A 69469-nucleotide genomic window follows, 5' to 3' on the forward strand; every position below is an offset into this window, starting at 1 on the left:
GTCAGGATCTGGTGTGGTTAGGACTTCAGAACTGAAAGAAATTGTTCTTCTCGTGAGTCCCCACTGAGGGAGGAAGAAAAGGGTAGGTTTACCAAGGTAGACCCTCTGCCCTCAATTCCTGCAGAACTTAGGGACCCAAACACCTGATCGTTCTTCCCCATGTTCCCCCAGATCAGGTCTCCAGCTCCTTCTCCCCTACCCACTCCCCCCTCAGACCCAGGAGTCTGGGTCCCCAGCCCTCTCCTCGATCAGATCCAAGAATCTAGGCCTCCAGCCCCTCCTCCCTCAGACCCAGGAGTCCCAGCCCCCAGGTCCCTCCCCTGCCAGGACCCAAGTGTCTATCCCCACCCCACTGCCTGTACCCTCCTTCCCAGGGACTCAGGCTTCAGTCTCAGTCCCAGTGAAGGCTTTGCATCCATAAGACTCTTCCCTCCCCAGGCCTCTGTGGGCTCGAGTTGGGGATGACCACCTGCTGCTTCTCCAGGGGGAGCAGCTCCGCAGGACCTCTCTTCCTATTATCCACCCCAAGTACAAGAGCTCGGGTCCCATCCTGCCCGGGCGAACAGATGAGCATGACCTCATGCTCCTGCATCTGACCTGGCCCGGTGTGCTGGGGTCTCGAATCCAGCCTCTACGCCTGCCCGATCGCTGTGCCCAGCCCGGAGACCAGTGCCAGGTCACCGGCTGGGGCACCACAGCCTCCCGAAGAGGCAAGAGCTGGGGGCCCTGGGGCCTGTATCCTGGGGAAGGAGGACGAGGGGCCTGGACTCCTGGGCCTGAGGGAGGGGGGTTTGGGAACCTGAGGCCTGGGTTGGGGACAGTCTGGGTATCTGGGCTCCTGGATCCTGGAGGATTGGGGGCTGGACCCCAGGATTACCTGATGTTTTCTCCCATCAGTGAAATACAACAAGAGCCTGAGTTGCTCCACGGTCACTGTCCTGAGCTCCAAAGAGTGTGAGGTCTTCTATCCTGGCGTGGTCACCAGCAACATGATATGTGCAGGACTCACCAGTGGTCAGGACCCCTGCGTGGTAGGAACTGGCCAGAGGGGGTCTCTGACTCATGGGAGCAGCATAGGGAGGTTATGGGAAAACAGACATCCCCAACCCCATAGCCACTCCCAGCCCAATTTCATCCCCACGTCCAGCACTATCCCATTCCTCCCCCAACATCAACCCCATGCCCAACTCTACCTCCTTGGGTCCACCTTCTCATGCCCAGCCCTGTCCCCAAGTCTACTCTCAAGCCAATCCCCAGCCCTAAACCCCCTTCCCACCCCATCCTCAACCACATTCCCATCCTCAAGCCATGCCTAAACCCCTACCCCAGCCCCATCTCTAGATCCAGCTCCATCCCTCACCTACCAAGAGCTACAATCCCAGCTCCATCGACTCTCCATTCTCATCCCCCACCCAGTGCCCCCAAACCCCAAGTCCGCCTCCATCACACCCCCACGCCACCCCCAACCCCATCACAACCCCATCCCACCCCCAACCCAGCTCCAACCCTACCCAACACCCCCCTTCCCCATCACTACCCCAGACCCCCAAGTGGCAGCCTTTCCACTGGTGTATTTATTTGATCTCTCCTTCCTCCCACCCCCAGAGTGACTCAGGTGGCCCTCTGGTCTGTGATAAGACCCTTCAGGGCATCCTTTCATGGGGCGTTTACCCCTGCGGCTCTGCTCAGCAACCAGCTGTCTACACTGAGATCTGCAAATACCGCGACTGGATAGAGAAAACCATCCGCTCCAAGTGACCCAAAGGCCCTGCAACTGCTTCGCCATCTGCCCTCTTCCTCCTTCCTCCCCTCCTTCCCCCGCAGACAGCTGGACACTCCCCCTCCCCCACTCAAACTTCTGTCGCCCATCCACACCTATTAACATCTCTCGTCTTCCCTCATGCCTCCTGCCCACTGCTGTTCTCTGCCCGCGTTGAAGCCAAGATGCAGAAAGTGGTGGCAAAGTTTTGTTCATGAGAAACCAGGAAGCCGGTGGTCACTAGTCTCTGAGAGAAGTTATCAATCACCCAACCTGGCTTCCTCCACCACTCCCTGCTGTGTGACTTTGGGCTAGCCAAGCATCTTCTCTGAGCCTCAGTTTCCTCACCTGGAAAATGGGAACAATGAAGTGTGTACCTCATAAACGCGTTATGAAGAGACTATAACGTGTGTGTAGATCGTTATGGTAATTGTCATGCAAAGTACTAACACAGTGGGTAGTGAGTTCTGATTAAATGGCAACAGGTCCTGGTGGGAATGTGTGTGATTTTGTGTCCTGGGGAGAAAAGCACAGGGGTACCCTACAATCCCAACCCCCCATACCATCCCCATCCCCTCAGGGCTGATGGGAGAATTACATTCCTCACCCTCCTGTCAAGTTCCATGAAGCACCTCTTAACCACTTCCTTCTTCCCTCCCACTGTTTCCCATGTCTGGGTCTACCCAACATCTGTTCCTTCTGTCCCAGGAGGAACTGGGCTGTCTCTGAGTCATCTGGTACCTTCTGTGCCTTCCTGGGGCCACTGGAACTCAAGGGACCTCACCCTGCATCCATCTCAGCCTCTAAGACCAGAGCACCTCACCCCACTTCAGTTGCTAAGTTTATGCAAAGAAGCCCTCTGAAATTTAGAGGAAATTTTTTGGTTTCTTTGTTAGATCCATCTCCATCCCCTCACCTACTACCGGCTCCAATTCCAGCTCTACCACATCTCCATTCTCATTCCCTGATCCAACACCCAGACACCCTAAGTCCAACTCCATCCCCACCCCCATCCCAAATTGGCTTTGAAATTTTGTCCTGAAAATTAGGAGGAGGGGTTCTTGTCCTCTCCCTGAAACTGTCCCTGTGTAAATATTCCCATGCTAGGGGCTATTATACACAGAATCCAGGCAAAGCTAACAGAAGTTTCAGTGGCTCCACTTAACCCAGACTTTGGAGTGGTAACATAAGCAGAACACATGCACAGTAGAAATTTTCCATCCAGCACAGGTTGTTTTGTCCACTCGCCCCCGCCCCCACTTTTTTTTTTGGTGAGGCTTGTGGAATTTTAGTTCCCTGACCAGGGATCAAACCCGGGCCCTTGGCAGTGAGAGCGTGGGGTCCTAACTACTTCCCTGTTTCCCCTTTCAAACACCAATTTATTTATTTATTTTAAAATACAGTATTTCAGTTTCATTTTATTATTTTTATTTTTAAATATTTATTTATTTATTTATTTATGGCTGCGTTGGGTCTTCGTTTCTGTGTGTGGGCTTTCTCCAGTTGCTGTGAGCCGGGGCTACTCTTCGTTGTGCAGGCTTCTCATTGCAGTGGCTTCTCTTGTTGAGGAGCATGGGCTCTAGGCGCGTGGGCTTTAGTAGTTGTGGCTCGTGGGCTCAGTAGTTGTGGCACGTAGGCTTTAGAGTGCAGGCTCAGTAGTTGTGGCGCATGGGCGTAGTTGCTCTGTGGCATGTGGGATCTTCCCAGACCAAGGCTCGAACCCGTGTCCCTTGCACTGGCAGGTGGGTTCTTAACCATTGGGCCACCAGGGAAGCCCACACCAATTTATTGAGCACCTGTTGTATGGCAGGCCCGGTGCTGGGCACCGGGAACAGTGGTGACCACAAGGTCCCTGCCCCACAGAGCCCACAGAAGACTGGGGCACAGGGTTTGAGCAGAGACTACACAGCTCTCTTCTGCTGACTATCCCCCCACTCCTATTAGCACACCCAGGAAACATCTATCAGGCTTATCAGCTGAGTTCATTATGCAAGAATCAGAAGTGAAGTAGGAACTTCACTAAGCGAAGTAGGAATTCAAAAACTCGATTCATTTTTAAAGGCAATTCACCCATTCCTTTAGTCACATCATAAATGTTTACTGAGTCATGTCCTATGCCAGGTCTTGGAGATGAATCAGAGTGAGCCCTACCTTCAAGAAGCTGCTAGTCAGGTCAGGAAGCCTTAAATTCTTGTCATTCGGGTCTCCATTTAAAGGTCACTTCTTCAAGGAGGCCTTCCAGGATTGCCCTGGCTAAAGGGGTCTCCCCCTGTACTCCTCCTCCATGGCCACTAATCCATTGCTCTGTTTATTTCTTTTGCAGCACTTGTTATAGCAAAAATGATCTCATTTATCTGTTTACTCCATAATGGTCTGTCCCCTACTTCCCCTCACCCAGTCAATGTGGGCAGGGACTCTGATTTATTCACTGTGGTTTTCTAAGCACCCGGTCTGATGCTTGACACACAGAAGGCATTCAACACATTGTTGAATTAACAAATAAAACAAATTGATCAGTGCTGTAACAGAAGGAGGCATAGGGTGCCCCAAGAGAGCCTAAGGACTCCTCCTGAAGGAATAAGGGAAGGCTTCTCAGGTGAGGGGATATATGCATGGGTTTTAAAGGATCAGTAGGAGTTCACCAGGAAGAAAATATATTTCTGTAACTCACTGTGTGACTTGAGCAAAAAGCTTGAATGCTCTCTCTACCACAGTTATCCCCACTATGAAGTAGAGATTGGTTAGAGAGTTAAATGAGAAAGCATACATGAAATGTTTAGCCAGCTGCCTGGCACAGAGTAAACAGTCAATAAAGTTAGCAATCAAAATGTTCTATAGGGCTCCCCTGGTGGCACAGTGGTTGAGAGTCCGCCTGCCGATGCTGGGGACACAGGTTCGTGCCCCGGTCCGGGAAGATCCCACATGCAGCGGAGCGGCTGGGTCCGTGAGCCATGGTTGCTGAGCCTGCGCGTCTGGAGCCTGTTCTCCGCAACGGGAGAAGCCACAATAGTGAGAGGCCTGTGTACTGAAAAAAAAAAAAAAAAGTTCTATAAAGCAGTTAGTATGGCACTTAGCACATAGTGGGTATTCAGTCCCTGGTCTCGAGGACGTCCCAGTCTGCAGAGGGTATAAGGCAACTTCAGCCATGGATAATATGTATTATGATGGTGGCAGTGCAGGGCTCTATAGGTGAGGGACAAACATATTTATTGAATGCCTACCACAGTCGTAAGTGCTTCATATGTGTTAATTCACATAATCCTCCCACAACCCCAGTTATTATTGCTGCTTAATAAATGGAGCAACTGAGGGAGGTCCAGTGACTTACCCAAGGTCACACACTTAATAATTAACAGCATTGAGGTTTGGACCCACATGGTCCAGTTCCACGGTTCATGCTCCAAACCACTAAATCATGGTGAGTTGTACACATTCAAGGGGAGCCCAGACCCAGCCTGATAACCAGGCTTACAGCAACAGAAAGTGGAAGAAGCCTGGAAGTGCCCAGGCTGGAAAAGATGGACTCTGCCTGGAGAAATCAGAGAAGGCTTCCTGGAGGAAGGGGCATTTAGGTTGGATCTTGAAGAATGAGCTGGAGTTCACTGGAAAAAGAAAGATGTGGAGAAAGACATTCACTCATTCAATTAACATCTCCTGAGGCCCCCCCATGATCCCAGCCCTGAACAGGGTGATGTGAGGGACACAGAGATGAGTCAGATCTGGGCTTGGCCCTCCAAGGGTTGCCCATCTGGTGAGAAGGAGGGATGGGGGGAGAGGCAGGAAAGATGAGGTGATGGGAAAGACAGTGGAAGGGAGGAGATGGGCAGAAAAAACAAGACCATGTTCTCAGGACTTAGTCAAGATATGGTGGCATTAAGAGAATGGGAAAAGTGCTTAGTTCCACCTAGGTTGGGCACCTGGATCCTTGGAGTGGTGAGGATGTGAAAAAGGAAGTAGGTTATGACAAGAATGAGTTAACCCTTGAAAAAAAAAAAGAGAGAGAAAAGGGGCTTCCCTGGTGGCGCAGTGGTTGAGAGTCCGCCTGCTGATGCAGGGGACACGGGTTTGTGCCCCAGTCCGGGAAGATCCCACATGCCGCGGAGCAGCTGGGTCCGTGATCCATGGCAGCTGAGCCTGCGCGTCTGGAGCCTGTGCTCCGCAACGGGAGAGGCCACAACAGTGAGAGGCCCACATACCAGAAAAAAAAAAAAAAGAATGAGTTAACCCAGTTGGAACCGTGCTAGGAGAGGCCTCTGTCCTCACGGAAAGGGGCCCAAATCCCCAGTGCAGGGAGGGTTCTGTGGGTGTGTACACATGTGCAGCTCTCTTTGTGGTCTCTGCCACTCCAGACAGTGCTTCTGTCTCTCTTTCCTTATCTCATCCTGCATCCTTCAATGTCTTTATCTCCCTGTTTTGTTTTTTGTTCTTTCTCCCTCTTTCCCTGCCTCACCCCATCCTGACTTCTTGCTTGCCTTCTTTGCTCTGAGTCCTGACTCTTTCTTCCACTCCTTGCCTGATTTCTGGGAGGTCTTTCTATGTAAACCTCCAGCCTGCCCAGTGCCTTGGTCCCAGCCCACTGCAGCTACATTCAAGATAAACTTGCTTCCACCCCAGGACTCCACCGTAGGGATCTTCCTCCTTTCCCTCTTCCTCCTTCAGGCCACAGAATATCCTGTATGTAGATGTTGTAACCAGAAGTCAGGGTTACTGAGGGCCCCTTCCTCTGGTGAACCCCAGAAGGACTATACAACCCAGAGCCCCTCCCCCATTTCGCAGGATTCCCTGATGCTGCAGGCCACCAGCTCATCCCGACAAGTGGCCCCTCTGTACTGTCTTCCTTCCCAAGGCCCCCAGTCAAGGCTCTTGGGCTTCCCCCTCCCCTGGGGTATTTCCCAACCCACATTAATCACCGGGGCGGCCCCAGGGAGGAGGAATATAGTATGGTATACCATAAAGAAGCACGGACTTGGAGAGCAGGCTCGAGGACCAAAGCACCCTGGAGGTCATGAGGCTGGGATTCATCTGTGCTCTGCTTTCTCTCCTGGAAGGTGAGGTTCCTGCTGTACTGCCATCATGCTGCCCCTCCGTGGCTCCCCAGCGCCCCTCTACCATGCTCTTTGTGCCCCCAGGCGTCCACTCCTGCCCTCTAGGCATCCCAGCATCTGTCCCCAGCCCTCCCACCTGGCTCTTCACCAAGCCTTCTGCCTCTCACCCCCACCCCAGGGCAAAGCTGGGCAGACAACCGAGCCATCGGGGCCAAGGAATGCCGCCCCAACTCGCAGCCCTGGCAGGTTGGGCTCTTCTTTCTCACCCATCTCTTCTGCGGGGCGACCCTCATCAGTGACCGTTGGCTGCTGACAGCTGCCCACTGTCGCAAGCCGTGAGTGACCTGGGCGGGCCACTCTGGGGAGGGACTGGAGGTCAGGAAAGGGAGAGAAGGCAAGGAGCCTCGTAGAGGAGGGAGGGAGCTGTGGACAGGAAGGGCTGAGCCTCCATTTCTGTTCCCCAAAGTTCAACTCTTTAGAATGACAAAATGCCCACTCTCCAAATTCTAGCGTCCAAAAGAATCTGTTGCTAAGAGTGTAAATTTTGCAACTTAGACTCTTAGAAGCCTAGACTCTGACCCAGAAAAATCCAGAGTTGTAGAACCCTAAAATCTTGGATCCAGGAGATGTTACATTCGCTTCACTAAATTGTAGAATCCTAGATTCAGAGACTGGTAGACTCTGAGAAGCCTGGAGCAGTGCTGTCCAATGGAAGTATAGCCCCAATCACACAGGAAAGTTTACGTTTTCTAGTAGACGCATTAAAAAAGGTAAAAAAAGAGATGAGTAAAATTAATTTTAATAATAGATTTAACTTGCCATCTCAAAACATTATTTCAACATGTAATTATCAATTTTTAAATATTTATGAATGACATAGTTTACTCTTTTTTTTATACTAAGCCTTCGAAATCAGACATGTATTTTACAAGTACGGCATAGCTCAATTTGGACTAGACAGATATCAAGTGCTCAATAGTTGTGCTGGATAGCGCAACCCTAGAATCTTAGATTCAAACTGTTCTAGCTAGGTTCATTGAGTACAGAAGCTCATATCTTAGAATCTCTGAATTACAGTATCCTAGAATACTGTGATCTGTAGAATTCTAGAATCTTGAACCAAGAGAATTCTAGAAGCTTATATTCATACATGTCTAGAATCTGGTGGATTTAGTATCCCAGCATGCTATCATTCAGGATTTCTAAAATCCCCAAAGTTTTAACCAAGAGAATTCAAGAGTTTCAAACTATTCGAATCCTAATCCTTACACTTCTAAAATCAAAGATTTCTAGAATTCTAGAATGATGAAATTCTTGTCTTATTATCCCAGAATATTAGAAGTCTAGGTTCTTTGTTTCCTAGATTTCATTCAGATAATTAAAAAATCCTAGACATTTATTTATTTATTTATTTATTTTTGGCTGAGCCAGGTCTTGGTTGAGGCATGAGAGATCTTCGTTGCAGCATGAGGGATCTTTTTTTTTTTTTTTTTAGTTGCAGCATGCAAACTCTTAGTTGTGGCATGCACGTGGGATCTAGTTCCCTGACCAGGGATCAAACCTGGGACCCCTGCACTGTAAGCGTGGAGTCTTAGCCACTGGACCATCAGGGAAGTCCCCCAAATCCTAGACTTTTTGATCCAGAGAAATCGAAAACATTAGAATCTCAAATTCATAAGATTCTAGAACTTGAGCTTCATAGAATTCTAAGATCGTGGATTTCTAAGGTGTTAGAATCTTAGAATTCCAGAATCTTAGATTCTGGGCATTCTAACAGAATTCTAGAATCTACCTGATGCAGAAATCCTTTTTATATTATCTGGGGAAAGGGGCCATCCCTCCTGTTTGATATTCTTCCCTCTAGGAATGAAGCACAGAGGCTATACAGGATGCTGTGTGAGAATTTCCCATCATGCATCACTCTATGCTGGAGCCTCTTTTAGCTCAGGCCTGTACATCAGGCTAGGAAAACAATGTTCAGATTTCAGCCCCAAAGACAAAGAAGGGGAGAAACAGAAATATGGAGGTACAAGAGATTCAGGAACAGGGACAAGTTGGGGCTGGGAGGTGGGCTTGGGACTGGTTTCCCAGACACAGAAGCAAGGCAACAAGTTGACAGAGAGGGAAAAGGTAGAAATAACCCCTCATACTCTTCAAACCCTGAGTTCTCAGTCATTAGCCTCGTCCCTAATGTTAGAGCCAGAGTCTGGGGGATGGACATATAGACCCCTTGAGGGTCCCCAGCTATCCAGGGCATGAACCCAGAGTAGAACAAGTGGACTGGGACTGCAGTGAGAGGGCTTGAGCCTAGACCTCAGGAAGGAATGCATTGAGAGATGAGGGATTTGGCAGACAGGGAAAGCCTGAGCCTACAGATGACCCCCAACTTGGGGATTCTCCATATCTCACCCCTTCCATACACACACACCAAAGCACACAGAGCCACTCCCTACAGAAACCACCAGACCTGTGGGGGCAGGGGGTGGGTCTGTTTTTGGGTGGTAGGTGGAGCCTCCACCTGTCTCCATGGTTCCAGGGGACTCAGGTCACCACTAAGGCTCCAGGTGGGGCAGAGAGGAAGGTGTTTTACTTGACATGGGGCTAGGAAGAGGTGTGAGCTTTGGGGGAGAGCTACAAAGTTAGAGGTAGACAAAGAGATGGAGTAGGAAGCAGGGGCCCAGAGAGGGTGTGTGCCTTGCTTAAAATCACACAGCACTCTATGTCACACGAAGATGATAGGGGCCCAGAGAGGGTGTGTGTGCCTTGCTTAAAATCACACAGCACTCTATGTCACACGAAGATGACAGGGGCCCAGAGAGGGTGTGTGTGCCTTGCTTAAAATCACACAGCACTCTATGTCACACGAAGATGATAGGGGCCCAGAGAGGGTGTGTGTGCCTTGCTTAAAATCACACAGCACTCTATGTCACACGAAGATGATAGGGGCCCAGAGAGGGTGTGTGTGCCTTGCTTAAAATCACTCAGCACTCTATGTCACATGAAGATGATAGGGGCCCAGAGAGGGTGTGTGGCTTGTGGAGAGTCACATAGCATCCTGGTGGACAGAAAAGAGGACAGGGGCTGAGAAGACACCTCACCTTATCCCACCTTGACCTCTGGGACCTGTCCAACAGGTTTCTGGGGGTCCGACTCGGGGAGCACCACCTCTGGAAATGGGAGGGTCCAGAGCAGCTGTTCTGGGCCAAAGACTTCTTCCCTCATCCTGGGTTCAACAAGGACCTCAGTGCCCAAGACCACAATGATGACATCATGCTGATTCGTCTGCCCAGGAAGGCTTTTCTGGGACCTGCCGTGCAGCCCCTCAAACTCAGCCAGACCTGCGTCTCCCCAGGCACCGACTGCTTAATCTCAGGCTGGGGGGCCACATCCAGTCCTAACGGTACAGCCTTGTCCACCACACACACCCTATGTTTCATGCCAGGGCTCTGAATCCCCTCTCTTTTTCTGTCTCTGCTTTTGCATCTCTGTGTTCTATCTATCACCTATCTATCTATCCATATATTTCATCAGATCTAAATGCTATAAATTATAAGATGCATCATTATTCTACAACCTGCTAAAAACGAGAAAAGGAAAAAAAAAAGGTCCCATCTATGCTTGTATGACATCATTTACTCAAGGCACATCCTGATTTCAGAGATGTTTAAATGTGAAAATATATGCATCTTAGAATTGAAATAAGGTCTACGTCACTCAGAATCAGCAAATCCATTAGTCAAATTTGGCCCCCCTGGCTTCCCTGGTGGCACAGTGGTTAAGAATCCGCCTGCCAATGCAGGGGACATGGGTTCAAGCCCTGGTCTGGGGAGATCCCACATGCCGCGGAGCAGCTGGGCCTGCCTGTTGTGCCACAACTACTGAGCCTGTGCTCTAGAGCCCGCGAGCCACAACTACTGAGCTCACATGCCACAGCTAGTGAAGCCTGCGCGCCTAGATCCCGTGCTCAGCAACAAGAGAAGCCCATGCACCGCAACGAAGAGTAGCCCCTGCTCGCCACAACTAGAGAAAGCCTGCGCGCAGCAACAAAGACCCAACACAGCCAAGAATAAATAAATTAAAAAAAAAAATTGGCCTCCCACAGCAGTACTGGTTTTCAAAATGTCTTGAAAAAAAGAAAAAACCCTCAGTTTGTTGCTGCCAACATTTAAAACCTGAGAGATTTTACATCAAAGCCAAGTTTCTGGATTCGCTTGAAAAATTCAAGACTGGCAATGCTGGGTTCATATTTCTAAAATAATGACCATTATTGGGTAGATTCAGTGGAGGCTGCCCCCTTCAAACAAGATACGGGTTCTGTGGTCCACTGCAGTGCACCCCAAGGGCTGCTGTTTCCCTACAAGGCCCCCTCCCCCCACTTTCCCTCTATTTCTATCTAGTCTCTCTAAATCTGTATCTCTGTCTCTGTCAGTGACCATCTCCCTATAAATGTCTCCTCCCCCTTTATCTCACTGCTTCTCCCTGGATATCTCTGGGTCTGTTTCTCCCTATTTCTTCATTTCCTCCTCTGAGAATCTCTTTCCCCTTAAGAGGTCTCTATCTCCTGCCAAGGTCCCTCTTTTTCTCTGTGTGAGTTATGTACGTATCTCTCCTTGTCTCTCTTTTTTTTTTTTTTTTTTGCGGTACGCGGGCCTCTCACTGTTGTGGCCTCTCCCGTTGCGGAGCGCAGGCTCAGTGGCCATGGCTCACGGGCCCAGCCGCTCCGCGGCATGTGGGATCCTCCCGGACCGGGGCACCAACCCGTGTCCCCTGCATCGGCAGGTGGACTCCCAACCACTGCGCCACTAGGGAAGCCCCTCTCCTTGTCTCTTGACTCTCTGCATCTTTCTCTCTCTCTCTCTGGCCCTCTCCCCGTCATATCCATCTGTTTCTCTTCCATGCTGTGATTCTGTTGCTTTGTCACTTTCTCTTGTTTTTGTCTTTGAGAGTCTTATGCTGTGGCTCCATGGTTCCATCTTAGGAAAGTGGGGGGGCGGTGCTGAGTGTGATGGAGACAGCTGCTGACCTTTTCTGGACCTCCTTCCCCAACAGTGCAGTACCCACTCACGCTGCAGTGTGCCAACATCAGCATCCTGGAGCCAAAACTCTGCCATCGGGCATATCCAGACCACATCTTCCACCACATGCTCTGTGCTGGCCTTTGGGAGGGTGGCCGGGGCTCCTGCCAGGTGAGACCTCCTCTGGGAAGGAGAGGGATGGGTATCCAGGGTCCTGGAGGAGAAGGGAGTTGGGGCCCCAGACTTTCCTGGATCAGAGCAAGGAAGGAGCTGGGAAACCTGGGTCTTGGGAAGGGGTGGGACCAGGGCCAGGATTCCTGAATCTAAAGGAGGAGGGGACTGGGGGTTGGACTCTATGTCCTGGGGAAAGAGCGGTCCACATTGCTGGGTCCTAGGGGGAGGTGGGGGCTATGAGCTTTTACTCCTGGGTCTGAGGGAGGAGGGACTGGAGACCTGGACTCCTGGGTATTGTAGGAGGAGGGAAGTGGGAGCTTCCTGAGAGGGAGAAAGTGCCTTGTGTCCTGTCCTGAGTGGACTGGCCTAACAGTTTCTCTGCTTTTCTTCCGCGCACAGGGTGACTCTGGGGGCCCCCTGGTTTGCAATGGGGCCCTGGCGGGTGTGGTGTCTGGGGGCTCGGAGCCCTGCTCCAGCCCCCGGCGCCCTGGTGTCTATACTAGTGTGTGCCACTACCTGGACTGGATTCGAAAAACCATGGAGGACAACTGAGACCTCGCGCCTTGGAGGAAGGGAGGGTGGGCGCAGGGTAGGAGGGTTTGCAAGACTCCAGCCTCCATGGTCTCCGCCTTTGGCTTCGGCTGGCCTGGAGACGCCTTCTGGATATTCAAGTTCCCAGCTTCTGGATATTCAGACCCTGGCCCCCGCGAACTATAGAGCCGCGCCCCCTTGAAAGGAGAGGAGGGACACCTCCGCCCCTCTTGGCCCCATATCTATGACGTCACCAGAACTGCCACCGCCCCCATGGAACGGCATCACCTTTGGCTCTACCGCAGTAAAGACATCCACTAAATAGCTCCTCCCTTCCGAGCTTTGCCCAATGAGATTTCCCCTCTGGACGCTACCCCTTGTGGCCACGCCTCCTTCGTCATAGATCCAGCCTCGTGATTTCACGGGAGGGTAGCTTCCCCACGTGGAACTCAGGCAGCGTGTCTCTGCCCAGCTCTGGCCCCGTTCTAGGCGTGTCCAGGGTTTGAACCGGTTCTAGGCGTGTCCAAGGTTTGAATCCTGGCGGGGGCCTGACCGGGAGAAGTTGGGAGAGATTCTCTGTCCCCTCCGATCCAAGGGATGATTTTACATTAAACGTGCGGAGCCGCGCCTTCCTACTGCCTGTTTTGTGAGCTAAAGGATGGGGAACGGGTGGGCGGTGGAGGGCAGAGAGGGAACCACCACCGCGTTGCAATTCCCCATAAGCCCCGAGCAGGTCCTGCCTAAGTCTGTCTCCATCAGCCCTATTGCAGCAAGGCTCCTGGGTTCTGCTTGGGCTGGTCCCAGGGGAAGGGGAAACCAGGTCACAGCGCCTCCCAAACCTGCCTTTCCGGAATCTGGACCTCTCAGGGGGTGGGCCGGGCCAATCCACCCTCAGAAGTCGGGACCAAGAAGACTGGCTTGTCTTCCATTCCAGGTTACTGGCAGCTCCCTCCTCCCACAAAAACCCAGGCTCCAAATTACTCCTTCCAAAAAGACTTAAGAATCCAGCTGCCAGCCCCTCCTCCCTCGGACCTCAAATCCGGGCCGCAGCCCCCTCCCCCGTCAGAGCCGGGAGTCAGGGGCCCTCACCCGCTCTTCGCTCGGACCAGGACGTCTGGGCCCCCAGCCATTTCTGTTTCAGACCCAGGAGTCACAGCACTAAGCTCCTTCACTCCCAGCCCTCAAGAGTTAGAGATTCCATAGTGGCTGTATCAATTTACAAGTATAGACACCAAGGGGGGAAGAGGGGAGGGTGGTGGGATGAATGGGAAGATTGGGATTGACATATATATGCTAATATGTATAAAATAGATAACCAGTGAGAACCTGCTGTACAGCACAGGGAACTCCACTCCACTTCGTTGTACAGTAGAAATTAACACAACATTGTAAAACAACTATACCCCAATTTAAAAAAAAAGTTAGAGATTCCAACCCCTCCTCCCTCAAGATTCTCCGTTCAGCCCCTGAGCCTCGCCTCACTCATAACCAGGGTTCCAGTTCCCTGCTGCTCCGCCAGCCCCCAAGTGGGAGGAGATGGTTTACGAGGCTGGTGGTCCCAGTTAAAAGGTTCCAGAATCTTGTACCAGGCAGGCAGAGCTGAAGTACGGGGTGCTCTTCCTCTGGATCCGAATCAGTAGGTAACCCCGCCCCCTGAATTCTGTAAGGTGAGAGGCCAAAGTTCTCAGACACAGGCATCAGGCCCCTGAGCCCCCTCCTCCAGGGCCCAGGACCTCAACCTCAGATCCCTTCCTCCTTTGAGACCAAGGAATCAGCACCCCAGCCCCTGCTCTCCAAGACTGAGGAGTCCCAGCTACCAGTTCCCTTTCCCTTCAGACCCGGGGGTCTGGGGATCCTAACTCCCTCCTTCCTTGGAATGTAGGAATCCAGCCCCCGAGCTCCCAGCTGCTCAGATTCAGGAATCTGGGGCCCCAGCCCCTTCCTCCAGCGGGACCCAGAAGAACTGCTCCAGAAGCTCTGCTTCCTCCCCAATCCCAAGATCCCTAGGATTTTGGTCTCCTTCCTCCTCCGCTCAGCCCTGGCCTCTCTGTCTCCTGGACCCCACCATGGGACATCCCACAACTGCTGCAGAGTCTGGATCTGGATGTTCCCGCTCTTGCTGTTGGAATCCTGGGCTGGTGGGGGGCGGGGGGGGCCCAGAAGTCATCGGTGGAGCACCTGAGCCTGTGGGAATACCATGGTGGTGGCTAAGAGGGTGCATGTGGTGGCATGTGGGGAGATGGGAAGCACGCAGTTACATGTGGGAGCTTCTGTGGGATGGCGGGAGGCACGGGGCACGTGGCAGCAGGTAGGAACGTGTTGAGTTCTGCTGGTATCGCATGAGCGCACTAAGCCAGCAGGGCTGCCTGCTGAGGGGCACAGATACACACAGGAGTATACGGGGCATCTGGACACATGCTCAGGTGTGTGACTCTGTGTGTGATGACTCATGGGCTTCCATGAGTGTACATGTGTATCTGTGCAGCAGCATGTGCAAGCTGGGAGGCAAACACTGGAGGGGGTGTGTGTGTGTGTATCCATTGGAAACCACAGTGGTTTTCCTGGCCCCTGCACTGACCCAGTGGATGGTGATCCAACCCTCTCCCTCCTGCTGCAGGACACTTGGGAGCACAGGAGACCGAGGTGCTGGAGGGCCAGGAGTGCAGGCCCCATGAACAGCCTTGGCCGACGGCCTTGTTCCAGGGTGTCCGGCTAGTATGTGGGGATGTTCTCATAGATGACAACTGTGTCCTCACAGCAGCCCACTGTAAAAAACTGTGAGTGGATTCCGGGGGCAGAGGTGGGCTGGAGCCTGGGGAAAGAGGGGGCTGGGGCTTTGCCTCAGGAGGCGAGAGCTGGGGACAGGGTCCCCGAGAATGGAGGTCTGAGAGAAGAGGGGACCTGGACTCCTGGGTCTTAGAGAGAAGGGGGCTGGGAGCCCTTATCTCTGCCTGCGTCCCAAACTACCTCCATCATTACAGGAAATACACTGTCCGCCTGGGAGATCACAGTCTGCAGAATAAGGATGAGTCAGAACAAGAAACGGCTGTGGCTCAGTCCCTCCCTCACCCCTGCTACAACAGCAGCAACGAGGACCACAACCGTGATCTGATGCTCATTTGACCACGTGATCGGGCATCCCTGGGGCCCCAAGTGAAGCCCATCCGCCTGGCCGATCACTGCCCTCAAGTTGTGCACTATCTCAAGCTGGAGCTCTGTCACCAGCCCCCAAGGTAGTGGGAGGGAGAGAAGGAGCTGGTTGGCCCAGTGGACCCCAAGCCATTGGCAAAGCTTTGCCTGGAGAGTAGATAAAGAAAGGAAAGTGATTGTGACGTTGAAGTTCACAAGTGGTCCATGTTAGAAACCTTAAAGACCAGAGTATTAACAGGAGTGGTGGGAGAAAGGAAACAAATTAACAGATTGTTAACAGGGCTCAAAAAAGTGGATGGATGAATGAATGAGTGGATGAATGAATGCATCCCTCCTTTAAGGTGGAGAGTTATAAGACCTTTTATGGGTACAGGATTTTACATAGTCTTCACAACAGACTTAGGATACATGGGCTCCTCAGTGGCCCAGGAAAACAGGCTTCCTCTTCTCCCTCTTGAACCCAAGATTCCTCGCCCCAGATCCCCTCACACCCAGGAGTCCAGGCCTTTTCTCCTCCAGGACTCACAGTCTAAGTCCCCAGCTCCCTCCTCACTCTGGACCCAAAAGTCTGGACCTCCATGGAGGTCCTCCCTCTGGGGCTTCAGAGTTCAGGTAGCCCCTTGCCCTGTTTCACAATGAAAAAATTGGGGCTCAGCTCAAAGAGGTGATGTGGTTCACCAGGAAATCAAAGTCAGGATTCAGGTCCCTGCCTGTCTGACTTCTAAGAAGACAATGGGATGCTGTGGAAACCTAGCTGCTCATGAATCAGGCAGGTCATTTCGAACCACGGCTCTGCCCATTTTCTCTGGGCAAGTCCCTTCCCATCTCTTATCCTCACTTTCCTCACCTACAAAACTGGGATAATTATCCAATAGATTTTTAAGCTCCATGAGGGCTCAGGTTATATCTATTTTCTTCATTGTGTGTTCCTAGTGCTCAGGGTGGTGACTGGTATACAGTATGTGTTCAATAAACATTTGTTGAAAGAATGCATGGATGAGAGAATGAAAGCATCCCTCCTTCAAAGAGCTGTTGTGAGGGTTAAATGAGATTGTGGGCCTCTAGCTTCTGACACGTAGAGGTACCAGACAGAATCGTTTCCCTCTCAAGTCTATTCTTCAAAGGTTAATAAGAAAGATTAATTCCACTGTCAATCACCGACTCAACACTTATTTTGTGAGCATCTGATATGCCCCAGGTACTGTAGTGTACAAAGCTTTATGGAGTTGCATGCTAGGTGGGGAAATAGACAATAAACAAATACATGTAAAACGAAATATTAGGTAGAGTCAAGTGCTATAATGGAATATCATGGGGGAAGAGAATAGGGAGTGATGGAGATGTGGTGTTTTGGGGGTTTTTTAAGATTTTTTTTGGTATGGACCATTTTTTTGAAAGTGTTTATTGAATTTGTTACTTTATGTTTTGGTTTTTTTGGCCCTGAGGTATGTGGGATCTTAGCTCCCCGACCAGGGATCAAACCCACACCCTCTGCATTGGAAGAAGTCTTAACTACTGGACTGCCAGGGAAGTCCCGAGATGTGTTGTTTTAATTAGAATAGTCAGGGAAGGCTTCTAGGAAGAGGTGACATTTGGAAGAAGTAGGATTTAGCTGAGATTGGAGACCTGGTGGTCTGGGAATGGAAAGATTAGAAAGGGTCAGAGGTGTCCCAAGGGGGCACATCCATGTCCCCCAGTCACCTGATCCTTAATTTGAAAATAACTCAGGGCAAGAAACAAAAGGTAGGGTCCAAAGGTCCTTCTTTAGGTGGAGAAAAAGAAACAGCAGGGGCCATGGCTTTGTTTCATGTGGTGAGAAGTGAGGTGCCCTGTGAAATGTTTCAGAAAACCCTGTGCAGCTGTGGGTACACAGAAGGGAGGTTAGATACAGACAGGGACGGAGGGGAAGGCGTTGCTGTCTCTGGGAACTTGCAACCTCGGCCCCCTCAGAGAATTTTCCTGACACCCTCAACTGCACAGAAGTAAAAATTATTCCTCAGAAGCAGTGTGAAGATGCCTACCCTGGGCAAGTCACAGATAGTATGGTCTGTGCAAATGAAAGCAGTGGGGCTGATCCATGCCAGGTGAGTGACTTCTGAAACTCTCTTCTTCCCTCATTCGCCCTGTAGAGACTGGAGGCTTGGCAGTGGGGTGATCCCCAAGAGTCAGCACCCCTACCTCTACAGAGTGGGAAGCAGGTTCAGAGAAGGCACACTCCCCCTGCAGGTTACACAGCCCAGGAATCAGAATAATTGAATTGTCCTTGTTGTTTTCTTGGGAACGCTTGCCTGCAGGGTGGGGTGCAGGGACAAGGAGGGGATTAAAGGGAGTGAGAGGATAAGTCCATGAAGGAGAGAGTCTGAGTCCAGAGGGTACGCAAGCTCCCTGCCCTCTTTCTCAGTGTCAGTGCCTGGAATTTGTGCTGACTTTACCGATGATCAGGTAGTCAGCTATTTTTCTTCGAGTCCTGACTAGTTTCCCTAGCATGATTGCTTTCTCCTATGATTTTGGTTCCTTGGGGAGCAATGCTGTCTTCCCAGCTGGCCAGGGAATGGTGCCATTGACTTCAATGCTCCCTCAGTGAGCTCCCCAACCCCAAGGTGACACATCTTGAGATTTGCCATAGATATAACACTCTCTTTCCTATTGGCTGCAACTTCAGTCCTCACGGCTCCCCTTGGATTTGTCCCCTTCATGGAAGCCCCACCCCCTTTGCTTATGATTGGTCCCTGAAGACAATGCTTCAACGCTTCCTTTTCTATTGACCAGGAATAGGATCATTTCCATTAGTGATCCGGCCATGGAATCTAATCTTTCTGGAGGATTCCCTGGAGACAATGGTTTCTTCCCACATACTCCCGCCATTGTCCCCTGGGTGTGTGTGTATCCAGAAGAACCCTGCTCCTTTCTCCTATGTTTTGTAACTGGATTCAATGATCTCTTCAAGATTGGCCAGGAATGGAGGAACTCAGTCCCTTGCATGTAATTCCTACTTTCTTCTCTCTGGATTGTACCCTCCAGACAGCATTCTCTTCCCTCATTGGTCAGGATTTCCTCCATTGCCCTTAGACATCCTGTCTGCATCCCCTGCACATGGAAGCCCCACCGCTCTCTCTCACCATTCATCCCAGGATACAATGCTCTTATCCCAAGAGACCCAATCACGTTAAAAGCTGGTACTAAATACTGGTACAGTAGGGCATCTTAGGTGAAAGTCTTCTATTCTCACCTTCTAGGGAGATTCACTGGTATGTGGTGGTGTTCTCCAGGCATCACATCCTGGGAATCAGACCTCTATGGGCGGTCTGAGAGATCTGGCATCTACATCAACATCTGCCACTACCTGGACTGGACTAAGAAGACCATGGGCAGCAAGGGCTGATCCCAAGATGAGCTCTAGATCTCCCTCAGTAAACTCACAACATCAGCCTGGCTCCTTGCCTGTGTGTGCTTTGGCCCTCTTGAGAGGGGTGGAGGAGCGGAGGGTCTGAACCCTGCTGGGAGGTGTGATGGGAGATCGAGAGAGACCAGGACCTGCATGGCCATTCGGGCCATCACCACTGGCCAAAGTCATCCCTTTTTTTTTTTCCTGGAAAGACTTGGAGGAATGGGAGGTTAATTTCAGGGGAGAGAAGACATAAGGATTTTCAAATATCCAATGAGCTAGCCTGTAAAAGACACAGTTGAACGGGTTTTTGTTTAGTTTTTCTGAGCAGCTAAACTGTATCTAAGCTTTGGGGGGAGATTTCTCCTTAAAAACTGTGAGATATGGGGACTTCCCTGGTGGTCCAGTGGGTAAGACTCAACGCTCCCAATGCAGGGGGCCCGGGTTTGATCCCTGACCAAGGAACTAGATACTGCATGAATGCCACAACTAAGAGTTCACATGCTGCAACTAAGAAGTCCACATCCTGCAACTAAAGTCCACATGCCTCATCTAAGACCCAGTGTGGCCTAAATAAATAAATAAATATTTTTTAAAAAAGATACTTCTAACAAAAAAAATTTTTTAATAAAAATTGTGAGATATGCAGAGTAAGGTGCAGGAAATATAGAAATAGCTTAAATATGTACCCGGGAACATCCATGAAACTGAGGCAGGAGACAGAAGGGCCCCAGGCTGAGCCATTGACAATAGCAGGAGAGAGGAGCTGAGCCCTGCCCAGATAAAAGATCAGGAGACCACATATTTCTCATTCTCGAGGTCAAGGAGACCTCCCAACTACACATGTACAGAAAGGCTCCTTGGAGGTTGAAAAGGGAGGGGGCGCCACCCCATAATAGGTGGTGTCGACCTTCCCACAGGCCTGTGCGCTGGAATCCACCTTGGCTAAGAGATGCACACACACAGGGGAGGACCCTGAATTAAACCAAATATGGACTCAGAGCCAGACAAAGCAAGATGATTGGCCAGAGGAAACTCAGAAGAACTGCCCCATATAGGTGATTTAAACTACCACGAAGGCGTGACTCTTTCTCTGAGCCTGCCTGTGTGCATCTATTCACATGTACTTTTTTCCTCCCGAAAAACACTTTACTTAATATCCCAGTACCCAACTGATATTTAAATATCCCCAGTGGAATGTGAACCCAGAAAGGATTTGAAGATTAATTTATGGCATGAAGGAGGAGGGCGGCTGAGGTCAAGGAGGGGAAAGGACTTGTCCAAGGTCAACCAGAAATTCAGGAATAGTATCATGGGTTGTGGAGTCTGGCAGGAGATCACAACACCAGTCATGCACAAAAGCTGGAAGGACCCACCTATATCAGGGAGCTTTTGTATACAAGTGGCAGAGCCCCGGTTCAAACTGGCTTATGCGTAAAAGGGGATTGGTTGGTGCAGGTGCCTAGGAAGGCCTTGGAGTCGATTCATAATGTTAGAAGAAGTGACATGGGTATGAGTCTCAAGTATGTGTATTGGTGACTTAAGCCAATCATCTCTGTCTCTCTGTGACAATTTCTCTCTCTGTCATTCTGCCTGCTTCTCTCTGTCTCTGTTTCTCTCTCTCATATGTGTGAACTCTTTCTCATCTCTGCTTGTCTCTTTCCTTCTCCTATGGATCTCATTCTAGCCTCTGTAGACAAACTTCTTCAGGTGGAGGGAACATAGCAGCCCAGTTAAGCAAACCCAGCAGAAACAAAGATCTCTTTTCTCCCAACATCTTGATATTAATCCCAGGGAAGAATTCTGATTGGTCCAGCTTGAAATGAGCCCACCCACTGGATTAATCATTATTTCTAGGGAGGAAACCATGATCTTGTTGGCTTGACTGGGTCATGCGTCCATCCCAGTGGGTGGGAGGGTTTGGAAAACTATGATTGACAGTTTCACCAGATCTATATGAAATGAGGGGGCGGATTCCTGAAAGAAGTAGGAGCTGTTCTTTTTTTTTTTTTTTTTTTTTTTTTTCTTTTTTGCGGTACGCGGGCCTCTCACTGTTGTGGCCTCTCCCGTTGCGGAGCACAGGCTCCGGACGCGCAGGCTCAGCGGCCATGGCTCACGGGCCCAGCCGCTCCGCGGCATATGGGATCCTCCCAGACCGGGGCACGAACCCGTATCCCCTGCATCGGCAGGCGGACTCTCAACCACTGCGCCACCAGGGAGGCCCCCAGTAGGAGCTGTTCTTGAAAAAAGGGGGGAATGGAGTCCTGGAAGTCAGAAACAATGGGCCTTCAGAACCCAAGGAGCTGAAGCAGGAGGTTCCAGAATCGCAATGTCCAGGATCCCTCAGAGTAAGGCACAGATGCAGGACAGCAAGATACCAGTTCTCAGGTGTGATCATGAGCTGGAAGATGAGTCATCTGGCAAAGGATCAGGACATAAGTCTGTGTGCAAAGAAAGTATGAAGCTGGGTGTCTGGGTGGGACTTAGAAACAGGATTAAACCCAAAGGGCATGAGAGGACTGGGGATTTGGGGCTCTCGTCAAGGTGGGGGCATGCATCATTAATAGTAAGCCTATGGGGTTCCGAGTTCATTTTTAGCCAAAAGAGATTCTGAGCATATGTGACAGTGTCCCAAGGAAACTTCCTTCTCAGATTGTGGGTTTGTACAATGATTAGACTATGGGCAATCCTCAGCATTCGAATTCTGACCCTTCTGCCTCCTTAGCTGTTGATTTTGCACAAGGGTTCTAACTTCTTTTAAACTTCCCTTTTTTCATCTATAAAATGGGGAAGGCAGTCCTCGTTTGGTCCCATGAGGCGAATAGAGATGTGGTTTGCAGAGCATCCGACACATCACATCGTAGATGCATAAGAAATGGAAGCTGCCTCATTCCTGGTAGGATGAGGTAAGGCAGCCAATATTATTTAATTCTTTCACTCACCTTGAGAAGTAGAGTTTGCTTTCCTCCACTTTAGAGAGGGACAAAGTGAGGCTTGGAAAAATTAAATCACTTACCTGAGATCATGAGGAGGGCAACTAGGGTTGGTCAAACCTGGGTTTGTCTGACTTGTAGGTCAAGTTCTTCCTATCACGCCCTGTTGCTGAATGGCTCAGGGAACAAGGAAGGACTGGGTTGTTGACTGATCTGTGGATGACAGTGGTTTGCAAACTAGTATTTATTTAAGTACCTCCTACGCTCCCTGGTTTGGGCTGGGTGCTTATAAAAACACCTTTGAACACCAGACACATGTCCTCTGCTTGTGAAGACCAGTGTTTAGCAATAAAGTCAGATTAAATAGTCAAGAACACAGGAAGACAGGGATTTCCCTGGTGGTGCAATGGTTAAGACTCCACACTCCCAATGCAGGAGGCCCAGGTTTGATTCCTGGCCCGGGAACTAGATCCCACATGCATGGCACAACTAAGGAGCCTGCCTGCCGCAGCTAAGACCCAACACAACCAAAAAAACCCCACAACAACAGAAAGACAGATATGCCAGACTTCCCTGGTGGCACAGTGGATAAGAATCCGACTGCCAACGCAGGGGACATGGGTTCTATCCCTGGTCCAGGAAGATCCCACATGCTGCGGAGTAACTAAGCCCGTACGCCAAAACTACTGAGCCCACATGCCACAACTACTGAAGCCCATGCTCCTAGAGTCCGTGCTCCACAACGAAGAGAAGCCACCGCAATGAGAAGCCTGAGCACCGCAATAAAGAGTAGCCTCTTCTCGCCACAACTAGAGAAAGTCTGCTCGCAGCAACAAAAACCCAACGCAGCCAAAATAAATAAAAGATTAAATCTTAGGGCTTCCCTGGTGGCGCAGTTGTTGAGAATCTGCCTGCTAATGCAGGGGACACGGGTTCCAGCCCTGGCCTGGGAAGATCCCACATGCCGCGGAGCAACTAGGCCCTGAGCCACAACTGCTGAGCCTGCGCGTCTGGAACCTGTGCTCCACAACAAGAGAGCCCGCGATAGTGAGAGGCCCGTGCACCGCGATGAAGAGTGGCCCCCACTCGCCGCAACTAGAGAAAGCCCTCGCACAGAAAGGAAGACCCAACACAGCCATAAATAAATAAATAAATAAATAAATTTTTTAAAAAATTAAATCTTTAAAAAAAAAAAAGAAAGACATATATGCCAAGCACAGCAGAAGAGACATTCTGGTGATTTAGGAGAGAATAGCAGGGCTCCAGTGTAGCGTAGCTGCTTTCCTCTTTTTAACAGTATGCTGAGGAGGCAGGGGGCTGAAGAGAGAATCCAGGAATGAAGATTTGGACAACAGATAACAGATTGGAAGTCTTGCCAAAATTCCTCTGTTTGGGAAGCCAGGTGGGAAAGATACAGATTGCTGGCTCAGGGTGCTGTGAGGTCGAGTGGCCTAGCATCTGCCCCTACTTGATTTGGGAGCCCAAGTCAAGAGGGTTGACACACCTCATGGCCAGGGTCCCAGTGTGGAATTAGTGGGGTCGGGGGTCCGAATTCTGGGGTCTGATTTGGGATTTGATGAGAGTAAGTGTCTCAGAAGTTTTGGGGACTTCACTTGAATTTAGTCAGTGTGGGATCAACTGTATGGTGTTAAGTGGTGAACTTTATTTTAGTGTGTGAAAGGAAGTATGGAGTTGGGTGGGGTATGGAGTTGGAAAAGTGAAGATGGGGTGAGGGAAAGAGTTTGGCATGGAAATGGGATGGGATCTCATTAAGAAATTGGGTTGTAGATGAGAGTAGGGCCGGGACTGGAGTCAGAGTGTTGGGATTGGTGTGAGCTGGGGATGGGTTCATGGGGAGGATGTCAGTGTGGTCTTCCTGGAATATGACAGGGATGAAGACGATAGTCTGAGCTGTGCATGTGGTCAGGTTTGGGACAGAAGCTATGGTGACATTCAGTGTTTGGGTCAAGGTTGAGTTTGGGTTATGGTTAGGGATCCAGGGTTTGAGTCAAGAGTCAGGGTTAAGGTTGATTGAGGGGTGAAGTCTAGTCTGAGTTGATATTTGGAAGCAGGAACTTGGTCAGGAGCTAGATTCCAAGTTGAGGTAAAAGTTTAGAATTGGTCAAGGATAGAGCAGAATTGAGGGTTAGGGTTGGGTACGAGTTAAGGTTTCGGGTTAAAACTCAGGCTTGCATCAATATTGGTGCTGAGCCTTTAGTATATGTGTCTTCTACCATCAGGTACCAAGCTTGGTCAGCATTCAAAGTGAAACCTATGTGTTACCTTTCTAAGTTTCTATAATTTGACTGTATCCTTTATCAGCGTTAGGGGTGGATGAGAAGATAGACGACCATCTTTCAATATGCTTATTTATTCTGTTTCCCATACAACACTGTTTAGTTTTGGAATATGTGTCAGGTGATATTCAGGCTTATAATAAAATAATTGTATTATTTAAAAAAAAGATTGGTGTTGAGAATTGTGTCAAAGTAAGGATTGGAGTTAGAATTATGCATGAAGTCCCTGGATTCTCTCTTCAACCCACTGCCTCCTCAGCATTTTGTTAAAAAAGAGTGGGGTCTTTTTTACTCTGTCCTAGGCACTTGATCATATCCAGCCGTGTCTTCTCAATGAATGGTACCACCATCTTGAAGAAGAAAAGAGAATTCTTCCGGTGTCTCTTTTTGGAAATAAGAAAGCCTTTCCGAGAAGTGCCCCAGTGGTCTTCCCCCTCATTCCCCATTGGACAGAACTGCATCACATGTTCATTTCTAAACCAATCCCTGGCAGGCAGAAATGGCTTTTCTGCTTGGTGCAGTAACATTTACAATCATGATGAGGATAAAAGATTATCCAAACAAAATTGGGGTTCTGATAGAAAGACAGAAGGAATGAATGTTTGAGTAGGCAACAATAATGTCTATTATGGGCCAAACTATGGGACAAAAATAGAGTTGGGTAGGGGTCAGGATTGAGGTAAGATTTGGGCTCAGGGCTGAGGAACAAATCACATTTTTGGGGTCTGATTTAGAAGTTGGGGTCAATTCTGCTTTTAGGAACGTGCCTTCAAGTATAATGGTTCCCATCTCACTCAAGGTAAACACCAAAGTCCTACACTGATCTTTAAGGTCCTATGTCATCCTAGTCCTATTACCTCTCTGACCTCATTACCTGCCCTTGTCCCCCTGCTCATTCAGCTCCAGTCAAAAGGGCTCCCCTTTTGAACATTCTAAGCATGTCCCTTGCCTAACTTACCTGCCCATTTGCTCTGCCTAGGACTCACTACCTCCAAGTAGCTACATGGATCAATCCACCATCTCCTTTAAGATTTTGTTCAAATGTCATCTTCATGTGGACTCTTCCTAGTATTATAACCCCAGGTGTCCCTGAGAGTGGAGGAAACCAATAACTCCCTATCCCTCTTCCCTGTTCTTTTTTAAAATTTTATTTATAGAATACAGTAAATTATCCTTGGTTTAGAACAGTGCCCAGATAATTAAGAAGCCAGGAGCCACTCTAAACCTATCACTCAGCTTTTGAAGGCACACTATGACTCAGACAATCCCCATGATATTCTTTCTTGTTCCCAGGTTCTCCACATGACATTTCTGCTTTTTTCCTTTTCAATGCACATTTCTCTCAGTCTTGTATTTTTCAGGCAGAGCTTTTGCTTTGAAAAAGCACAAACTGAAACAAAGCAAGTCGATACTACCTAAAATACTTGATGTGAAAAATAATCATGGATGACTGCTTGGTTTACCTTGAAAATATACTGAGAATAGAGTTCTACTTTCTGTTCATTATTAGTTGCAAGGTGACTGAAATAAATACAGGTCTGTTGCTTTCTCATACAGTCTGGTGGTGTAACAAAGATGCTTTTTGACCTTCTGATGCATAATAGTAAGTTGCAGGCACATAGGAATTATAAAATATATTTATTAAATGATTGTTAAATGGCTGAATGGTGGCAATGATTTAAATACCCTCTTCCCTGCTTTTATTTTTCTCTGTAGTACTTACCAACGTCTAACAAACTATATATTTTATATATTTATTTTTGTATTCACAGTCTCCACCCACTAAAACAAGAGGCTGTATGAAGAAATTTTTGTTTGCTTTGTTGACCACATTGTCCCCAGGAACCAGAATAACTGCTGGCACAGAATAGTTGCTCAGTAAATATTTCTTGAATGAACACAATTAGGGAAGATGAAAGTACAAGGAAGTTCAACCCAGCATTATTATAATTAAAACTATCCAAAAATCCTCCAATTTGAAACAGATTACATAAGTCAGGGTACAACTATAGTATAGAATGTTATGCAACCATTAAGAAGGAAGGAGAACCCATTTAAACACATTAAGAGGAGAGACTTCCCTGGTGGCTACTCTGAGCTTCCAATGTAGGGGGCCCAGGTTTGATCCCTGGTCAGGGAACTAGATCCCACAGGCATGCCGCAACTAAAAGTTCACATGCCACAACTAAGGAGCCTGCCTGCCGCAACTAAGACCCAGCACAACCAAATAAATAAATATTTCCAAAAATGTTTTAAATAGATAAATATACTAGGAGGAAAAATTGTTCAAGGTAATTTGTAAAGAAAAGGTTACATTAGATAATGTTTAGTACAGACGTTTTTGTTATAAATACATAATATGTATAGGAATCTCTGCATAACATGAGAACACAGACTATATTGATAACAGTAAGCATTTCTCAGGGTGAAGTGAGGGAAAGCCTTTTCTTTTTCATTCATACCCTATATTAGGTTCAAAAGACATGACTGGGTTCCAGCCTGAGCAAATTATCACAAGCTCGTCAGAACTACCGTATGGGCTCTAGGTCATCCCTGAGAGGGGATTGGGGCAAGGAAATGGCCCCAAAGGAGGACCCAAGTCAAAGCGCATTTCCTGAGCTCAGCCGCTCCTTGAATCTGCCCCTCGGAGCCAGAGCACCTGTGGCTCCCGCCTCCGTAGTGGCCACCGGGGATGCTGGGCCCAGAATGCGCAGGGGCGGGAGGGTGGAAAAAGTAGACTGCTGCCAAGTGATTTAGCTGCCTCAGGGGTTTGAGATAACCAGAAGCGCAGGAAGAGTGTGTCTCAGAGCCTTTTCCACCTGCATACCAGGGCGCTGAGGGGGTGGGGGGCGGGGGCGGGGGCGGGGGCTGGACGTAGTATAAGACTGCCACCCTGGTCAGGTCTGGAGAAGCTTGACTCCCAACCGAGTCTGCGCCCCACATCAGATCAGGCCCTCCTGAGGTGAGAAGGGGCCTCATTTAGGTTGGGGGAATGAGGCTGGCTGGACAGCTGAGTCCTGTTCCCGAGGGGAGGGGGCAGTGGGGAGGCTGGACGCCTGGCTCTGACAGATGAGGGGCTGGAGGTCTGGAATTTTGGGTCTCTTAGGGGAAAAGGAGCTAGGGATACAGACTTATGGATGGGGAGAGCTGGGAGTCCAGATTCCCGGGTCCCAGGGGGAAGGACTCCTGGGTCTGAAGGAGGAGGGGGCTGGGGGCCAGGACTCCTGCTTCCTGAACTCTGTCCTTCTCAGCCCCAGCAGAAGAGACCCCTCCTCTGCCCGGCACATCCCCTGAGCGACTCAGAGAAGCCACAATGGCAGGATTTCTTCTTCCACCCCTGCTGACCCTACTGCTGTCCTTAGCCCTGGGATCTGCTGCACAGGAAGGTGAGGACCAGTCTGGGAGGGCTGCCCTAACCCTTGGACCTCCCATCATCGCCAGTGACCCTCTTCAAGGGCCCCTCTCTCCAAGGGGTCCCTGAGTCAGGACCTCCCTCTGCTCCAGCAGCTTCCTGCCTCGGAAGACAAGACTCTTCTGCCTCTTTTCTTCCTGCTTCCTTCTGACTCCCGGGGTCTCTGTGTCCCCCAGGCCCTGTCTTCTGCACTCAGGGTCTCTCCTCTCAGCTTCTGTCGTCCCCCCCAGACAGACAAGATGCTCCTCCTGGGTTTCTGAGTGGGCTGCCTCTGTCTCTCTCCATCTGCATCTCCTGCTTTCTCTGCACTGTTCCCCATTTCTGCCTCTGCATCTCGCCCTGTCTCTCTGTCTGTCTCCATCTCCGTCTCCAGATCCCTGTGCTGCTCACTCAGCCCTCCTCTGAGGCTTACTACCCATGTTGTTCTCCATGTCTCTATCCAGCCCAGGTTCCAGGCGACACAAGGATTATTGGGGGAGTCCGATGTGGAAGAAACTCCCAGCCCTGGCAGGTGGCCCTGCTCAGAGGCAATCAGATCTACTGTGGAGGCGTGCTGGTCAACGAGTGGTGGGTGCTTACCGCTGCCCACTGCATGTTGAGGTACGTGGACAGGGCTGCTCTGAGCACTTCCAGCTCTCCCCCTGGGCCCCTGCCCCACCCCCCAGTCTCTGTTCCACCGCCCCCCGTCTCTGCCCTCCCCACTCTCTGGGTCTCTGCCGTTCCCCCCCACCCCCGCCCAGGATCTCTGTTTTTCTCTCTCTGGGTCTCTGTTCCCCCTCTCTCTCTAGGTCCCTGTCCCACTCTCTCACTCACAGTGACTCTATGAATGTTGCTCCCTTCTCCCAGTGCGTACAACGTGCATATGGGCAGTGAATACCTGAGAAGAGGCCAGAAGATCAGAGCCACAATGTCATTTCGCCACCCCGGCTACTCCTCAGAGAGCCAGGTTAATGACATCATGCTGGTGAAGCTAGATAAGCCGGCCAGGCTGTCATCCAGCGTGAAGAAAGTCAACCTGCCTTCCCGCTGTGAACCCCCTGGGACCACATGTACCGTTTCTGGCTGGGGCGCCATCACCAGCCCTGTTGGTGAGGCTCCCTCAGTGACCCAGAGGCCCCAGACCCTGACCCCCTCCTCCCTCAGACCCCGGAGACCAGGAATCAGGATCCTAATGTTGAGCGCCCCAGCCCCCTCCTCCTTCAGGGTCTAGGATCCTGGACCCCCATCCTCTCCCCATCAGGACCCACGGGTCCACAGTCCCAGGCCTCTGACTGACAAGCTCCCCCACCCTCATCTTGCAGTGACCCTTCCAGTGCAACTCATGTGCGCAAACGTCGACATCGTCTCCTCTGGAGACTGCAAGAATGTTTACGAGGACTTGCTGGCAGATTCCATGCTGTGTGCTGCCATCCCCAACTCCAGCACCAATGCCTGCAACGTGAGCCCTCCTTCCTTCCCTGCCCTGGGTCCCTGGCTGCTTCGTCTCAGCACAGAGCCCCATCTTCCCCCTCTATCCAGAATCTTTGCACCTGACCTTGGCGTTGAGCATTCGCTCATCAACCCCCGCCCCACCGTAGGCCCAGCTTTCCTAGCTTCCTCTACCCCATTCTCTGCTCAGGTCAGTAGTGACAGCCCAGGGGGGGCTGGTATGGCCCTGAGGGTGAGGCAGAAAGGTGAATGGGAGGGGCTGGGGATGGGCAACATGCGGCCAGGATCAGGGGAAGGCGAGTGAAGCCTTGGCTTCAAACCCAACCTTTAAAGGGGAGGGGGTGCCCAGAAAACTCAGTAATCAAGATAAATCACATTCTAATGCAATATTTTTCAAAAAATCTATGCAAGGGCCTCCCTGGTGGCGCAAGTGGTTAAGAGTCCACCTGCCGATGCAGGGGATACGGGTTCGTGCCCCGGTCTGGGAGGATCCCATATGCCGCGGAGCGGCTGGGCCCGTGAGCCATGGCTGCTGGGCCTGCGCATCCGGAGCCTGTGCTCCGCAACGGGAGAGGCCACAACAGTGAGAGGCCCACATACCGCAAAAAGAAAAAAAAAAAAAAAAAAAAAAATCTATGCAAAAGTCCACGATGAACAAAATGTCAGAATTTTCAATAAAGAGCCATCAGTTTTACAGAATTTCCCACTTACCTCAGGCTTCAATAAGTCTCAGCACAGCCCTGTACTGACCCTTAATCTAAAATTGGGATACTGTGTTCATCATGGACTTTTTCATATTAAATTCAATTTTAAGGTATTGCAGTAAAATACGATTTATTGCAGTTACTGAGACTGTGTGCCCGAAGTTAACGTCTCACTCACCTCCCTTGGGTCCTGGTCCTGGGCCAAGAACTGTCTCTCCCTCCTCTTTGTAACCCCCTCCCCGTCTCTCAACATTATCTGCCCACATCTCCCTTTACACCTGATTTCATTTCATTCTTTGCATCAGTGTGGCCGCCCACCCCCGCCCCCATTGGCTGTCTGCTTCTGTCACTCTTTTTTTTTTTTTTTCTTGCGGTGCGCGGGCCCCTCACTGTTGTGGCCTCTCCCGTTGCGGAGCACAGGCTCCGGACGCGCAGGCTCAGCGGCCATGGCTCACGGGCCCAGCCACTCCGCGAGCATGTGGGATCTTCCCGGACCGGGGCACGAACCCGCGTCCCCTGCATCGGCAGGCAGACTCTCAACCACTGCGCCACCAGGGAAGCCTGTCCCCCTTTTCATTTGTCCACCTCCCTGCCCCTTTCTCCAGCCCCTGCACTACTGTTTCTCTGTCCTCCTTCTCCTCCTGCACCGTTCTTTTGTCCATGCTTTGCTTTACCTCTCCTCCTCTTCTCTGTGACCCTTTCCCTTTCCTTGTCTCTCTCCCCGGACCTCCACTCCTTTTGCTCTCACCTGCATCCTCAGCTGTCAGGGGTGGTGGGAGGGTAAGTGTTAGGGATGGGGTGATGGGACAGGAGTGTGTGTCCTAGAGAATGGGGCATCCTTCTCTTCCCCACGTGAGGGCCGGCTTCATGAATGTGCAAGTTGTACAGTGACACAGGGTCCCACGCTCAGGAGAGTCCCACCCTTGGTTTAAAGCACTCCTGTTGCTGTCTTGAAATTCTTAATACTTTCTGAGCGAGGGAGCCCACCCTTTCATTTTGCACTGGGCCTTGTGAGTTGTGTCATCGGTTAGGCCCCTGATTTCCAAGACCACCCTGTCCCTCTTTCATGCCCATGTATCCATTCCCTGGAGATAGGGCTCCTTCTTCCATGGGCTTGGCGCTGAGTCCTCAAAGATGGGGAAGAAATGGGGCTCTGACCCCCTGGAAGCCCTGCCCCTTCCCTGTGATTGGTCCCATTGGCCAGGGCTCAAGCCAATGTCTTCAGAGAACGTGGTTTGTCTTCTCCATGATGGTCCTAATTCCTGCTCTACTATTGGTCCCCAGAGACAATGAGTCTCTCCCCATTGGCCAGGGTGGAAGTCCAGGGTCTGGCAAGACAAAGGCTGACAACCGTGGGGGTGTATGAGACAGAAGTGGGGGCGGGACTTCACTCTGAAGCTGAAGCTAATTTGCTTTGTCTCCTCCAGGGTGACTCAGGGGGACCACTGATGTGCAATGGTTCTTTGCAAGGCCTGGTGTCCTGGGGAGTTTACCCTTGCGGCCAACCCAACTACCCAGGTGTCTATACCCAAGTCTGTAAGTACATCGATTGGATAAACGACACCATGGAAAAGTATTGCTAATCGCTCCATACTCCCATCTCTCCATCCCTACTCCATGAAAAGGACATTCACAGAAATAAGGACATCGATGATCTCCAGTCATACCTGACTTTACTTTTCCTCGAAGACATATCAAAACCTCAACAATATGCCATGTGTGTAAGTCAATCAGCTCAGCAAGGACTTAAAACCAAAACAAGAAACACAAAAACCTCAGGGCTGGTAAAGAGGGAGTGAGACCAGCACTCTCGGCCACTGAAACGGTAAATTCATACGATTTTTATGGAAGTTGATTTGGCAACGTGAATCAGGACCCTTGTTCTCCACTTTTGACCCAGTAATTCTAGCTCTAGGAAGAGACTACTAAAAAAAAAAAAAAAATCCAAAATGTGGAGCAAGGTTTGAATTTATCACAACATTATTTATCATAGCAAAACAGTGGAAACACTGAATATGTCCAGAATCAGTGGAGTGTTTAAGTAAACGATAGGCTAGCTTGAGACAAGCATATTATGAAGCTGCTCAGGATAATAATTATGCAGAATTGATAGTGTTATGCAAGGATGTCTATGCTATGTGATGTTAAATGAAAAAAGGAAGATACAGAAATACATGTGTATGTGAGCCTTGCTATGTAAAATGAAAATATTCACAAAATAAAACCATGTGTACCAAACTGCATACAGCGGTAGTCATGGGAAGGTAGCCTGCTTCCTTCCATTTACTTTTCTGTGGGTATGCACTTTTATAACCTGAAAAACAACAGTGGAAAAGCTCTGGAGATCTAAGGTGGAGGAGAGGAGACCCTTAGAGAGGAAGACAGGAAAGAAAAATGTATCTGATTTTTGGTCCCTTGCCTTGCCTCCCTGCCCAGTGGCATATTTTTCTCCATTTTCTGGGTCTCCGTCTTCCTCATCGGTGAAATGGAGAAGAGAAAGAGGGAAAGGGAAGGTAAAGAGAGTAAAAGGGAGGGAAGAGAGAATATGTCTACTTCCTCAGGGCGGAAAGGGGTGTGAAAGTGTTTGTGGACATGTCAAGGGTGACAAACTAGGAGAGAGGGAGAAGGTTTGGGAGAAGCATAGGGCTGGCAGGAAGACAGGACACCTGGGTCCCACAGGGGCCCCCCAAAAGTGAGCCCCCAGCCTCCTGGATGCCAGGGGAGGCCCAGGGGAGGCTGGGGGCTGGGAACCCAGGTAGGTGGTCTCCTGTCCTCAAGAAGGCAGGGAAGGGGCCTCAGAAAGGGTGGAGGTAGGAGTCCCAGTAGCTCAGCCTGGCCATGCCCCTACTCCTGCCACCCAAGTCTCCCAGTCAGTCATACCTCAGAAGGTGCTGACAGAGGGAGCCTCTCCGATGCCCAGGACTCACCTCTCCTACCTGTCTTTCCAGTTTCTCCCCCAGAATTCTTGACTGGTCAACATTCTCTTCTTGTTGAAGCTCCACCATCTTCCCCGCTCTCCTAGCCTCCTATTCTCCCACCCTTCTTTATATTGCAGGAATTCTGTAGCCACCGTGGAATTTCTTAACTTCCTCTGGTGTTCCTGTGCACAGGAAGCTAAGTCCCCTCCTCCCTCAGACCCGGGAGTCCAGGCCCCCAGCCCCTCCCGCCTCTGGATCTGTGTCAAGTTTAAGGAATGTCAAGAGTATTTGGCCACCACCCTCATGAAGCTCCATCAACTTCCCCTCTCTCCAGCAAGCCACCCCAAATCCATATTCAACCTAAAAATTTAAAAAGTAACAAAACATCACAGTTGCACTAGGTCAGCCTATAGACAGTTGGCTATGCCTCTTGGCAGCTCTTGTATACACGTCTGGAGGTGGATTGGTTTACAATGACTTGAGTTCTTACTCTTGTTGAATTTTTTAAAAACAACTTCCTTTTTCTTTGGGTAGCTGATAAAGTGTAATAGTTAAAGACACTGACTCTAGAAACTGCGCTTTTTGGGTGCCAATCCCAGTTCTGGCAGCTGCAAGCTATTCACCTTTGAGCACATCACTTCCCCGCCCTTGTTCCTTCATCCTTGAAATGAGAGAAATAGCACCTATTTCCCAGGGCTGTTATGAAGATTGTATAAGTTTAATATTCAGAAAGTGCTAGAACATTGTCTGACACAGAATAAGCCTGCAATGAGTGTTGGGCTTTTTTTGTTTGTTTGTTTGTTTTTGGCTGTACCACGTGGCATGTGGGATCTTAGTTGCTCAACCACGGATCGAACCCGCGTCCCCTGCATTGGAAGCGTGGAGTCAACCACTGGACCACCAGGGAAGTCCCTGAGTGTTAGTTTTTATTGTTTGTGACTTCTGGCTCTCTTCCCTGCTTACACTTTTCATAAAGTTTTCTTATAAAACATTTTCTTTATTGAAGACTTTGGCAGAGCATGTCACTTTGGAGAAAAACATCCCATAAATAAGCATGTGGGGATGGCAAAACCATGAAGGCCACTGGCAAATGCCTAGAGTTGGGGACTTCATTCTCTCTCTTAGAGGTTCTCCCACTCCCCACTGCCTACCACCTCCCTCCTTTCCCACAGGGCTCTCAATAACTCCTCCCAAATCCACCCATCCCATATTATAGTAAGGTGGAACCAGAGGGGGCCCCAAGAGATGGGCCGTGTCCACCGCCACGTTGGACGTTGAGTTCCAATTCCGGCTCCACCGTTTCCTGGGTGTTTGAGGTTGAGCAATTAAATTCCTTTCTCTGAGTCTCAGTTTTCTTTTCTGTAAAACAGGAGTGGAAGGAATGAAGTCATTTAGTCATTTGGTCAACATTTCCTAAGGCTTCCTCTGGGCCGAGTCCTGTGCTGTTGCTTGGGACATAGAGGTGAGTGAGAACCAGTGCCTGCCCTCAAGGAGCTCATGGTCCAGTGGGGGAGATGGATGTGGATCCAGATGGTCACCATCCAGCGTGACATGAAGGAGGCACCTGCTGTGGAATCTTAGATGAGAGTGACTAACCCATCTGCAGAGGGTTGGAAGTTGGGTGGTGTTCAGGGAAGTCTTCCTGAAGGAGGTAATGTTTAAGCAAAGACTTGGAGGACAAGCTGTTACCAGGAGAAGGTGGGAAGAGCATTCTGGGAGGCAGGAATAGCATAGGCGAAGGCCTAGAGGTTAGAAGACATGGAATGGTTCAGGAAAGCTTCAAGTAATCTCCATGGCTGGAGCGCAAGAAGACAAGTGGGTAGAGCTGCACTGAGAATATGGCAGCCACTCGCCTTGGTGGCTCCTGACTCGTGAACTGTGGCAGCTCCAACTGAGTTGTGCTGTAATTGTAGAAGACACATCGGATTCCAAACACTTATCATGCAAAAAATAAGAAAGCAAACCACCTCTTTAAAACTGTATTCTGGGGACTTCCCTGGTGGTCCAGTGGTAAAGAGTCCGCCTTGCAATGCAGGGAATGTGGGCTCGATCCCGGGTCAAGGAGCTGGTATCCCACATGCCTCGGGGCAACTGAGCCCACGGGCCACAACTAACGAGCTCGCGCGCCTCAACAAGAGGCCCTGTGATGCAAACTACAGACCCCACGCGCTCTGGAACCCGTGCGCCACAACTACAGAGCCTATGCGACCTGGAGCCTGAGCGCCACAACTAGAGAGAGAAAACCCTAATGCCACAACTAGAGAGAAGCCCGCGCACCACAACGAAGAGCCCGCGTGCTGCAACGAAAGATCCTGCGTGACTCAATGAAGATCCCGTGTGCTGCAACTAAGACCCGACACAGCCAAAATACATTAAATAAATAAATAATAAATCTTTAAAAATAAAATTGTATTTTGATTTCACATTGGAATAATATTGTTTTGGATGTATTGGGCTGAATGAGATGTTAAAATGAACTCTTGTTTGGGGGGATTTTTTTTTTTTTTTTTTACTTTTAAAAAAAATTGTGGCTACTAGAAAATTTAAAAGTGCACGTGGGGACTTCTCTGGTGGCGTGGTGGTTAAGAATCCGCCTGCCAATGCAGGGGACACGGGTTCCAGCCCTGGTCTGGGAAGATCCCACATGCTGCGGAGCAACAAAACCCGTGTGCCACAACTACTGAGCCCGCGTGCCACAACTACTGAAGCCCGCGAGTCTAGAGCCCGTGCTCCACGAGAGAAGCCACCGCAATGAGAAGCCTGTGCACTGCAACGAAGAGTAGCCCCCACTCGCCGCAACTAGAGAAAGCCCGCACGCAGCAGTGAAGACACAATGCAGCCATAAACAAATAAATTTTTTTTAAAAAAATGCATGTGTACCTGGCATTATATTTCTTTTGGCCAGTGCTGCTCTGGATGCTGAAGGGCTGGGACTTTGTCCTGGAGATGCTGGGGGACCCAGGCCAGGGCTGTGAGCCAGACAGAGACAATGTCAGCTCTGACACAAGAAGATGCCTCTGAGGTCAAGTGAAGGATACAGAGAAGGGGAAGAGTTTGGGGTAATGGTCCAGGTGGGAGAGAAGCAGGTCTGAGGTGGGACCAGGGACGTAGGGATGGAGAGAAGGGACCACACAGAGAGAGGAGGCAGTGGGATAGGACTTGGGGATCAATGGGCCATGAGCGGTCCAAACTGGTACCTGGGAGGAAGGTGGGTCCTGAGAAGAAGATGCTGAGTTCAGTGGTGAGATGAGTGAGAAGGGCCTGGGGGAAACTGGGGGGCAAGGGGAGCAGCCCCAGAGAATATATCAAATGCCAAATTGGTTTTCATCCCAGGAGAGACAGGGGACAAGCAAAGGTGGTAGCAATTAGATTTAATGCAAGAATTAAATGCTACCATAGTGCCAGGCCCAAGCTGGTGCTGAGGTGGACATTATTCATATCAGTTGTACTTATTGCTCAATGACTTGCCCAAAAGCTTCCATTTCCCATCTTGCCTGTCCGTGTGATCATCACACCCATTTCCCTCCAGGCGCCGCACGTACACCCATTCCTCCAGCTCATGCCAGTCTGCCATTTCCCTGCATGCACCAGACCCTTTAACTACCTCTCTCCTCCTGACTAAAAAGCCCAAGTTTAAAGACACCTCTTCAAATCTGCCTGGATCCCCCCATAGCTTCCTGGACCCCCGTTTCTCATCACACTTTTCCTGCATTCCTATTTATTTCTGTGTCTCTCTGTACACGTTAAATCTCATCAACAAGTCCTGAGATCCTCCTGGGTCCCACTAGCTTCCCTGCTGCCTTCTCCCATGCCATCCCTTCTGCAGGAGCTAATTCCCCTCTGTGCCTACACACGCTTCTCCTGGAAACGCAGGTGGAACCTAGGAGAGGTAAGAAGAGAGATTTAGAGAGTGTCAACGGAGACATGGAAAATCAAGGAGAAAGACAGAGATACAGAGAGAAGTATGGAGACAGAGGCAGAGGGGTGGAGAGACACAGAGGCAGACACGGAGGCACCCCCCGCCATGGCCAGGGAGAGCGCTGGACACCGAGAGACTTGGAGGAGGGGGACCAGGAGGGTCAAGAGTCCTGATATCCGGGCAGAGGTGGGTGGACAATCAAAGGACAGCAACAGGACTTTATCTCAGATAGAGATAAAGGGAAGCTATTGATGCAGCTGGCCGTCCACCTGCCCGGAAGAGAGCTTGAGAAATGGAACTGACAAGAGCATGGCACTGGGTGCTGGGGACAGACAAAGCCCGATTGTTCGAAGGCCCTTTCCCCACAGTGCCTGGGTCTGCACCACAGCCTGGGGCAGGGGCGGGTACCAGCTTGGTGCCACACGCTTCCTTGCTGGCTGGTTTTGCTGTGTCTTGCGAGGACACTGAGTTTCTCCAGCATCCACAGAGGGACTTACAGGCAGGTGCGTGAATCACCCCAACCCCACGGAACCCGTAAGGCCTGGTTCCCAGTGCCCAAGGGTGCTGAACCCAGGAGTGACAGCCTGCAGGCCCCAGAGCGCTCACAGAAGAGGTGGGAGGACAGGGTTCTGTGTGTTTGCCGGGGACGCAGGCATTTGGGTCCTCAGAGGACGCAGGCATTTGGGTCCTCAGATCCTTTCTTTCTTGCTTTCTTTTTAAATTAATTAATTTATTTTTATTTATTTATTTTTTGGCTGCCCTGGGTCTTTGTTAACGCCCGCGGGGTTTCTCTAGTTGCGGCGAGCGGGGGTTACTCTTTGTTGCGGTGCGCGGGCTTCTTATGGCGGTGGCTTCTATTGTTGCGGAGCACAGGCTCTAGGCGCGCGGGCTTCAGTAGTTGCAGCGCTCAGGCTCAGTAGTTGTGGCTCACGGGCTCTAGAGTGCAGGCTCAGTAGTTGTGGCGCATGGGCTTAGTTGCTCCGCGGCATGTTGGATCTTCCCGGGCCAGGGATCGAACCCGTGTCCCCTGCATTGGCAGGTGGATTCTTAACCACTGCGCCACCAGGGAAGCCCCTCAGATCCTTTCTTGCTCAAGGACCTAGAAGTCTCGGAACTGAGGAGAACAAGTTCCTGCCTTTCCTTCCTTTAGATGCAGGTGTGCAGACTCCCAGCTCCTTTCTCCTTGAAGGTCCAGAATACTCAGCCCCCAGCCCCCTCCCCGCTCAGACCTGGGAACCCGGGCGCCCAGTGCACTCAGGGACCTGCACTGCCCTCCCTGGAAGCCGGGGTCAGGGGGGCCGTGAGGCACGGAGCTGTGGGAGGAATATGCGTGGGAGGCCTGGGTGAGGAGGAAAAGGGCGGGTCTCCCTCCTGCCTCGGGGACCTGGGGAGGCAGAGGTTAAAAGGAAACACCAGGAGCACCTGAGGACAGGACCAGCCTCTTCCTGGGGGGGCCAGGGAGCTCAGGGTGTCTGTCTGCCAGGCCTTGGGCGCCGCAGCCCCTACATTCTCTGCTTTCTGCCCTCCATCTCTGACTCTTGAGGCATCCTCTCTGTTTTCAGCGTCCCTTCTCTCCCCGCGGTTCCCTGCATTTCTGACTCTCTCTCTGTCTCCCTTTCTGTCTGCCCGTGACACGTACTGTCCCTGCCCCCAACCCAAGAGTCGACCCCCAGGCAGCCGGCCCCCAGCAGGTAAGATCACACCTCCCACCAGAACCTACAGGTGTGGGGTTGAGCAACAGGTAAGCCCAGAGCCAAGGGGAGGAGGAGCGATCCCACGGAGAGGGAAGAATGTCAGGGGCCCTCCCTCCCCCTGTTACTAAGAGGCCAACTAGAGGCGAGCATAGAAAAATAAGCACCGTGAACAGCAGGTGCTGGGTCCTCCCTGGCACCCGCCTTCGTGGGACCCTCAGATGCAAGACATGGGTCGGGGAGACAAGAAATCAGGAGGCTAAATGGGAAAGACAGAAGTCAAGGGTCAGGAGAGCAGGGCAGGCCAGGGAGGAAGGAGAGGATGAGGAGGGAGAAGAGGGAGGGGACTGGGCGAAGTCTGAGGCTGGGACTGATCCAGCATTTGGCTTCCCCTCTCAGGAATGGCCATGAAGAGGCTGATTGTAACACTGATTCTGGTCGCTGCAGGTAGGCACAAAAGGGCGGGGCAGGGGGCTGTTTGGGCATGGGGTGGGGGTTGTTGATGGGGAAGAGATTGGAACTGGGATGGGGATACACATGAGGACGGAGGGGGGTGGGTTTCAAATGAGGAAGGCACAGGGGTTAAATGAGGGATGAGGGATGCAGATGGGGAAGCAAGCGGTGGAAGGTGGCCTTGAAGATGGGGAAGGGTTTGAGGATGAGCTTGGTTTGGGAGATGGGGTTAGAGGCGGGGAAATTGGTTGGAGGTGGGTTTAAAGATAAGAACGCTTAGGGATGGATTTGGCTTTGGGGATGGGGATTGAGTTGGAGAAGGGGTGGGTTTGAGGAAGAGTTTGAGGATGGGGCTGGTTTGGGACATGGGGATGGAGATGATCCTGATGATTAAACAGCAATGGGGTTCACCTTGGGGGAGGCACCTGATGTCTCCAGACCTTCTCTCTGACTCAGACGCTCCCTCCCTCAGCCCAGACAGAGGAACAGAATAAGGTGCTGCATGGTGGACCCTGTGAGCAGACGTCTCACCCCTACCAAGCTGCCCTTTACAGCTCAGGCCACTTGCTCTGTGGGGGAGTCCTCATTCATCCACTGTGGGTCCTCACCGCTGCCCACTGCAAAAAACCGTGAGTCTCCACGCTGTGAATGAGGAGTGGTTGCAATTAGACCCTGCGGGAGTCTTGCACACTTCACACGTCCGCCTGTCCGATCATGAGGCCATCTGATAATCAGGCTCAACTGGCCAGTATTTAACTGATGACTAAATACGTGTCAGGCAGTGTTTGGGGCCCTGGGGATATCACAGTGAAGAAAACAAGCAAAACTGCTGCTTTGATGAACTGACCTTCTACAGGGCCCTGTAGGCAGCGATGGATTTAATTCTAAGTGCTGGGGGAAGCCACACAGAGTTTTAATCAGGGAAGCAGCATGATCTGATTTACATTTTTAAGAGCACTCTGGAAAGTGAACTGAGCGGGAGATGAAGGGATGCATGTGGAGGCTGTTGCCATTGTCCTGAGACGGACCAGGATGGTGGCCCTGGGGATGGAGGGAAGTTGAAAACCTGGGGAAGTGTTCTGAGGCTGAGTCAGCAGGACTTGGTGGTGTGGAATGGGAGAGAAAGAGAACAAGCAGGGCTGACTTCCGGGGATGGGACTGGAACAACTGGCTGTTTTGATGTGTCTTTCTCTGAGTCAGGGGAGAGGGAAAGAGGAGCAGTTTGGATATGGGTGGCGGAGCCTCAGACATTTTGTTTTAGCCTAGGTGAGTCTCAGGTACCTGGCTGATGTTCAAGAAGGATGCCAGGTTGGCTGCTGGTGCTCAGGGGAGAGGCCAGAGATGGAGATAAACATTACGGCTTTAAATACCACACACAGGTGGTATTTAAAGCTACGGGATGGGATGAGATCATCCAAAAAGTGGGCATAGATAGAGGACCATAGAGGACCCAGGACTAATCCTCAGGGCACTAATCACCGCTAGTTTGATGAACAACAACCACCAGTTTTTTCAGCACTCACTATGGGCCACGTACCCAGGTAGGCAGTTTCTATACCTTTCCTGGAATCCCCCACAATAAGGGACTCTTTGCTTCTGAGGAAACTGAAGCTCAGAGAAGTAGCAAGTGACAAACCAACAGGTGCCGTATCCCAGTGGGAGCGGGGAGAGACCCCAACAGGGGTCTCACCTTGCAAGGTCATGGACACAACGGACCTCCCAGGGTGGTCTCTCCCAAGCGCTGGTAAACCTGGCATCACTCCCACCATCCTCATTCATTCATTCAGCGCACATTGATCAAGAGCACCCACTAACAGCCAGGTTTGAGCTGGGCAGTGGGAATTCAGCAAAGACTGAGACGGGGAGATACCCAGAGTCTCTGCCCTTGGGAACACAGGAGCAGAAAGGTGCAGGAAGACAGTTATAGAATCCTCGAAAAACCACACATTTACAAATTGCTCTAAGTCCAATGAAAGCAAAAAAACAGGGATGGCTCCATGAGAGAAAAGAACAGAGGTACCTGCTTTAGATGGAAGAAGGTGTCAGGAAGGACTTTCTGATGAGATGAAATTCAAACTGAGGCATGGAAAATGAGAAAGGGTAGCCAAAGGAAGAAGCGGGCAGAGCATCCAGGGCAGAGGAGATGCAAGGACAAAAGAAGTGGGAACAATCTGAAGAGTTCTAAGAAAAGAAAGTTACTGGTTCACTGAGGGTCAGAGGATAGTGGGATAAGGCACTTGGGCTTTATTCTGAGGGTAATGGGGAGCTATGGAAAGTTTCTGAGCAAGGGAGTAATGCTTTGATCCATTTCACCAATATTTATTGAACATCTATCATATGCCAGACACTGGTCTAGGCACCGAGGAGGATGTATCTGACTGATACAAAAATCCCACCTTGATATTCTAGAACTGTGCCATCTGATGCAGTAGCCATTAGCCACATATGGCCAATTAAATTTACATTAATAAAAATGAAACGAATTTCCAAATCCACTAGCCACACTTCAAGGGCTCAGTAGCTGCCTGTGGTCAGTGGTCACTGTTTCAAACAGTGCAGATAGAGAATATTTCCATCCTTACAGAAACTTCTATCGAATAGCACGGCTGTGGCAGAGGGAGAGACAGTAAAAGAAGTGAATATTTAACAATACATATATAGTGTGTCAGATGGTGATGTTAGGTTCTCTGGTGGAAAGGAAATCAGGAGAGGGAGCTAGGACTTGCCTGTTGGGGTGGATACTTGCATTTTAATTGGGTCTTCAGGGAAGGCCTCACTGAGAAGGTGACATTTGAAGGAGGTGAGGGAGTGAGGCATGCAGATATCTGGGGGAAAGAGTTGCTGGCGGAGAGAACAGCCAGTGCAAAGGCCCTGGGGTGAGAGGATGACTATCGTGTTCAAGGAAAGGCAGGGAAGCCGGTGTGGCTGGAACAGAAGGAGAAGGGGGAGAGCGGGAGATAACTGACAGGTGATGGGGGCGGATCGTGCAGGACCTTGTAGGCCACGGTGAGAACTTTGGCCTCTATTCTGAGCAAGATGGGAGTCACAGGAGGGTTCTGAGCACAGGAGGGACCAAGCTGGCTTATACTGTTAAAATAGCTCTGGCTGCTTTGTGGAGGACAGACCATAGAGGGGCAAAGGTAGAAGCCAGGAGTCCAGTGAGACCGTAGTCCAGGTAAGAGATTATGGTAGCTCAGACCAAGATGGCAGCAGCGGGAGAGGTGAGAAGTGGTCAGAGTCCGGGTATGCTTTGGAGAGACAAAAGGATTTCTGGGCAGCTGGGAGGTGAGTCAAGAAACAAAGAGTCAAGAATAGTCTCCAGGTTATTCTGGAAGGATGGAGCTGTCATTTACTGACCTGGGAAGACAGTGAGGGGAGAAGACCGGATGGTTCATGGTGTTCCAGGCTACCCCACCTCCCACCGTAGCCCCCTCCGGAGTCTCAGCTGCAGCCCAAGGGCTCCAGGTGAGACCCAGCCCTTCTCTTTCCCAGGAATCTTCAGGTCTACCTGGGGAAGCACAACCTTCAGCAAAGGGAGAGTTTCCAGGAGGAGAGCTCTGTTGTCCGGACCGTGGTCCACCCTGGCTACAACGCTGCCACCCATGACCAGGACATCATGCTCTTGCGCCTGTCACGTCCAGCCAAATTCTCTGCACACATACAGCCCCTGTCCCTGGAAAGAGACTGCTCAGCCAACCACACCAGCTGCCACATCCTAGGCTGGGGCAAGATGGCAGATGGTCAGTAGGGGGAAAATGATGCAGGTGACCCATGATCAGTGGGTGATGGGTCATGGGGAGGTGGGTTAATGGTGAGAATCAATGGGGTAGTGTATCAGTGGGTGAAAGTTCAATGGGGAGGGAGGGCAAATATGGGAGTTGGACCAATAAGTGAACAGCCAATGGAGAGAGTAGATCAACAGGTGAATGGTATGGAGATGTGGGCCATAAGATGAAGGGTCAATGAGGAGGGAGGGTCACTGTGGAGATACTAATCAGGAAGGGGGCCAGTTGTCAAAAGGGTCCAACCAGGATGCCCTGATGATCAATAAAGGATAAATGGAGGAGGGGCTAATGGAAGAAGCAGGGGAGCCAGCTGAAGGATGTGAACTGAGAAAGCGAACAGTGTAGAGAAAGCTAATGCGGGAAGGGTCAATTGAGAAGAGTCAGTGGTCAAGAGGGGTCACTAGAAGAAGGACTAGAGGAAGAAACAATAGATCAGCAGGAACCATTGAGGGTAGGCCAGTGAGTGAAGGGCCCAAAAGGAAGGGAGAACCAATGCGGGAGGATGAGGCCATTTAGGAAAGAAGCAGTGAGGGAGTAGACCTTTGGATGAAGGGCCAATAGAAGGGAGAACCAATGGGGAAAGAAGGGACCAGTTAGGAAAGACCCAAAGTCAAGTGGTGACCAATCAGGATGAGCCAATGGGCAAGAAGGGTCCAATGAAGGAGGACGGGCTATAACAGAGGAGGGACTAAGAGAGGAAGAGAGTCTAGAGGTCAGCTGAACTACTGAAGAAGGTGGGACCAATGGAAGAGAGACAAGTGAAGGCAGGAACGAAGAGAAGGAAAACCAATAGGAAATGAGAACTGGTAGAGAAGGGGTAATTAGTGAGGAAGACAGGCCAATGTGAGGGAAGACTGACGGAAAGAGGGACCAATCAGGAGTCAGGCGATGGAAGTGGGTTTTGAGAATGAGCGACAAATAGGAAAAAGGGAACCATTGGGAAATAGGGTCCAATAGGGGAGGGAGGATTTATACGTGTTGGAGGATCAATGGGAAGGGTGGGTTGTGAAGTGATCCTGGCCCATCTGTCTTTGCAGGTGATTTCCCTAACATCATCCAGTGTGCATACCTCCACCTGGTGCCCCATGAGGAGTGTGACCGTGCCTACCCTGGCCAGATCACCCAAAACATGGTGTGTGCTGGGGATGAGAAACACGGGAAGGACTCCTGCCAGGTGAGGACGCCAGGACCCACCAGTTACATAGCCAAAGACAGAGATGGGCAGGAAGAGACAGGCACACACAGACCAAACTAGAGCTTCACAGAGACAGGCTGGGTGAAAATCAGAGGCATGATAAGGGAGAGAGACTCAGTTTGACACACAGAAACACAATCAGGGACAGGCAGAGATAAAAAGCCAGTCAGCAGAGACAGGAAATGCAGAGACAAGGATGGAGATGAAGAGATCAAGAACCACAGAGACACAGTAGGGAGGCAGATGGTGCCAGGAGACTGTCCCTGCTCCAACAGAACCCCCACAAGTTCTGCTTGGAAATAGCCACACTGTGCAGAAGGGGGACCATAGCTGGGGAGAGAAGGGGCTCCATCCCCACTCTCAAATACTCTTAACTTGGGTTTCTGCCACCATCGTCCATTGGATTTCTCCTTTTGATGCCAAAACTGAACCCTGTGCATTGAAGGATCTGCAGAGACCAGCCAAGAGGGAGAAAGAGACAAAGATAGAGAAAAGTGATACACAGTGAGTTGGATGCAAAGAAAGGGCAGGAGATGAGCCCCATTTCTGAGACCATCTGTCCTCTCTTTAGAGATCTCTGTGTTTCTGAGTCTCCCTCAGTCTCTTCTATTTCCCTATCTGTGACTTTGTGTCTCTCTGTCTCTCTCTCTGTATGTGTGTCTTTCTCTCCATCTCTGAGTGTCTTTCCCCCTCTCTACATGTCTCTGTGTCTCCTTCTGTCTGTCTTTCCTTCTCTGCGAGTCTGTATCTGACTCTCTCCCTCGTTAACCACAGGGTGATTCTGGGGGTCCGTTGGTGTGTGGCGACCGTCTCCGAGGCCTTGTGTCATGGGGTAACATCCCCTGCGGATCCAAGGAGAAGCCAGGCGTCTACACCGACGTCTGCAGATATGGCCACTGGATCGGAAAAACCATTCAGGCCCACTGATCCTGATATGTGACCTCCACTTCTTGACCTTCCCCCCACCTGCCCAGACCCGACCCTTAATGCTTAATAAAAGTGGTGACCCCACAGCACAAATCCTCCCTGATTTTACCCCAGCCCCATCCTTGCATCACCAGGAGTGATGGGAACACCAGCTAAGGTCCCAACCCCGCCACTAAGAGAACACAGGAAAGTCCCTTCTGAGCATCTCTCCCTCCCCAGTTACTCCATGGGCTCGACTTCTTCCTACAGAGAAGTGGTCCCAAGTCTGGCCAAACCTGAGCTGGGCTCCCAGCTCCCCCACTTGCTTAGCCGTGCAACCGCGGGAAGTGCCTTCCTTCAGCGTGTAGATTTTCTCATCTCTAAAATAAGGATAATAATCGTATATCCCTCATAAGGCGGTGGCTATGTTGTTGTGGAGATTCAAGGCTGTAAACATGTGAAACACATACAGCAGTGCCTGGCACACCCGTGTGAACAATAAAGAGTGAATTTTATTATTAGTGGTGCTTTTGGCTTTTATCCCACCTCTGCCTCTCTGCAGCCCAGATACCCTTAGTTCCCTTTTACAGCCCAACTTGATTTTTCTCCTCCCTGGGAAGACCTCCTTGTCTCCTCCACCTAGCTAGCCCTGAGGGGTGGCTTTCTCCACTAAACTCCCCCTGTAGCAGCAAAATCGGGGAGATGAGAGGGCTGGGAGGCCACTGTGTGTGGGTAAGAGTGATGGGAGATACAGAGAGCAGGGACCAGATCCCAAAAGACCCCAGACCCCAGGTTGAGAGGCTAGGGCTTCTCCTGAGAGCAGAGGGGAGCCATGGAAGGGATGAGAGCAGAAGCAGCTCTGGGGCCATGTGCAGGATGGACCAGAAAGAAGAGACCAGAGGCCAGGGGGGCGTAGAAGTGATGGTGCAGGGAGAGAAGATGAGGGCTGAGCAGGGGCTGGGGCTGGGACAGCTGGAGAGGGAGGCTGAGTATGAGCTCACCGTGTGGAGAAGTGTGGGTGGGTGGCATACTCAAGATGCTAATGACCTGCAGAAAAGTCTGGGAGTGTGAGAACATCTGCTGTGTTCCGGAGATGGCAAATCATCCAGGTTGGTGGGGGCTGGGGTTTGAGGCCAGAGAAATAGGTGACATGGCTGGGAAAGTAGGTCACTGGAAGATGGCGTTGGGCCCTGAGTACAAGGCAGAAGTACTTGACCTTGATCCTGAGGGCCTTGAGAAAAGGAAGGACAGGGTCAGATGTGGGTATTTGAAAGATCTCATTGCAGTCCATTTGAGGAGAGGGGGATGGGCAGGGAGGTGGAGAGACTGGAGGCCCTCCCCGAAATGAGGGGGGCAGACAGGCAGAAGTGGGTGAGGACCCAGGCTTCTACATGCTTTCTGGGGTTCTTCCACCCACATGCACCACGCATGATCCCGCACTGATGCGCGCACCCCTATCCCCAAGCCCCAGGTCAGTCCCTGTCCTCAGAGAGGCCATCCTCTCTTGACCCCCACTGCACCATCTCCAAGAAAGACAAAACGACATCTAAGCCAGGCATCCTCCCAGGAAGATGAATGGGACAGTAAGTGGCTCCCAGGAGAAAGGGAAAAGAGGGTCCAACATGGGAGCTGAAGTTTCGAGAGCAGAGAAATATTTAGGAACAGAGGGAGGATCAGACACAATGGTCCATTTGCTTCACAAACATTTATCGCAACCTTATTTTTGCCCAGCATAGAGTAGAATGAAGTTGGAAATTGTTACACAGAGCGGCCACACCATAGGAGATATTCAAAGTCAGTCATGTGTCATTTTATGATAGAAGAGCTATGTGGTCCAGAGACAGAGGCAGTATATGAAAAGAACAGTGTCTCTCGAGTCTAAAGATCTTTAGGTTTGAGGAAAAGCACACTTAGATGTCTCAAGAACCAAAGAAAGGTGAAATTTTATCAAGGTGAAATTTACCAAAGGTGAAATTTTTGCGATGGGAGGGAGTAATTGACTTTTTATGAGTGCATGAAAATATCAAGTCACGTGATGGCCCGGGCCCACCTTGACCAGTCCCTTTTAGAAGTTATGGAGAATAAATAGGGGCATGAAATTCACTGGGGTCACCAGGAAGAACCCAATCAATGAACGTCCAGACCAAAATCAACTTCAGTTAACTGAGAGGAAATCATCTTCCTTAATGGATACTAACAACAATAACAAGCAGAGAGGTAACGTGGTTCACCCAGAGTCTCGAAGACAGTAAGTGGTCAAGTCAGAGTTGAATGCCGGGGGGCTGGTGCCAGAGTTTGGGTTCCTAGCTGCTCGGCTATATGAACATCTTCTTCCAATTCTGATATGTTTTCAAAATGAGTATAGAAATGTTTGAAGGCTCAACCCTTAACATGAATATTGTTGGAAGCAGAATCTCTGCACGTTTGGTGTTTAAGGTGTTTGTATGTCTACTAGAATTTTATCTACTGTGGGGATAGTCTTGTGACTTCAGCTTGGAATGGGTCATTGCTCTGTGATTTTTTTCTTTTTTTCGGTACGCGGGCCTCTCACTGTTGTGGCTTCTCCCGTTGCAGAGCACAGGCTCCGGACACGCAGGCTCAGCGGCCATGGCTCACGAGCCCAGCCGCTCCGCGGCATGTGGGATCTTCCCAGACCGGGGCACGAACCCAAGTCCCCTGCATCGGCAGGCGGACTCTCAACCACTGCACCACCAGGGAAGCCCTGCTCTGTGATTTTTAAGTTAGAGTGATCCCAAGTTTATATTCAGTGTTGAGATACTTGACAGAATGCAATGTTGATCATATTTTTTTTAATATTTATTTATTTATTTATATACTTATTTATTTGGTTGTGCCGGGTCTTAGTTGTGACATGCAGGATCTTCGTTGCAGCATGCAGGATCTTTAGCTGCAGCATGCAGGCTCTTGATTGCAGCATGTAGGATCTAGTTCGCTGACCAGGGATCGAACCTGGGCCCCCTGCACTGGGAGTGCAGAGTCTTAACCAATGGACCACCAGCGAAGTCCCATGTGATCATATTTATAAGTAAAATATACATAGATGTATAAATTTATTTACATGCTCTGTAAGGTTTGCCTAAAAACTGAAGGACTTCCAGAAGAGATGGAGTGTGTTGGTTTTAGAAATGTAGTTTTTAAATGTTTGAAGATATTTAATTAACTTAGTATGTAAATGGGACCCAACATTATTATAAAGACTTAACTCATTTGCTGTGCAAAAGTTTTTAAGTTTGATTAGGCCCCATTTGTTTATTTTTGTTTTTATTTCTATTGCCTTGGGAGACTGACCTAAGAAAACATTGGGGGCTTCCCCGGTGGCTCAGTGGCTAAGAATCCACCTGCCAGTGCAGGGGACACGGGTTTGAGCCCTGGTCTGGGAAGATCCCACACGCCGCGGAGCAACTAAGCCCATGTGCCACAACTACTGAGCCTGTGCTCTGGAGCCCGCAAGGCACAACTACTGAGCCCACGTGCCACAACTACTGAAGCCCGTGTGCCTAGAGCCCATGCTCCACAACAAGAGAAGCCACCGCAATGAGAAGCTCACGCACCGCAATGAAGAGTAACCTCCGCTCGCCGAAACCAGAGAATGCCCGCGCGCAGCAACAAAGACCCAATGCAGCCAAAAATAAATAATAAAGAAAATAAATAAATTTAAAAAAAAGACTCAGCCATATCCTTATAAAGATAAAAAAAGAAAACATTGGTACGATTTGCTGTACAGCAGAAATTAACACAACTTTTTAAAGCAACTATACTTCAATTAAAAAAATTAAAATGCAAAAATGAAAACAAAAACCAACAACAAAACCCTTCCTGTAATCAAAACACGTATTTGGAATAAAAAGGTCTGTAAGCTAAACTTAAAAGACTGTAGGCTTAAAAGAAGTAGGCTGCTGGATTTGTCACCTTAATGCATGAAATATTCATTGCAATAGCCAAAACAAACCTCAGAATTTTATGTTTTTAAGTTTTTTTCCCTATACACTGAAATGAGTCTCAGGGCTCTAAAACCTCCCATTCAACAGGTGTTGGATTACAGAAGTGAACAAGACAGCTTTGTTTTTGCCCTCAAGGAATGTGAGCTCTGCAAAGGCAGCATCTCCAGGCATGTTTGTCTATTTTTCTTCACAGACAGATCTGAGTCTGGCACACTGTAGATGCTCAGTAAACAGGTGTCAAATGAGTCTTTGGCTCTTATATTCTAGTGGAGACAGAGACTTGGAGACACAGTTAGAGGTGGATGCATAGAGCTGGGGGCAGACAGAAAGAAGAGCTGGAATGGATAAGAGGTCAGAAGAGGCAGCCCTGGATGGCCCAGGAACCGGGGAGGGAGGAGGCACCTTTTGGGTTCCCTACCCAGTGCCCCGTTTCCCAAGAGGCCGGGAGCCACCCACCCCCTAGCCTGGCCTCTTGGCCTCTTTCTCCATTGACAGGTGGCCCTGCCCAAATCTCACCCACGCTTGGCTGTGCCACGCAGGCTGTGTAAGGCACCTGCGGGGGGCCTAGACTGGATCCCCGCCCCTTTCTGCCCGGTGGCCCTGGTCACAGGGTGAGGGGCAGAGAAGAGGTTGAGAGGGGTCCCTCAGCAAAGTGGCCAGAGTCTTCCTGGCCCAAATGGAGGGTGAGGGAGATAGAGGAACAGAAAGACACAAAGATACACATACTCAGAGCCAGTGACAAAGGCTGGGGGGAGGAGAAGGAGAAGAAAGAAGATGGAGAAGAAGATGATGCAGGGATAGAAACAGAGAACAGGGAGACAGAGAAGGGTAGTGTCACAGAGAAAAGCGAGACAACAGGAAAGAAAAGATACAGAGAGAGACCCAGGGGTGTGGAGAAAGAGAGATGAATTGAGAATCACAGAAACACATGACGGGCCCGAGGAAACTTTCGGGGTGATAGTTCATTATCTTGACTGGGGTGATGGTTGGAAGTGTGTGGGCCAAAACTCATCACATTGTACACATTAAATTTGGTATATTTATTGTACCACAGTTTTACCACAATAAAGCTGTAAAAAAAAAAAAATACAGCAGAAAGAGACACTGAGTGGGCGCCTTATACTGAGAGAGACTCAGAAAGATTCCGAGGGAAGCGGAACACAGAGCGAAGCAAAGATGAAGAGAAGGGGGGCGGAGGGAGGTAGAAACGAGTGAAGGCGCGGGGAAGACAGAAACACACTTGCGCCAAGGGCGCTCCAGAGCCGGTGAGACGCCAGCCCTCCGGAGACCCCTCCCCATCCCCGGGCCAGGGAGGTAGGGAGTGGCCTTCGGGACTGGGTGGGGGTGCTCTGGGGGTGGAGATGGGGGGAGGCCGGAGGAGTGGTTGCTAAGGCCCGGCAGGGCGCCTCACTACCCGGGAATGCGCCCCAGGGATCAGTGGGTCGTTGCAACCCAGGCCGGGTGCTGGGAGCAGAGGCGTAGGCGGCTGCAGGACAGCGGCGGCGGTGCTGGGAGCGGGTTCCCCACCCCCTACCTGGGGGACGTGGCAGGTGAGGGCTGCGGGGGGTGGGGGCGCATAGGAAGGGAGAGATGTCTTTGCGTTGGCTCTGGTCTGGGATGCATCTCCCATCCTCTCTCCATCCTCTCTCGGAGACTGGAGGATGCTGGATGTTGATTCCTCTGACGCCTATAAGCCCTGAGTCTCAACTCATCTCAGCGCTCTGGGTGGGCCATGTCCTCGTGGTCCCTCTCTGCTCTGAGAAACAGGGGAGGGAAGAAGGTGGGGGTGGGATAAGGGTTCCCAGAATCACCTGGGCCTCCCCACTCTCTTTTCCTCCCCGCCCCACCCCCGCCAGGTGCAATGACCTTGGCTACAGCTGGACCCCTGGGCGCGGATGCTCGGTGCACTGATCACAGCACTGATTCTGGGGGTGACAGGTACCCAGAATCCCAGTGTGTGCACGCGGGGTAACTGTGCATCGTGGGGCTGTCGGTGGTTCTCTGTGTGGCACTGGGGGACACATGTGACTAGTTCTGGCTCCAAGGCTGGGTGAATGTGAGTCCGTCTTTACTTGTGATTGTGTGTGGCTGTATGACTGCTACCGTGTGTGTGTGTGTGTGTGTGTGTGTGTGTGGTGCCTTTTCCCATACTGAGTGACCATCTGTGACAGGTGTGACTACTCTCTGAGGCTGTAGATGTGATTGTGTGACTGGGTGTTTGTGCATTTAGGATGGTGTGTATGTATCATTGAGTGTGAGTGTTACTGTGTGTGGTTGCTTGGCTTTGTGTACATATGACTGCTGGTTTCTGTCCCTGCGTGACAGGATCGTGTGTGACAAAAGTGCTTGGCACCATGAAAATGTGTGGCTAGGTGTCTTCGGGTAGCTGTTTGTGATTGTGTGATTGTGGTTGGGTGCAGGATTTTGTGTGGCTATCTTTGCAAACATGTGACTGCTTGAGGGTCTACGTATGGGTGACTATGTGACTGTGTGGCTGTAGGGGCTGTATGTGTGATGGTGCAGCGCTGTGTGTGTGTGTGGAGTGTCCACCCCTCCTGTGACTGAGTGTGCAGAAGAGGCTGTCGCCTCAAGACAGTGGCTGTGTGAAGGTGGATGATGCTAGGTGACTTGCCCTGTGTCATGCTTGGTCCACTGAGTCTAACCTTGTCACATGCCACCATGCTGTGTGCAGAAGTGAGTGGCAGTCTCCACCTGTCTGCACACGAGGCATATATACACTGGCCACTAAAACACTGTGTGTCAGTGAGTGAGATCATGTAAGGCTGCCCCCGAATGTGTGTACCTGGGAAGCGTGTGTACCACAAGGCAGAGCTGTGTGTGTAACTGTCCCTATGGAGACGACGCACGTCTCCCTGTGTAACTGTGCGTGTGCACGTCTGTGACAGCCGTTGTGTGCCTATTTCTTGGACTGTGTGCATAAATGAAGACAGCAGCGAGGGTTTCACTTGTCCGGGTCCTCAGCAAGAATAAACAAGTGAACGCGTGAACAGACGATGGGGGAACCGGTGATGGGGTAGGATATCTCGGCCCCTATCTGCAGGTCTATGCGAGGGAGAAGGCTCTTAGCAGGACAATTCAGGAGGCACGTCTGTGTTCGAGAATTCGTACAATAGCTCTGCTCTCCACACCCCACCCCACGGGAGCCCCACCCCAGCCTGAGCACTTTTCCCGGTTCTGCGTCTCCAACCCTGGCCCAGCCCACAAGCTCTGACTCTGCCCCTTTTCCCCATCCATACCCCAAGTCCAGACTCTGTCTACAGTCAGGGATCCTTGAGCTGTGCCCCTCCCCCAAGAAAGGCCCAGCCTCTTTGGCTCTCCAGTGCTTGGACATCACTGTGCTAAGTGATGACAGGTGCAAGACGGCCTGTCCAAATCAGATAGATGACACTATGTTCTGTGCTGGTGACCAGGCCGGCAGAGACTCCTGCAAGGTAAGGCTAGAGACTTCTCCATTCATTCAGCAGATACACATTGAAACCAACCATGTAACCTGGAGCCTTGCTATGTGCTGGGGACCCTGCGATGATCAAATCGGTGCTCACAGAGCTCATATTCTGGAGCAGTGCTGTCCAGTAAAAATATAATGTGAGCCTTACAAGTAATTTTATTTGTTTTTTGTGGGGTTTTTTTTTCCCCACTGTGGGGCATCTGGGATCTTAATTCCATGACCAGGGATCGAACCTGTGCCCCCTGCTGTGGAAGCACGGAGTCTTAACCACTGGACTGCCAGGGAAGTCCTTACATGTAATTTTAAACATTCCAGTAGCTACATGTAAAAAAAGTAAAAAAACAGGGGCTTCCCTGGTGGCGCAGTGGTTGAGAGTTTGCCTGCCGATGCAGGGGATACGGGTTCGTGCCCCGGTCCGGGAAGATCCCACATGCCGCGGAGCGGCTGGGCCCGTGAGCCATGGCCGCTGAGCCTGCACGTCCGGAGCCTGTTCTCCGCAACGGGAGAGGCCACAGCAGTGAGAGGCCGGCATACCACCAAAAAAAAAGTAAAAAACAGCTGAAATTGACTATTGTAATAATACACCCTATTTAATCCCATGTATCCCAAGTACCATCATTTCAAATGGTAATTAATATAAAAGAATTATGAATGGAATGTTTTACATTCTTTTATTCTCATAGTAAGTCTTTGAAAGCCAGTGTGTATTTTTTTGTTTGTTTTTTGTTTTTTTTTTCTATTTTTTCCTTGTTTGTTTGTTTTTGGTTTGTTTGTGCCAGTGAGTATTTTTACACTGACAGCATATCTCAGTCTGGACTAGCCATGTTTCAAGTGCTCAAGGGCCCCATATAGCTAATGGCCACTGTATTAGACAGAACAGGTCTCAAGGGAGAGATCAAGGCTGTGTTGTATAGAAGGGCAGGATGTGCCCTGAATAAAGATATGACATCTAAGGGCCACCCTTCATACAATATACATCACAGTTTTGTCTTATTTATTTTGGCACATTTCAGGCAGATGCAGTCTTAAGTGTCTCATTCCCATAAAAACTGTAGTGTGAAAGTTTTCTGACAAATGCTAGTAAAATGTCTTAAAGAAGGAAAACAGAAACCCATGGTCGGTATTTTTAAACGAAAATATTTAATAGAGAGGATTGATCACAAAGTTGTTGGAATAGCAAAAAGGTTAAAAAAATCCTATGGTCAGGAAACTGCATAAACAGGGTAATTTCAGAAAGTGGTAAGGGCTGTGCAGGAAATAAAACATAGTTTTATGAAAGCAAGTGATGGGGGGCAGTATTTGGAAGGGTGATTGGGAAGGCCTCAGAGAGGTGGCATTGGAGCAGAGATTGAATGACACAAAGGAGCCAGCCTTGCAAAGGTTAAGGGCAAGAAAAGCATGTGCAAAGGCCCTGAGGCAGGGAGGAGTTCGGCCGATTCAAAGAATAAAAAAAGAGCCAGCATGTTTGGGGGACAGGGGTTGAGGCTGGAGAGATAACTGGGACCCAATGTCCAGCAAATATTTCTTCATCCCCAGTACAGACCTTCTTTATATTCTCATGGGAGCTTTATTTGTTGAGGATGACAGAAATTAAACTGTTACAGCTCAGGACCCTTCCCTGTATTCAGGTCCCCAAAGAGTCTAGAGGAATGTAAATTAACAAGCTCTCTGCTGGCAGGATGTATGTTTCAGTAATCTTGGTGTTTAGTAAGCTGTGGGCTCAGACAGCCCTCCAGTCCCATTCTGATGGCTGGGAAAATCTCCCCACCCACCCCACTCACCCCACTCACCCCCGCAAATCTTACAAATGTGACAGGTGCAGTTTAATCTCTGTCCCCACTTAACACTGGAAGCACCCACATCTGGAGAGAGGGATGGGTGGAGGGGTTTTTATCAGAAGAAAGCACACCTAATTTGGATGTCAACATTTTTTTTTTTTTTTTTTTTTTGCCATACATGGGCCTCTCACTGTTGTGGCCTCTCCCATTGCGGAGCACAGGCTCTGGATGCGCAGGCTCAGCGGCCATGGCCCACAGGCCCAGCCGCTCCGCGGCATGTGGGATCTTCCCGGACCGGGGCACGAACCCGCGTCCCCTGCATCGGCAGGCGGACTCCCAACCACTGCGCCACCAGGGAAGCCCTGGATGTCAACATTTTAAACCACTTAGCCTTTCTGTAGCCAAGGGTAGTACCTTGCTTTTCTTTCCCTAGAACTCGAGTGGCTTTTTCATACCAGAGTGTGGTCTGGGTGTGGCTGCTAAAAGCAAGAAATAATAACAATAATACTAATCCTGTAACACTAATAGCAGTTAACTAATTGCCAGACACTCTTTTTCTTTTTTTAACTTTATTTATTTGTTTTTAATTTTTTTTTTCATTTTTGGCTGTGTTGGGTCTTCGTTTCTGTGCAAAGCCTTTCTCTAGTTGCGGCGAGCGGGGGCCACTCTTCATCGCGGTGCGCGGGCCTCTCACTGTCGCGGCCTCTCTTGTTATGGAGCACAGGCTCCAGACACACAGGGCTCAGTAGCTGTGGCTCATGGGCCCAGTTGCTCCGCGGCATGTGGGATCTTCCCAGACCAGGGCTCGAACCCGTGTCTCCTGCATTGGCAGGCAGATTCTCAACCACTGCGCCACCAGGGAAGCCCCCAGACACTCTTTTAAGTTTTTCAGATGCATCAGCTCAATTTACTCATTTAACCTTTATTATTAACTCTGTTTTACAGACGAGTAGCCAAGGCTCAGAGCAGTTAACTTCCTGCCGAGCAAAAGAAACGCTGCAGGGATATTGAACGAGGACGAACAAAAAATGATGAGAGAAATGTTGAAATTTAGCGATCGGGGCAGCTAAGCTTTTCTTGCCTGGGAAAGAGTGTCTGCATTATAATGGGGGAAAGAAGCCAGGTTGTAGGTATTCTGCGTAAACATAAATAAGAAATGACAGTAAAGAGTGCTGAATATTATTCCAGAAGGGTAATTACAGGGAGCTCTGGGGAACTAAGCACAGGCAACCTACATTAGTCCAAGGGAGTGATTCTCAACCCCAGGGTAATTCTGACCCCCCAGGGCATGTATGGCAATGCCTGGAGATTTTTTCATCATCGTTACAGCTGTCTGGGGGGGAGGGAGGGGTTTCCTAGCATGTACTGGGTAGAGGGATGCTGCCAAATGCCTTACAAGGCCCAGGACACCCTCCCATAGCAAAGAATCATCTGGTCCCAATGTCGGCGGTGCCCAGGTTGAGAACCCCTCACCCAGGGGCTGAGAATTGCCTCTCTGCAAAAGTGAGGTATACGTACAAGGCAGATTGGTGTCAAGGATGGGTGAAGAGTGAGGAAGGGAAAGGAAGGGGTGTCCAGGAGGAGAAACACAATATTCAGAGGTTGGAGGGGAGAGAGAGAGAGGAATAGAAGGAAGCATAGAGACACACAATGAGGAAGACAGGCAGAAAAGAGGTTGGGGGTTGGGTAGAGAGGGACAAAGGGGGTTTCTAAAGGGTGACCGTGGGGTGAAATGTTAATATTCTCTCTCTGTGTCTCTTTTTACGTGTGTCTCCCTCTCTGTCATTGTCTGTGTCTCCTCATCCCTCTACTTTTCCCACCCCTGTGTCTCTATTCTTGCTGCCCTGAAGAAGGCTTCATCTGTATGACTCCCTCCCTCACCTCCCCACATCGCTGCCTCTCTGTGCCCCTCTCTCTCCCCTACAGGGTGATTCCGGAGCCCCCGTGGTCTGCAGTGGTTCCCTCCAGGGCCTTGTGTCCTGGGGAGACTTTCCCTGCGCCCAGCCCAACAGACCCGGCGTCTACACCAACCTCTGCCGGTTCTCCAAGTGGATCCAGGACACTATCCAGTCTAATACATGAGTCGTCCTAGGACCCGGCATTCTGGCTTCCCTCGCCGCCTGCAAGTCCCCACCCCTGCAGGGACCCCAACACTCCTTCCAGACACCACTTCCTTCCCCAAAATGTTGAGGTGGTTCATCTCTCCAGTGCCCCGCCCCCAGTCTCCTGGAATCAAGGTCCCCCTTCCCAGACAGTGGATGGACAGGTCCTTCTGGTCGGATCCTGAGGACAGTTCCCATAATGACGGGGGCGAGAGTTGCACTGCACCTCTGTCTCCCCAGTGCTTCCTTCCTCGGGTCCAGAGTCCACCTTCTCTGCAGCTGTGACCCAAATTTGGTCCCAGAAATAAACCATCTGAGAGGTGGGCTTTGTGTGTGGTCTCTTCCTTGAACGGCCGGGCAGCCAGGAGCAAGTCACTCACCCCTCGGCACTGCTGTGTTTACTCTATTAGGTTATTTGCAGCAAACAGAGATTCACTCGATCTCCTTTTCATTTTATTCATAAATAATTGATCGACTGCCAGGAATGTGTCCAGATGCCAGAGATACTGCAGCGGGCAAAACAGAGGAAAACTCCTGCTGCGTGAAGCTCCCCCTGTAGTAGGGGAAGACAGACAATAAAAAGATAGACAAATACATTATATACTATAATAAGTATGTGATATGAATAAAAGGAGAACAGGGCATGAGGAAAGAGAAGGAATGTTGGGGGGATGTATATTTACACTGGAAGGTCCGAAGGGTGTGGAAGAGCAGTAGCTACTCCGATCCCCACCCTCACCCCAAGATGTCCACATCCTAATTCCTGGAACCTGTGAATATGTGACTTTATATGGCAAAGGGACTTTGCAGCTGTGATTAAATTAAGGATCTTGAGATGGGCGAGACCAGTAGAATCCAGAGGGTCCTTATAAGAAGGAGGCAGGATAGGGGGTCAAAATGAGAGAGAGATTGGATGATGCTATACTGATGGCTTTGAAGATGAAGGAAGGGGCCATGAGCCTAGGCATGTAGGTGGCCTCTGGGTAATGAAAAGGGCACAGAAATGCAGGTGGAGCCTCCAGTCACCCTTTCAGCAGCAGCAGCGGGCAGTCAAGGAAAAGGACACATCCGGAGACACGAGTTTTAGTCTTCAGCATCCAGATGTCAAAATTTTATTTGTTTGGGTCACCCAGATTTTTATCTAGAGTTGTAAACATTTCCTTCTCACTGTTGCCAAGTATATTATTTTGTAAATGTACTTCAATTTATTTACCCATTTTAATTGTGAATAAGCATTTGAATAGTTTCTAGTTTCTTCAACAGTTTTAAACCATTTGACTTTTTCCTAATGTAACGTTTGCTAAAACTATGGTGAAAATGGTTTAGGAGAAGCAGTGTACTTTGATGCTCCAACCACCCCATTCCCAGGCTTATTCCTCCTGATGACAGAACCCAGAAGCATCCTGGATCGGGTTTAGGCTCAAGGGTGAGCAGGAGATCAGAAGGGGAGTGTGGGGGCCAGGAGGCAGAAATTGTGGATTGTGAACTTGTCTGACTCAGCACAGAGCAAGCTGGGCAAAATTGAGACAAGACGCAGTCATCTTTCTCTGCCCTGCATTACCACCTGAGACCCTCTGTTGCTCGGGGTGGCTCGTGACCTAAATAAAGCTGTTCACCAGGTGGCCACGAGATCCAGTTCTAAGCAGTAAAACATAAGCTGAAGTATGATAGATAACTTGGGTTGGAGCTATAGACAGGCGGACAGACTGGGGAGGAATGTAAAGATACATGTAAACAATTGGGCTTCCTTGGTGGCGCAGTGGTTGAGAGTCCGCCTGCCGATGCAGGGGACACGGGTTCATGCCCCGGTCCGGGAGGATCCCACATGCCAGGGACCAGCTGGGCCTGTGAGCCATGGCCGCTGAGCCTGCGCGTCCGGAGCCTGTGCTCCGCAACGGGAGAGGCCACAGCAGTGAGAGACCGGCGTACCGAAACAAACAAAAAAAAAGATACATGTAAACAATAGTCAGCGTTCTAGTTCTTGGCCTGGGTGTTGGGTTCACAGATATTTATTATTTGTTGAAATGAATGAATGAATAACTAAGTAAAATAAAAGAGGGTCATGCATGGATCAGTGTTTTAAAAAAAAAAAAAAGACATAAGCTGAAACCTAGCAGCTGGGTTTTCCTGGGACGCTTTTGTTTTGCTGATAAAAGGGAGAGCGTTATGTTTGGTCCTTCCCTCTCTTCTCACCTGGCATGTAGGTGCCCGAGGTAGACCAGCCACTTTGAGGATAAAAGCCACAAATAAAGATTCGATTGTGGGGTTTCCCTGGCAGCGCAGTGGTTAAGAATCCGCCTGCCAATGCAAAGGACACGGGTTCAAGCCCTGGTCTGGGAAGATGCCACATGCCACGTAGCAACTAAGCCTGTGCGCCACAACTACTGAGCCTGTGCTCTAGAGCCAGTGAGCCACAACTACTGAGCCCACATGCCACAACTACTGAAGTCTGTGCACCTAGAGCCCGTGCTCCACAACAAGAGAAGCCACTGCAATGAGAAGCCCACACACTACGAGGAAGAGTAGCCCCCGCTCGCTGCAACTAGAGAAACCCACTCACAGCACCAAAGACCCAATGCAGCCAAAAATAAATACATAAACTTATTTTTTAAAAAAGATTAGATCGCAAGAAGCAAGAGGAAGCCTGCATTGTTGGCAACTTACTTAAGTGCCTGCTCCAGGCATGGACTTCCAATATCTGGGCTCAAAACAGAGAGAATAAAACCTCAAGTGTCTGGGCTACTGGAGTTGGTTTTCAGTATGCTGATACAGAGGAAGTGGTGGGGGAAATAAAGTTTCTAGGAACTAAATGCTGAGCTAAGACACTGTGCAGATTTTCCTTGGCAGGTGTGACTTTCTCTTCCTGCATGAGGGTGTGTCTTTTCCAATGAGGAGGCTGGCTCCAAAATCAGGATTGGGACAGATGTCAGTAAATAGCTTCCATTAAGGGTGGAGAGGATCAGTGTGTTTCCTGCCTGGTGATGTAAGCCGTGAGAAAAGGGCTGTGGTGGTGCAAGGAATAAGCTTCTTGCCCTACTAGACATTAAGACATACTACGAAACAGAATTAATGTTTTGGTTTTTTTGTTTGTTTTTTGTTTTCTTGCGGTACGCGGGCCTCTCACTGCTGTGGCCTCTCCCGTTGCGGAGCACAGGCTCCGGACGCGCAGGCTCAGCGGCCACGGCTCACGGGCCCAGCCGCTCCGCGGCATGTGGGATCCTCCCGGACCGGGGCACGAACCCGTGTCCCCTGCATCGGCAGGCGGACGCTCAACCACTGCGCCACCAGGGAAGCCCAATTAATGTATTTTTTAAAGTGAGGTATTAGTGCAAGAAAAGACAAATGGATCAGGGACACAGAGCAAGTGCTCAGAAAGAGGCCCATGGGAACTCAATGTAATTTTATATACTCTCTATAAAATATGCTAAAGTAACAACTCAAAGTAATGGGGGAAAGAAGGTACACTTAATAAATGGTGTTGAGAAAACTGGCTCACGGGACTTCCCTGGTGGTGCAGTGTTAAGACTCTGAGCTCCCAAGGCAGGGGTCGGGGTTCGATCCCTGGCCAGGGAACTAGCTCACATGCATGCCGCAAGTAAGAGTTCACATGCCACAACTAAAGAGCCAGTGAGCCACAACTAAGGAGCTCTTGAGCCACAATGAAGGAGCCCACGTGCCGCAACTAAGGAGCTGGTGAACTGCAAAAGGAAGAAAGAAGGAAAGAAAGAAAAAAAACTGGCTCACTGTGAGGGGAGAACTCAGTGCAGATTCCTATCTGACACCACACATGAAAGCGGACTCTAGAAGTATTAAAGACCAATATGGGAAAGATACACTTATAAGGTCAATAGAAAAAAAAATCAAGGAGAATATCTTTGAATCTCTGTGACAGGGAGTGACTTCTTAAGACTTCAAAAACACAGATCGGGGCCTCCCTGGTGGTGCAGTGGTTGAGAGTCTGCCTGCCGATGCAGAGGACGCAGGTTCGTGCTCCGGTCTGGGAAGATCTCACATGCCGCAGAGCGGCTGGGCCCGTGAGCCGCTGAGCCTGCGTGTCCGGAGCCTGTGCTCCGCAACGGGAGAGGCCACAACAGTGAGAGGGCCGCATAGCGCAAAAAAAAAAAAAAAAAAAATTACACACACATAAAAACCACACTATATATTTTGTAAGACTGAGGGAGGGTGGGAAGAAGGAAGTGGGGGTGGAAAGGAAGGAAGGATAAAAGAGGGACTCTGTACAAACCAGTGATGATAAAGTTGATAATGATGCATAGATGATATTCAACCTCTGACCTGAGGTCCAAAGGGAGTAAAAAATAACCTTGTCAAATTGTCGAGCCACATCTTGCATGAACACTGTCCAGGGGCAGAGCCCCTTCTGCAAGGCTAGGGAAGCTGTGTGTTGTGTGTTTCTCCTCACTGTGGCCACCTTCTGATATTGTTGTATATCCCTAACTTGTTAAATCAGATGCTTTATCTAACCCGACACGGCTGATTCTTGCTTGATTGCCCCCCAAAACACACACACACCAAATGCACAGCATTGGCTCAGGATATCGGAGAGACCGAGACTAAGGGCGAAAAGTGTCATTGGGTGTGTCTCAGAAAGCTGCTGTGTCCTCCACCTGGTGTCCTCACTCTTTGAGGTGCTTGATCTTATCTAGAAACCGAGGTCAGGGTGTGGCCCCAATGTTGGTGTTGGGAGGATTCCACACACCAGATGAGCATCTAACTGTTGGCGACAGAGACGCTGGCAGTGGGTTACCTTTTAGTAGTAATAATAATGATAATGATGAGGGTGACAGCTACCATTTATTGAGCACTGGATACCTCACTGCATTCACTGCATGCCTTGTCTATCCGGTTCTGACAGGAGCCTCTCAGGAGGGAGGCTCTCAACAAGTCAGAAGGCTGAGGGGCAGTGAGGCTGGATGAATTTGGCCCAATTTCTGCAGCTGGTACCTGGCAGAGCCAGGATGTGAATCAAGGGAGTGAGAGTCCTAAGGTGATACCTGAAACCTCAATGCGCGTGAACCAACAAAAGCAGAGGGACATAAGGCCAAAGCAAGGGAGAAGTGTGACGATGGCAGGGGGGAGGGAGGAAGCTGGAGGTGGGGGAGAGAAAGAGGGGAGGGGGAGAGACTGAGAGCTTTAAAGAAAGAGAGGCTAGAAGAGATTTAAAGACAGATATACACAGATTAAAGAGGAGAGAGAGAGAGAGAGAAGCCAGCCCTTTGGGGAACCTTAAATAGAGACTAAAACAGAACTACAGAGAAAAGTCCTGAAGAAGGACTTAGGGAGATGGAGAGGCAGTCTCAGTAAGATAGAGATAGATAGATGATAGATAGATAGATAGATAGATAGTGGATAGATAGACAGTAGATTGACAGACAGATGATGGTTAGTTAGAGGAAAGAGACAGAGACAGACCCAAAGAGACAGAGACAGAGAGAAAGGTAGGAAGTATTCCTACAGTGAGAGTTTTAAGGATGGGGGCAATCCTGGACCCCGGATTTCCTTTGCCGACCCTGATCTAGCTCTCCCTGCACTTCCAGATGCCTAAGTGCCCCCCGAGCCCTGTGGCTTTGCCGCCAGACCTCCAGAGCCCCCACCTCTTTTCCCCCAGGCCCTGGGCTGAGTACCCCATGGGTAGTGTCCGTCCCGCAGGAAAGAGGTGACGGATGCTGCAGATCTGCATCTGCTTCCTGTTCTGTACCCTTGGGACTATCTCATAGGGCTACCATGAGCATTAAAGGAGAGAATGCACATAAAGACAAGTGCAAAGAGCCTGGCACAGAAGGAGCATGTAAAAATAGTTGTTTCTGTAATGATTATAAGCATTACTACTGTTGTCCTGGAGTTCCCTAAGCTGCCCACACAATTGCAAAGACAATCATTGATGCTTAAGCCCACGCCTATCAGCATCCCCTGGGTGCTGTTCTAAGAGTAAATTTTTTTTAAATAACATCTTTATTGGAGTATAATTGCTTTACAATGGTGTGTTAGTTTCTGCTTTATAACGAAGTGAATCAGCTATACATATACATATATCCCCATATTTCCTCTTTCTTGCGTCTGCCTCCCACCCTCCCTATCCCACCCCTCTAGGCGGTCACAAAGCACCGAGCTGATCTCCCTGTGTGCTATGCGGCTGCTCCCCACTAGCTATCGGTTTTACATTTGGTAGTGTATATAGGTCCATGCCACTCTCTCACTTCGTCCCAGCTTACCCTTCCCCTTCCCCTTCCCCGTGTCCTCAAGTCCATCCTGGCCCCTCCTCAGACCAACTGAATCAGGAGTTGCAAGTTAGCAACATCGCCTGGTGATTCATGTGCGTGATCAAGTCTGAGGTGCGCCACCAAGCCTCCAGGAAGAAGGAATTTTAAACCCGAGGTATTGTAATCCACCATTTGCTCCATGGCGCCACCTTCAGGCCCACTGAAGAACTGACTTGGGAAAGCCGTGAACGTGGCAGGACATTTGGCGTCCCACCACCCTGGGTGCCAGTTTCTGGGCTAACTTTTAGCAAGTTACCCGACCTGTCTGAGCCGTGGATGGATCAGACTTCTTACGTGTATCACCGAGATGACAGTTCCTCTTGCACAGTGCCTGCCCCAGAGTTGGTGCAGAAAAAAGCATTCTACCACTTTGAGGATGCATTCCTGTTTCCAAGACAGAGCCTAGACATAATTTAGGAGGCAGGCCACTGAATCCATAGTATTAGGGTTAAATTGTGTCCCCCGCAAAAGATAGGTCGAGGTCCTAATCCCCAGTACCTCAGAATGTGACTGCATTTGGAAATAGGGTCCTTGCAGACGTAATTAGTTAAGATGAGTTCAAACCGGTGTAGGGTGGACCCTAATCCAATATAACTGTATCTTTATAAGAAGAGGGAAGATGATGTGAAGACAGACACACAGAGGAGAATGCCATGTGAAGACGGAGGCAGATGTTGGAGTGATGCAGCTGCAAGCCGGGAACGCCAAAGATTGCCGGCCACCAGCAGAAGCTAGAAGAGGCAAGGAAAGATTCTACCCAGAGTCTCAGAGGGAGAACAGCCTTGAAGACACCTTGACTTTGGACTTCTGGCCTTCAGAACTGATTTCTGTTATTTTAAGCCACCCAGTTTGTGGTACTTTATTACAGCAGCCCTAGAAAATGAATACACATGGGAAGGTTGATCGTCTATGGAAGTTAGATAAGGGCATTAGAAAATATATCAAGATCCCTTTTCTTGAGAGGAAGAAATCAAAGGTAGGTCTACTTTACAACAGAAGATACACAAATGGCCAATAAGAACATGAAAAGATCTCAACATCTTTAATCATGAGAGAAGTGCAACTTAAAACCACCATCAGACAGATGTTCATAGCAGCTTTATTTGTAGCAGTCCCAGACTGGAAGCAGCCCAAGTGTCCAGCAACAGGGGAAAGGGTAAACATACTGTGGATATGCCTCAGTAATTAAAAAGAGCAAATTTCTGCTACCTAAGTGAATCTCAAGGTGAAAAATCCTTACACATACAGTACATACCTATATCTCCATTTATATGAGGAACAAGCAAAACTATCCTATGGTAGAAAGAAATCAGAATGCTTTTTGCCTCTTGCGTGGAGGTGGGGATTGACTGGGAACTGGCATGAGGTGATGATAAATGTTCTACATACTGATAGGGTTTTGAGTCACACAGGTGTCTGCATTTGTCAAAGCTCCCTGAAAAGTACAGCTTAAGTTTTGTGCATTTCCTTGTATATGAATCTTCCCTTAGAAAAGAAACATAAACAGAGTTTAACTTATAGTAAATGACATACATATATATTTGAGAGTTTAGAATGAAGTGTACAGATGTCTGTGACTTACCATGAAACGCATCAATAACAAGACAGGTGGATGGATGGACGGACGGATGGATGGGTGGAAGGTCAACAGACGTGATAAAGCAAGTATGGTGAATTGTGAATGGTGGAATCTAGGTGGCAGGTAAATGGGTGTTTGCTATGAATTTCTTTTAACTTTGCTGTATGTTTGAGAATGTTCATAATAAAAGCGTTAGGGGGAAAGTAGGACTTGTGTCCGTTGCAATGGCTGAGTTCTTCACCATCTTCAGTGCCACCACCTTAGCCAAAGTCACTAACCACTCTTTCCTAAACATTCATTCATTCAACAAATCCTTACTGAGCACCTATGATGTGCCAAGCACTGTTCTAGGTTCCCAGACCATAGCATTGAACAAGTCAGAGAAAGTCTGTTTGGTGTAGCTTTTTTTTTTTCCCCCTAGAGGAGGAGAGAGACAACAAACATGTATAAATATGTACTATTTCAGTGAGGACATTAAATACTATGAAGGTGAATAAAGCAGCGTAAGAGGACAGAGAGTAATTGAGAGGCGGGTTTATTTTCCACCAGAAACAGTGAGGGGGGGAGTCACAGAGAGCATAGAGAAGGCTCCAGAATGCACGGCTGATGCACACACAGATGCACTGCACTGTTGTAAACACCTCTCTGCTTCCCTGCACTGGTCTCTGCGTTTGCTTTTGCCCTGTTCTGTCCTTCATCACAGCGAACAGAGGAGGGTAAGCACTGCTGTGCAGGGAAGGAGGTGCTTTTTTTTCTGCAGATCAACAGCATGGATTGTTAGGCTGAGTTGAGCTTGCCGTGGAGTTTGGTGATGGGGATGGACCTGCTGGATGATCATGCGGGTTATAGTTAACTTGACCAAGTAGAAGCAGGTCACGCTCTGGAGCGGCTGCACCCCCCTCAGCCCACCAGCAAAACCCGAGGATTCCTGCAGTTCACGTTGCTGCTGTTTAACATTCCTCAGCTTTCCACAGCAATCGAATAGGTGTAAAATAATACCCTGCCATATTAAACTCGCGTTTCTCCAGTTGTTAATGATTTGGAGCCTTTCTCCACCTGCTTGCTAGCTAAAAATGTAGCTTTTAGCTTTCAGAAGACATGAACTATTCTAAGACGATCACTCTAACAGCTGTAGTCATCCAGAGCAAACATGTGCACGGAGCTTGCACAATCATCTTCACTAAAGGTTCACATTTTATAGGTGCTAATAAAGAACCTGCAGACGTTCAAGCAGATAAACTATCCAGGAGTTAAGTCACTGGAGGTGAATACACTTGGCTTAACCGGGGATTTTGTCCCACTGGGCAAAATTAGTGTTGTGCTGCTGCTGTGGTTTTTCTTCACACCTTTATAACTGATTGGAATATATTCTTTTAACTGTCTACCTTATCTTTCCCACAAAGGAGGGCACCCACATCAGGGCTCTGGATTCTCAGAGGCACTTGTGTCGTCTTTTTCTTCCTAAATGTTCTCGTTAGGTCCCACGATACCATGTGGCCTGAGGTTTTCTTTCACTGCAATTTAGGCTGAAGCTTAAAGTGCATTTGAAGCTTATAGTGTTCTATTTCCTTGGGGGCAAAAGGAAATAGAACATTCAGCCCAGGCGTAATCCTGGAGACCTCTGGAAATAGGACAGAAGGAAGAGGTGGGTTGATTCTACTCTTGAATTGAAAGCTGATCTTGGTTCTGAAAGCTGTGGGTCTTCATGTGAGTGTGTGTGTGTGTGAAAGAGAGCATGGGTGTGTATGGATTGTGGGAATGATTCGGTGTGCATGAGAGTGTGTTAGCATTAATGTGTGAGTGAGCATGAGAGAGTATGTGTGAATGTGTGTATGTGTATAAATGTGCATGTCAGGGAATCCCCTGGTGGTCCAGTGGTTAAGACTTCGCCTTCCAATGCAGGGAGTGCGGGCTTGATCCCTGGTCGGGGAGCTAAGATTGCACATGCCTTGCGGCCAAAACACCAAAACATAAAACAGAAGCGATATTGTAACAAATTCAATAAAGACTTTTAAAAAATGGTCCACATCAAAAATCTTTTTTTTTTTTTTTTTTTTTTTTTTTTTTTTTGCGGTACACGGGCCTCTCACTGTTGAGGCCTCTCCCATTGCGGAGCACAGGCTCCGGACGCACAGGCTCAGAGGCCATGACTCACAGGCCCAGCCGCTCCGCGGCATGTGGGATCTTCCCGGACTGGGGCACGAACCCGTGTCCCCTGCATCGGCAGGTGGACTCTCAACCACTGTGCCACCAAGGAAGTCCTTAAGATTTATTTTTATTTATTTATTTATATTTATTTTCACTGCGCCAGGTCTTAGTTGCAGCTGATCTCTTTTTCTATGAGTTCTTCTTTTGTTTACTTGTTTTTGAAGTATAATTGACATACAATGCCGTGTTAGTTCCTGGTGTACAACGTAGTGATTTGATATTTCTACATTGGAAGTGTACAGTTATCACTGTCCTAGATATCCCTATGTGCCTTTTCCACTCAATCTTATTTGTTCTATTTTCAGTGTTCTTTTCCTGGCCAGGTCTAATCACCACAAAATGAGTAATAAGGTCCCTTTGTGTGTGGGTTGGGGGGAGATGCCTCCCAGTGAGTTCTCCCAGACTGGAAACCTTCCCAGCAGAGAGCTTTATATTCATAGATATAATTATGGATCATCTGTAATTTTCATACCAGCCATTGTTTTATAACTTTTGTCATTATCTAAACAGTGTTTCACAAACCTTGAAACTAACCAGGCATTACAGGTTCTTTGATGCTTATAAGAGGAAAAAGAATTCACTAAATGTTTTGAACACCAGGAGACACCTTACTTCTCAAGAAGCCCAGCCTGGTGGCTAAAGGCAAGAGAAAAATAAGAACACATCTTTGCATTTGCTTGTTCATGTGCAGCAAAACCCTTGAAGGTGACCCAAGAAATATATTCTAGTTGTTATGCTCGGAAGACGGGGCGAGGACAGGACAGAAGGGGGACTAGGTCATGATGGAGATTTATCACTCTGCACATTTTTTATAAACATACTTTGTTTTTGTACCACGTGGAAATAACATGTACTCAAAAAATAAAGTAGAAATGATGTTACACACACATACACATACAGAGATTCTCATGCAATTCTCGCTGGGTTCAAACCCAGCTATTTCTTCCTGTGTAGTCTTGGAAAATGACTTAATCTCTCTTTGCCTTGGTTTCCCCCTGTTTATAGTGGAGATAGTAATAGTAGCAACTTCTTAAGGTTAATGGGAATATTAGCAAGTTAATCTGTGTAAAGCCGTTAAAACAATTTTACAGAGCATGCACTCAGCATATGTTAGCCATTAGTGTTAACATTCTCCCCATGGTAAGTAAAAACAAAAAAGGGCTTTCTTGGGGATTCCCTGGTGGTGCAGTGGTTGAGAGTCCGCCTGCCGATGCAGGGGACGTGGGTTCGTGCCCCGGTCCGGGAAGATCTCACATGCTGCAGAGCGGCTGGGCCCGTGAGCCATGGCCGCTGAGCCTGCACGTCCGGAGCCTGTGCTCCACAACGGGAGAAGGCACAACAGTGAGAGGCCCGCGAACCGCAAACAAAAAACAAAAAACAAAAAACAAAAAAGGGTTTTCTTTTCACTTCCCCCTGCCACCCTAACAAATATAGCCAGCGAGGATTTTACTGAGAAAAACTGATTTCCTTTTATAATGGGGAAAGTCACATTTCTGAATCTATCTCTGCTTTTTTAAAAGACAGGCTCATAATTTTATTCCCTGAGATTAAGAACAATAGCACAAGTGAAACGATGACTATAACCAATCATGTGAGTGAGTTATTATCATCATTATTATCAGCATGATCCTTTGGGGGGTAACTGGTTGCACAGAGGAGATGGTTCTGGAAGACACCCCCAAGGTCACCATGATCCAAGAATAAACAGAGATGGGAATTCCCTGGCGGTCCAGTGGTTAAGACTCGGCACTTTCACCGCCATGGTCCCAGGTTCAAGCCCTGGTCAGGGAACTAAGATCCCACAAGATGCATGGCGTGGCCAAAAAACAAAACAAAAAGAATAAACAGAGATTATTGTGACCTCTCGGACTTAGTAAATCGTTATATTAGTAGCAATAATTGGAGATAACAGTGGCCGAGGTCTGAGGCTAGAAACACTCAGCCCCTCACCCAAGGTCTCACTGGAATGGGTCTGACTCCAGAGGTCCCATTCTCAGCCCTTCCTTTTAGTATCTGAGAGATCCAAGGTCAGGATCAAGACCTGAGCTCACCAGGTGCAAGGCTCAGAGCTCACCAAGTGCAAAGCTCAGGTGGCGACGCCGGCTCCTGTCACCAGCCCGGGTTGCACCTGCCTCCTCTGTTCCCACATCTGGGTCCAGAGCTGGGTGCTGAGGCCTCCAGGGTGACTGACCCAAGAGAACCTGGGGCCCCTCCTTTGTCCCTCACCCTTCACCTCTAACTCTCTCCCTGTGTGTTTCTCTGGACCCACAAGGGGGCAGTGTTGCACAGTAGTTAGGCGCACAGAGGCAGCGTTGGAGTTGGGAGTGGTGGCGCCCAAATCCCATCTCTAACGATTACCAGCTTGGTCAATCGTAAATGACTCTTAGCTTCTGTGTGCCTCATTTTTTCATCTGTAAAGTCGGGATGACAATACTTCCTATCTCATAGGATGTTGAGGCGACTGAGTTAACATTCGTGGAGAACCTAGAATAGTCTCTGGAACAAAATAAGTGCTCTCTATGTAGTAGTCTACAAGTAAGTCTATATGTAAGTACTCTTCATGACAGTGATGATGGTGTATGAATAGTATTGTTATTTGTGACTTGCTTTTTCTCTGATCTGTTTGTGTCCACATCTTTCCGCATCCATGTCTCTACTTTTCTTCTTCTTTGGGGTCACAAAGTCTTCTCTGCTTCCTGGGGCCAGGCAGGTAATGAGGGAAGTCAACTAGCTGTGGGCCAATGATTCCTATTTCCTATTTCCTCCACGTTAGCACTGCCCAATCAAAATATAGCAGGAGCTGCATACGTATTTAAAATTTTTCTGGTAGCCACTGTTGGCCTGAAACAAATCGACTGCCAGATATTTTTCCAACAAAGATATGTTTACTCAGGATCAGCAGAGAATTGCAACTTGGAGTCGGCCACCATGGAGAGCCATGTGCAAGTCCCCCCCATGACAAGGGAAGGAGAACGCTTTTATAGAGGGGAAAAGGAAGTTAGGGGCTAGAGTCAACAAGGGGTCCCTGGCTTTTCATTGGCTGAGTCTTTGCCAGGAAAGAAGAGCAGTCTTTCTTCTTCCTGTTGGGCTCTACTATCATCACAGGGGGTGAGAGCTCCCCCTTCTGGTCTCCCGACGCTATTTAATGGGGATTTCTGTTTATTAATTTTTTACACCACATTAAAAAAAAAGAAAAAGAAACAAGTAAAATTTTAATTTTAGTAATATATTTTATTTTAACCCAATATATTCAAATTATGATCATTCTGACATGTAATCAAAACAAAATTATTAATAAGATAGTTTACTGTTTTGGGGACTTCCCTGGTGGTCCAGTGGGTAAGACTCCATGCTCCCAATGCAGGGGGCCCAGGTTTGATCCCTGGTCAGGGA

At 49.5% G+C, this 69469-nt stretch overlaps 5 protein-coding genes and 1 non-coding gene across 6 annotated transcripts in view; 5 read left to right on the forward strand and 1 right to left on the reverse strand.

Moving 5' to 3' along the window:
- The window catches only part of KLK10 (kallikrein related peptidase 10), a 3014-nt gene extending 1256 nt beyond the window's left edge, over positions 1-1758 (forward strand). The window contains exons 3-5 of the mRNA XM_060084606.1: positions 439-710; positions 898-1031; positions 1606-1758. Coding sequence (XP_059940589.1) covers positions 439-710; positions 898-1031; positions 1606-1758 — 559 coding nt within the window. The remainder of the gene's footprint in view (positions 1-438; positions 711-897; positions 1032-1605) is intronic.
- Positions 1759-6764: 5006 nt separating this feature from the next.
- Positions 6765-12545, forward strand: LOC132479774 (kallikrein-9-like). Its single transcript, XM_060083328.1, has 5 exons — positions 6765-6807; positions 6983-7139; positions 9939-10204; positions 11854-11990; positions 12393-12545. Exons 1-5 carry the CDS (start codon positions 6765-6767, stop codon positions 12543-12545), a joined length of 756 nt encoding a protein of 251 aa, XP_059939311.1.
- Positions 8345-8417, reverse strand: TRNAC-ACA (transfer RNA cysteine (anticodon ACA)). The gene has a single exon. It is a non-coding gene; the product is annotated as a tRNA-Cys (tRNA).
- A 2045-nt stretch (positions 12546-14590) lies between the features above and the next one.
- Positions 14591-19056, forward strand: KLK8 (kallikrein related peptidase 8). Its single transcript, XM_060083330.1, is given in 8 exon segments — positions 14591-14614; positions 14617-14662; positions 15142-15301; positions 15506-15715; positions 15717-15757; positions 17625-17758; positions 18911-18938; positions 18941-19056. Coding segments are annotated over 8 exon segments (759 nt in total).
- An 8546-nt stretch (positions 19057-27602) lies between these two features.
- On the forward strand, positions 27603-31416 carry LOC132479775 (kallikrein-7-like). The gene is made up of 5 exons (XM_060083329.1): positions 27603-27675; positions 28145-28301; positions 28548-28789; positions 29003-29139; positions 31261-31416. Exons 1-5 carry the CDS (start codon positions 27603-27605, stop codon positions 31414-31416), a joined length of 765 nt encoding a protein of 254 aa, XP_059939312.1.
- Positions 31417-36962: 5546 nt separating this feature from the next.
- Positions 36963-44721, forward strand: KLK6 (kallikrein related peptidase 6). Its single transcript, XM_060083327.1, has 6 exons — positions 36963-37173; positions 38761-38808; positions 39287-39443; positions 42307-42554; positions 43637-43773; positions 44569-44721. The coding sequence occupies exons 1-6, from the start codon at positions 36963-36965 to the stop codon at positions 44719-44721; spliced, it is 954 nt and encodes a 317-aa protein (XP_059939310.1).
- Positions 44722-69469: the final 24748 nt, after the last annotated feature.

Source organism: Mesoplodon densirostris, chromosome 19, assembly GCF_025265405.1.
Source record: "Mesoplodon densirostris isolate mMesDen1 chromosome 19, mMesDen1 primary haplotype, whole genome shotgun sequence".
NCBI lineage: Eukaryota > Metazoa > Chordata > Mammalia > Artiodactyla > Ziphiidae > Mesoplodon > Mesoplodon densirostris.

What these genes read in the sequence shown, in the direction of transcription:
- KLK6 (XM_060083327.1), top strand. Translation starts at nt 36,963, where the DNA reads ATGGAACTGACAAGAGCATGGCACTGGGTGCTGGGGACAGACAAAGCC. An exon ending in ACAGAGGGACTTACAGGCAG is followed by an intron (nt 37,174 to 38,760) that starts GTGCGTGAATCA and finishes TTCCCCTCTCAG; the next exon opens with GAATGGCCATGAAGAGGCTG. An exon ending in GCTGCCCACTGCAAAAAACC is followed by an intron (nt 39,444 to 42,306) that starts GTGAGTCTCCAC and finishes TCTCTTTCCCAG; the next exon opens with GAATCTTCAGGTCTACCTGG.
- LOC132479775 (XM_060083329.1), top strand. Translation starts at nt 27,603, where the DNA reads ATGGCAGGATTTCTTCTTCCACCCCTGCTGACCCTACTGCTGTCCTTA. An exon ending in CGCCATCACCAGCCCTGTTG is followed by an intron (nt 28,790 to 29,002) that starts GTGAGGCTCCCT and finishes CTCATCTTGCAG; the next exon opens with TGACCCTTCCAGTGCAACTC. An exon ending in CCAGCACCAATGCCTGCAAC is followed by an intron (nt 29,140 to 31,260) that starts GTGAGCCCTCCT and finishes TGTCTCCTCCAG; the next exon opens with GGTGACTCAGGGGGACCACT.
- LOC132479774 (XM_060083328.1), top strand. Translation starts at nt 6,765, where the DNA reads ATGAGGCTGGGATTCATCTGTGCTCTGCTTTCTCTCCTGGAAG. An exon ending in TCTGCTTTCTCTCCTGGAAG is followed by an intron (nt 6,808 to 6,982) that starts GTGAGGTTCCTG and finishes CCCCCACCCCAG; the next exon opens with GGCAAAGCTGGGCAGACAAC. An exon ending in GCTGCCCACTGTCGCAAGCC is followed by an intron (nt 7,140 to 9,938) that starts GTGAGTGACCTG and finishes CCTGTCCAACAG; the next exon opens with GTTTCTGGGGGTCCGACTCG.